Source organism: Mytilus californianus, unplaced genomic scaffold (genome assembly GCF_021869535.1).
Source record: "Mytilus californianus isolate M0D057914Y unplaced genomic scaffold, xbMytCali1.0.p SCAF_13, whole genome shotgun sequence".
Classification (NCBI taxonomy): domain Eukaryota; kingdom Metazoa; phylum Mollusca; class Bivalvia; order Mytilida; family Mytilidae; genus Mytilus; species Mytilus californianus.
Window position 1 is genome coordinate 19,039,293 of NW_026262615.1, and position 72,089 is coordinate 19,111,381.

At 32.9% G+C, this 72,089-nt stretch overlaps 1 protein-coding gene across 2 annotated transcripts; it reads left to right on the top strand.

Moving 5' to 3' along the window:
* The first annotated feature begins 5,450 nt into the window (after positions 1-5,450).
* LOC127723321 (protocadherin-16-like) lies at positions 5,451-27,093 on the top strand. Of its 2 annotated transcripts, none has more exons than XM_052229886.1 (12): positions 5,451-5,607; positions 10,899-11,075; positions 11,831-11,989; positions 16,022-16,171; positions 16,682-16,807; positions 17,401-17,589; positions 18,528-18,721; positions 19,295-19,649; positions 21,452-21,836; positions 23,650-23,687; positions 24,562-24,684; positions 25,959-27,093. In XM_052229886.1, the coding sequence occupies exons 1-11, from the start codon at positions 5,550-5,552 to the stop codon at positions 24,675-24,677; spliced, it is 1,947 nt and encodes a 648-aa protein (XP_052085846.1). In that variant the 5' UTR covers positions 5,451-5,549; the 3' UTR covers positions 24,678-24,684; positions 25,959-27,093. The 2 variants fall into 2 exon arrangements, with proteins under 2 accessions (XP_052085846.1, XP_052085847.1); XM_052229887.1 differs by having other exon boundaries at positions 24,562-24,679.
* Positions 27,094-72,089: the final 44,996 nt, after the last annotated feature.

A 72,089-nucleotide genomic window follows, 5' to 3' on the forward strand; every position in this document is an offset into this window, starting at 1 on the left:
ACTGACGAGGAAAGGTAACACCCGGCCACCGAAAGCTTTATTTTGAAGCCGAGGTGGTCGTGTGGTCTAGCGCGTCGGATACAGTGCAGGCGATTTGGTGTCACGATATCTCAGTAGCAAGAGTTTGAATCCCGGCGAGGGAAGAACAAAATATTTGCGAAAGCAAATTTACAGATCTAACATTGTTGGGCTGATGTTTAGACGAGTTGTATATACTGAATGTACACAGCCATGTATCACCATCACTGCTGGTGATCCGATGGATAAATCTGTTGTAGAGTTGTCACTGGTTAGACGTACTTATAAATATAATTATTTCTGTGAATGATCTTGAACTAATTTGTAGGATCCTTTACAATAGATATTTCAGCTGATCTGTAACAATTCCATCTTCATGCCTTATATATCATGTACTGTATTACGACGCTAGATTAAAACTGACGAGGAAAGGTAACACCCGGCCACCGAAAGCTTTATTTTTGAAGCCTAGGTGGTCGTGTGGTCTAGCGCGTCGGATACAGTGCAGGCGATTTGGTGTCACGATATCTCAGTAGCATAAGTTCGAATCCCGGCGAGGGAAGAACAAAAAATTTGCGAAAGCAAATTTACAGATCTAACATTGTTGGGCTGATGTTTAGCTATATAGGCGAGTTGTATATATATATATATATATATATATATAAACAAGTCTAAATTGAAAACAACGTTCAAACCTACGATTGCGTTGGATAAAAACCGCAATTTTTATACGTGTGCATGTAAAACAAATTTCTTGGTAGAGGGGTCTAAATACAGCACAAACAACATTTTCCAAAAGACCAAATGAGTGAAAAAGTATATTTTAACAAAACGCATTTGACTAGCAGGTCGAACAACTGATGTTCTTGAACCCTGCTGACTGCCATTGGCGATTGCCAGATAAACGGATCACAAGATGTAACAAAATAGATCTTATTATTAATTTATTACCAAACAGAAAACAATAAACTTGCGGAAAAGATGGTATACCGCAAACATGAGGTGCAAAAATTTGTACACCATATCCGGATTTCGACAATTAATGTCTCTTCAGAGATATATATATAGGTGTCACATTCTCATCAGATATTTTCACGGTTTTTCAAATCACGACATAGTCCTGAACATTCATGAAGTATTTGCCACTGGACATTTAGCAACCAATGAATCAAGCAATCAATTCATGACGAGATAGATCAATTTCCTTAAGAAAGTTTAAAAAATCATCACCAAGTTGCCTTAATTTCCCTTCACATGGTTTCATAGTACACACTTTTTTGTGTACAAAGTATTTGCATGGATGATAAATTATCACAATTTTAAGATGGCGTTGTACTCTAATCAAGGTTTAAGGAACCATATGTGTTACTCTTTATTTAAATGAAAGAAACTTGCAATTGTCAAAAACATTTTTAGATCCAAAGATTTTAATAGCAGGATATTTAAAAATCAATGTGAAAACTAATTACAAACTATTTAATTTAATTTGGAACACATCACTTTATTTCAAAATAGACAGTGGCAATTTTTGTTTTAATATCTTGATTACGATACAGTGAAATCTTACCCTTGTGGTCATTCATGCGCAGTTACTTAGTACACGGGAAAAGTATGTACTATGAAAATTAGAAGGCAAATTCAAGCAATTTGATTGGACGAGAAGTTGTAAGTATGTGCTAAGTGATTATATTTCAGTAAATGAGTGTTGGTGTTTGTAATATTCATTCACTCATTTCATAGCTGTTAGTGTTGCTTCATAATCCATGACAGTAATTAATCATCTCTGGTATCGTTTAAATTACCAGGCTTCTCACAACGAAATCAAAGTTGCTCGATTTTATTACGGAACAATTCATAGTAAACATACAAACAAATATATTTCACAGAACAGGATAAAGAATTCAACTAGCAATCACACCAAAATTGTTAGCGACAAATAGGCGACAAGCCATTAGAAGTAAATAAATATAATTAAGCAAAACAGATCAAATACACACTTGAGCTAGCCACACTTAAATAAGCACTACTTTATTGATAAATACATAAAATGATAATTAACAGTTGTAAGCGGCGGGTGGGTGGGTAAATAATTTTCAGCAATAAATTTCAAATGTGCCGTGAATCCCGAAACAAAGAAATATATATATGGGCGTCCTGTATCCAGGTAACATGCTAACCAATCAAAATAAAGAATATATATACTCGGAATAATTTCTTCCGAGTAACAAGTAAACGGTAATTCACGTGGTGAATAATTTTCAACAATAAATTTCAAATGTTCCGCGAATCCCGAAACAAAGAAATATATGTGAGCGTCCTGTATCCAGGTAACATCCTAACCAATAATTTTTTCCGAGTAATATGTAAACAGTGATCCACGTGGTAATTATCATTTTTTTAAAACTCAACAATTTCGATGGAATGGATTCATTCAACATAATCACCAAAATTTGAATTATTTAGTAAGAGGACGTTATAGGGGAACATGAAGTTAAATGGTAATGCTAGTTTATTTTTATTTTTCCTCAAATCTCCTTATGGAGTCGCCCTCATATATATAAAATGACAAGTCAGCAAGAAGTGGAGCACAGTTGGTTTCCCATTGGAATGACAATTGTATGTAGAAATACATGTTCTAAACGCAACAAATATGTTGTCAATCATGTAATCAAACATATTGATAATGTCAGTTTCAGAGAAATATTTGTTTTGTATGAATCAGAGTGGTGTTTTTTTTAAGTATAATTTATCCCTCTAAAAAACAAGATACTTGTATCAACGTTGACCATTCTTTGTTTGTCTTAAAGTAAAATTATGCCTATTCACATACCTTGAAACACACGATAAACAATCAAGATTCTACATTTTCTGATGGCATTTTTATTGTCAATACTCTTGCTAAATTCAAATTGATAAAGCACCGACCATTCATCTTGTGTATGTGCACATGTGTGTGTGTGTGTGTGTGTGTGTGTGTGTGTGTGTGTGTGTGTGTGTGTGTGTGTGTGTGTGTGTGTGTGTGTGTGTGTGTGTGTGTGTGTGTGTGGTGAAAGAGGGGCTGGGGGCATTTAAATGTTTGATTCTAAATCTCTTGTGAAAATATTTCAAAAGGGCAGTTTAAAAATAGGGGGGGATACAACATTGTGTTCCAAAAAAACAAATTCTGGCACATGTAACTATGTTATTTTTTGTTTATCAAAGTTGAAAAGAATCACAAGTCCTAAAAAACTCATGACCCCTTTACAAAAGATGACCGATAAGTGATCGATATCATTTTAAATTCATGATATTTCATTTTTTATGGTAAGCAAAATGTATGATAAAAGAGACCTCTTTCATTTCCTATTGTGGATTTTCCTTTCTATGATGCTCATTCTTATGGATATAAAAATAAGAAGATGTGGTATGATTGCCAATGAGACATCTCTCCACAAGCGACCAAATGACACAGAAATTAACAATTACAGGTCACCGTACGGCCTTCGACCCATACCGCATACTCAGCTATAAAAGGCCCCGAAATAACAAATGTAAAACAATTCAAACGAGAAAACTAATTGCCTGATTTATGTTCAAAATAATGAATGAAAAACAAATATGATATACAGCAAATAGATTTACATATCTCAGCTGTCTCAGATTTCAAAAGACATAACATGTTAAATGGCAATCTGCTTAGGGAGCAACCATTTAACTTCAAGATGGGGTGGGGGGGTGGGGGGTTGTATTTTGGTCGAAGTCATAAATTTTTGGTTTTTATTTTTCGACGCTATCAATCAAATTACACAATATTTATTTTATCAAATTGGGGATCAGAATTTTTTTTTAGGAAAAAACCATAACCCCCCTCCCCTTGAAGTTAAATGGTCGTTCCCTTAAGAATCAGGCAGTGGTAAAAACATGACAAACAAAAGCCCACTCAAGTTTACATTAATCTATGTTCAAAAGGTATAATGGTGCACGAAAATAACATTCGTTTCCTGTTTTTGTTCTGGTAATTCAAGATATCATTTGGTTGAAATGCACTAAAAATTCAAAATTATGGGGAGCTGACTCCGTAATTTTCTATTATTCTAACCAAAAGTTATCTAGAGATTTCTCGAATTACCAGACACGTAGAAACGAAAGACCTACCATTTCTAACTGGGGATGAGGGTAACTTCAAAATAGGATGGTTAGGTCGATGGGTTTTTTTCGGTCATGTTTGAAATTCTTCTACATTGCCTGATTCTTAATAAAAACTGGCACTTAAGAACTAAAAAACTTCAAAGCGATAAATTAGTACTGAAATATCCAAATTGATTATCCTGTTCTGTTTGATCATGTTTTGAACTGTCTATTTTGTAATGACCTTACGGCCCAATATTCATGTATGTCATATTTTATATAAGAATAGTCAGGAACCTCGTCCAATGTCATATTTTGACGAATTTTTTGTTTGTTTGGAGAGTTTAGAGATCAATGATACAATCGGTAATCCTCGGGTTAATCCGTTATTCTCATTCAGATACCCATTTGGTGAACGGAATCGGCCGCGTTCAGACGAATATTTGATACTTTCCGTCTAATTAATTCACATTGACTTAGATTCTGGACGATTTAGTACTTGACATATTGTATGAACATACAGGGGCGTAGGAGGGAGGAGGGGGCTTTGTTCTTGTTTCAACTTTTTGGCCAAAAAAAACAAACACTGACTAACTACTAAAGTATAAAACTATATATAGAATTTTGTTTATATTTTTGTTGCTAGACACTTTGAAAAGCATTCCTCAACATTTGTTTCCGTCTACTCCCATGCCACTGACACATGTTTTTTTTTTATTGGAGACAAGAGATATAATTTAGTATAGATATATTTTATTTGCAAAAGTAGCAAAGGAATTTAACACAATTTTTTGGTTCCTATCTTATTGACCGTATACCCTATATATTCTTTTATTCATAAATTATTTAATAAATACTTCAAACTTATTAAATTTACGAAGTTTCAATACAAAAATCCACACGCTTTGTGAAAGACCTGTCCTACGTCATATATAGCTAACATAGCTTTAGACTTGCGAAATTGTTTTCTATTACATTTAAAGATCAAAGAATAGAATACTGTCTTGTTCAATTGGATTTTGACGTCTATTATTATAGTCTTGTCTCAATTCATGTCAAATGTATACGTGTACATTTAATAGAAAACGTATGTTTACAGTTGTTTAATTTCTTATCCGAATTTGTTTACTCAAATCAAATAATGTTATATTAATCAAAAAATGATCGCGCTTTGTCAATAAATGAACAACCGTTAGCTAGGTTTATTATATACAAGACAGAAAGTTATTGTATTTAGCATTGTTATTCATAACTAGTCGAAAAATCTGTGCCTCTGAAATAAATAAAAAATATTTACATAATGTACAATAATTTCATAAGGAGGCCATGTGACGTAGCATGATTATTTGGTCCTTTACTAGGTTATATCAGAATTTGTGAGAAATTGATAGTCTTGCTGAAGTTGTGCATACCCTAATGAAAAAATGAATGGACATATTGTTTTATCATTTTTGTTGCTTTTATTCCCATCCACTGTTTTTGGTAAGTAGTAAATGTGGTTTAAACAACCGGTAAAATATTTACATGAAAAAACAAGTTTTGTTTAGTTATATTTTCGAGTTATAATTTCATGTTGTACATGTTTGAAATATTTTTACCCGCATCTTGTATGAATAACAGATATTTATTAAAAATTGTACTAAAAGAAAAAATAAATGACATTGTTATTACTTACATTTTAATGAATGGAGTAAAGAAAACGTACTTATTAGCATTAAAATTCCTACTTAGCTTCTTAGGTAAAAAAAAATTAAAATATAAGAAACTACAAAATAATAACATAATTGATTGACCGTTTGATGTCTTTTTGTTGTCTGAAGAATGAGGGGCCTGATGGGTTATTTTCGTTCTTCGTGATCGGCGCACTTTCGCTATCGTGATCCGTTTTTCTACAGATTTATTTTTTTTTTATATTTTCGTGATCCGTGATCATGGAAATTTATTTTCTGTGAATCGTGATTGACAAAAAAATCAACTCGTGATGAGACCCCCCCATCAGGCCTCTCAAGAATAATTGCTGGACACTAAATACACTTCCTTTTATTATGTTTTATATCTGTTGATAATTTGCGTAAGGTGGTGGACATACTTACAAAAGCTTGATAAGCGTAAGTGAAGAGACCGCCATATTTCTCATGTGCCTATCCCAAGACAGGAGTCTGAAGTCAGTATTACGATTCTGTTGTTGTGATCGTCTGATGAAAATCAAAATATCCCGCTTCCCCTCTCTCTCTCTTTCAAAAAAAAAGGAAAAAATAAATAAATTAGATTTTGAAATACATCGACCCCCTTCTTTACCAAAATTAAATTCGTCGCATAGAAAGTTGCATTTATGTACTCATAAAAATATCCTTACCCATAAATGTGCCTGATGTTATCTAAAGAAAAATGTTTAAAAAAAAAAATAAACGTATAAAAATTGCTGACGGCTTGTATCCGATGTCCCATTATTAATTTTTTTGACCAATTTGTTAATTGATGGCGCCTGAACGTCATCTGGCAGATATTTCATGTATATTCAGGACGATTACGTATTAATTTTGTTGAATATATCCCATTTTTTACTAGAACGACATTATATTTGTACGTTAAACTTGCTATCCACAAGCTGCAATCAACAGAAAGATATGTCATCCTACACAGACATGTACATTAGTCTGACGCCGAAATGTCTCTGCTCTTTCGCTTAACTTAAGTATTCATGGCAAAGCTGCAGCATCGGATGTACTAATTTTAAAGTCTTTGAATTTACAAAGACAGTGGTCGAAGCAATAATATCCCACACATGAAACATGCACGTTATAATGACACAAGGATTTCAGATAAAATTGAGAATGAAAATGGGGAATGTGTCAAAGAGACAATAACCCAACCAAAGAGCAGAATATGTTGTATTATGTAAAAATAAGGAGATGTGGTATGATTGCCAATAAAACAACTATCCACCAAGTTCAAATTAAATAGATGTAAGCAATTTGTGTTTATTATAGAACCGAAACAAGCGTAAGTGAAGAGACCGCCATATTTCTCATGTGCCTGTCCGAAGACAGGAGTCTGTAGTTCAGTTGTTGCCGTTGGTTCATGTCTGTCATATTTGTTTTTTTATGAATTCTTTTTTATCATAAATGTGGGCGTTTGTTTTCTCTTCTGAATTGTTTCACATTTTTCATGTCGGGGCCTTTTACAGCCGACTATACGTTAAGGGGTTTTCTCATTGTTGAAGGTAGTACAGTGACCTATAAATGATTATATCTATTTATTTTAAACTGAAGCTAGTAGTTGTCACTGTTGCAATCGTACCACACTTTTTATTCATATTATAATTATCTATCAATTTCACAAAAAAAAAGTTCGAGAAAAAATACTCTTTTAAAAGTCATAAACAACTTTTGTCTTAAGATTTCTTTATGAAAAGAGCCATACTTTCTGTTTGATTTAAGTTGTTGCTGTGTAAATTGTTTAAAGTAATCCAAAACTTTTGATCACTTTCGTAGCTAATGAAAGGTATTTTCAAAACAAGCGATGTGCGCGGTATCTTAATATGTTTATATTTGTAACACTACTACTGGTTCGGCTATGTTCGGACTGCTAGTTACCGCATAGTAGCAGATGGTGCCGTCGAGATTTAAGTGATAGATTCTCATTGTGTATTTCAACTAAAGAGGGATAGAATATATAATGCAAGATCAAATAAAAAATTCATACATTGAAAAAAAAACCTGACAATTGAACACCTTGGCCAAAATAGAAATTATAGACAAAGAACAAATCCTAAATCACTGTTAACTAAAGATTGATCATCACCAACATTACAAGAAAAACTGCGAATGAAATGATATGCTACGGAATGATAACCTTTCTGAAAGACCATCAAAGATGAAAAATAGAGTAGATGTACATGTACCCAATGCGGTGATTTATAATGTATGAATATCTATTACAGATACTATTTATCAATAAGGAGATGTGGTATGAGTGCCAATGAGACAACTCTCCATCCAAGTCACAATGTGTAAAAAGTAAACAATTATAGGTTAAAGTACGGCCTTCAACACGGAGCATTGTCTCATACCGAACAGCAAGCTATAAAGGGCCCCAAAATGACCAGTGTTAAACAATTCAAACAGGAAAATCTGTATTGTTAGGGCTATGAAATGGTTTTTTGGCGCATTATAAAATATGATTTGTGACGCAAATCAAATATTGTTTTGGCGCAAATAAATAACCAATTGACGCAAAAGCAAAGCACCGGATTTATTTGTATTCTACCATATACTATAAAATAATGAGCCTCCTCATGGGGTTTTTGATTATGCGATTATTTGGCCTTTTTATAGTGATTATTTGATTACCAGACCAAATATTTCATGATTATTTGATCATTTGATAATCTAGGACTGTATTTTTGATTATTTGATTATGTTGTTTGAAAAAATAATTAATCATTATGTGATTATATTGGCAAAACATTTGTGATTATGTGATTACTTAGACACCCAAATGAAGGGCCTCAATAATACACAGCGTTACTGACTTAAAAACACAAATTTAATTACCGGTATATGTTTGTCTTTTCTCTACCACGGTTTTCAACATGTGGAATAGTATAGCGATGTTTGGGATTTTAGTAAATTAGTTTGTCTAAAGAAATTATTTAATTTCATACATTGTATACCGTGTTTTGAATTGCCATCAATTTCATAATTTATTTAATGGCATTGTTCTTCTTTACTACTGTATTTCAAAGTCTTAACGAAACATTTGTAAAAGCCGAGGATTTAGTTCATCCGAATCGCTTTTCAGAAAAAAATCAGAATATGAGCAATGAAAAACAAAACAAAAACATATTTACGCTTTTAAAATTTTCAGGTTATGGAATCTGTAAATAACATCTTCTTATTTCATTGGTGTTAGTTGCAGCAAAGCTAAACACAAATTTGATAATATTTAAGAACCGAAAGTGTTTAATCATTTTACATTTTGATGGGAACTAATCAGAGAAATTAAATGTACGAATAAAGCAGATGTAGCGTTGAAAATAAGCAGGGAAGACCCAATGACGAAAGCAGTGTTCACAACAAAACGTCGCCCCCTAAAAAATATATATAAAATGAATATATTTAAGAAGCAATTAGCAATAATAATAAAAAAAAAAAAAGAAAAAGAAACAAAATGAAATAAAGTAAAACATTAAAACAAAATTGTATTATTGATTGCAGTGTAACGATATTGGTAAGTAGGAATAAATGGATATGCGGGACAGCAACCCAAAGACAAGCATAACCAAAACACATCAACATGCATGCACATGACTTTTCACAAGTACATCAAACTGACATCATAAACAGCTAAGGTAACCAAAGAACAAGTTCTTTTTTCTTACAAAAATATAAACTAGTCGGGTTGTTGTCTCTTTTACACATTCCCCGTTTCCATACTCATTCCCCGTGTCCATACTCAATTTTAGTACTACATGCAAAGACAATTATGTTTTTAAAATCATGTTTATTTATTCTACGTACTTGGTCAGATTTATCTAATCTAAATATTGGTATTTGATTTGTCAAAGATAAATATTTGTATATACATCTTACCAAAGGGTAAAACAGTTCAAATTGATATTCAACAGACTATTGTGTTCACGTTCTTTGTTCCTCTGTTATCGTCGTCAAAACTCTTAAACTTTGATAGTTGTCGTTTAATACATGAACAGAATAAATATACATGTATATAAGGATACTACTATCCTATTTCATTTCGTGAACACAAACTGATTCAAAAGTCTTTTCTATTTAATGTTGAATTCACTGCTTTGTTCATAAGATATATTATATGAAATTGACAAAGTGTATATGAAATTGACAAAGTGTATAATTATGAAATTAATATAATGGTAAAAAATCAGCAAAAATCACAATTGAATTTTAAACGTATACAATTAAAACTTCTTTAGTTCATTTGTACTTGTTCAATTCAAACATTACATTTGATTATTAAACATGACTTTTAAATCATACTTATTATAATAAAATAGAATTGCAACTCCCTTAGGTAGATAAGAATAAGAAGATGCGGTATTGTTGCCAAGGAGACAACTATCCACCATAGACTTCAGGACAATGATGTGAATAACTGAACCAACTTAAGGCAGTTCAAAATTAGCCAAATCTATACAGTATAGAAAAATTATAAAAAGCCCCGGATAACCAAAAAAAAAAAAAATAGAAACAATTCAAAAGAGAAAAACCAAATGTCTGAACGTATTTGAAGATATGTTATGTAGTACAGAAAAGGGCGGAGATCATCATTTTTACATGCCTTAATTTCCATTCTCAGTTTTCAGGAAGGTCAGCAGCTGTTTCATTATTAAATTAACAAAGGAATACAACAAATAATAGTTTGAGTTTTCATTTCTTTTTCTTTGGTCAAAGGTTATCAACTGATAAATTTAGATTTTTGTCGCGATTTGGTTATTTTCTTGGGGGGGGGGGGGGGGGGGGGTCATAGTAAAAGACACAAGATTTGATAACTCCCCGAAAAATATCGATTTAAAGGAACACGATTCCATTTCAAGTATCATAACTTTCGAGATAAAAAAATATTATGTCTCAAAAGTTCCAATGGAAACTTAAAATACTTATCACGATGGTTTACTGGGTTGATAGAAATGCGGCCATTCCTGAGCTTCTCCCGTCCGCCATACAAAGATAAGATTGACTTAGTGTTTTAACATATTAAACTTTAATTGTAAGACTTTCATTTTGTCATTACAGCTCTGATAATAAACTTCAGTGGTGGAATAATAACAAAATTAATATCCGAAGATGCGACTGATGAAACCCAACTAACATTGATGACCTTGTCAGGGGTTACGGCGGGTCAAACCCCATCATGTGACCTGAATCCTTCTCAAACGGAATTCTGGGTGAAATTGGACCCAAACACTGCACGTAAGTAATATAAATCTTATTACAAAATTCGATTTCCCTCTCTTGAATTCCGATATATCTTTTTCTGTTGGGAAGTATTTAATTACATTTTTATGGATAAGCACGAAATTTGCATGGATTTGTCTCTATTCATTTCATTTTATAGAATACGGTTAATAAAAAAGTTTTAAATACAATACTATGGAATGCTTATAAAGAAAAAAAAATGTTGAAATATTTCTGTACTGGCTATGAAAAAGATGCTTGAGAGAAAACAAACCCTTGTGTAAACTATGAGTTTGAAAAGGAAAAGGCAATGAATAGGTATTCGAGTTTAGATCACGTGGTTTAGATATACATTTTTATAGATTTTATACAAGGCATTTATCATCTTTACATTAAGAAGTCTTCAACGAGGAGCTGATTAACTTTTAAAAATTCAAGGATAAACAATGAAATATTCATGAATATGAAATCTTTATAATAAATACGAAAAAGGTAATACACCAATTAGTGCAATAAATCAGAAACAATCAATCAACATTGTCTCATATTAACGATGAACGTGCAAACATTATAAGCCGGGGTCAGACAATCGTAAGACTGACGCTTAAATATATGCAGTATATACTTTTCAAGATTAAACTAATGTTTAAGCAATTGTCTTCTATGTTCAATAAATCAATTGATGTGTAACTGTATTTTATATAACATATACTTTTTAACAAATACATTTACCTTGTTTCGAAGCGGTTGCAAAAGTTTACTATTTGTAGAATATGGAGTGTATCTGAAAGCAATGCCAAGCCTAGATTTCAACACAAAGTCGACTTATAGTCTGGTTGTGGAGTGTACGGATGGAGTTAGCACAACTCAAGAAACTTTTACAGTGAACATTGACAAGAACAAATCTCCTACCATATCTAACCTCCATAGTGAGTAAATACCTTCCAACCATATCAAACCTTCATAGTGAGTAAATACCCTCCAACCATATCAGACCTTTAAAGTGAGTAAATACTCTACTATCATATCGAACCTTCAAAGTGAGTAAATACCATACTACCATATCGAACCTTCATATTGAAAAGATATCCTACTATCATATCGAACCTTCATAGTGAGTAAATTCCATTCTACCATATCGAACCTTCATATTGAAAAGATATCCTACTATCATATCGAACCTTCATAGTGAGTAAATTCCATTCTACCATATCAAACCTTCATAATGAGTAAATACCATCCTACCATATCAAACCTTCATAGTGAGTAAATACCATTCTACCATATTAAACCTTCATAGTGAATAAATACCATCCTACCATATCAAACCTTCATAGTGAGTAAATACCATCCTACCATACCAGACCTTTAAAGTGCGTAAATACTTTACTATCACATCGAACCTTCAAAGTGAGTAAACACCATACTACCATATCGAACCTTCATATTGAAAAATATCCTACTATCATATCGAACCTTCATAGTGAGTAAATTCCATTCTACCATATCGAACCTTCATAGTGAGTAAATACCTTCCTACCATATCAAACCTTCATAGTAAGTAATTACTCTACTACCATATCGAACCTTCATATTGAGTAAATACTATCATATTGAACATTCAAAGTGAGTAAATACCCTATTACCATATCAGACCTCTATAGTGAGTTAATACTCTCCTACCATATCGGTCCTCCATAGTGAGAAAATACCATCCTACCATATTGATCCTCCATAGTGAGTATATATCCTCCTACCATATCAAACCTCCATAGTGAGTAAAACACTCCTACCATATCAAACCTTCATAGTGAGTTAATACCCTCCTACCATATCGAACCTTCATAGTGAGTAAAAACCCTCCTACCATATCGAACCTTTAAAGTGAGTAAATACCATCCTACCACATCGAAACTTCATAGTGAGTAAATACCATCCTACCAAATCAATCCTTCATAGTGAGTAAATACCATCCTACCAAATCAAACCTTCAAAGTGAGTAAATACATCCTACCAAATCAAACCTTCATAGTGAGTAAATACCATCCTACCAAATCAAACCTTCATAGTGAGTAAATAACCTCCTACCGTATCGAACCTTCATAGTGAGTAAATACCATCCTACCATATTGAAGCTTCATAGTGAGTAAATACCATCATACCATATCAGACCTTTATAGTAAGTAAATAAATACTTTCCTACCATATCGAACCTTCATAGTGAGTAAATACCCCGCCACGTCCGATCTATGTTTTCATTAGATGTTTTCTGCTTTATATTGATCTGCTGAGTCAACTGCTTTTTATGTTTTGTTCTTATGTAGTACCGTTACACCACTGTCGCAAGTTAAGGGGGAAAGTTTAGCGCCAGCAAACTAGTTCAACCTCGCCCCATTCTGTGTGTAGTGGTTATTGTTGGTTCATGTCTGTCATATTTATTTTTCGTTGATTATTTTGTCAGAAATTATGCCGTTAGTTTTAGTTTTTGAAATGAATTGAATTGCTTATATTTTTCATGTCAGGCCTTTTTAACCGACTATACGTATGGGTTTTTCTCATCGTTGAAGGCCGTATGGTTGCCTATAATTGATTACATCTACTTCATTTGAACTGTGCTGGATAGTTGTCTCATGGGGTATCATACTACATCTACTTCATTTGAACTGTGCTGGATAGTTGTCTCAATGGGTATCATACTACATCTACTTCATTTGAACTGTGCTGGATAGTTGTCTCATAGGGTATCATACTACATCTACTTCATTTGAACTGTGCTGAATAGTTGTCTCATGGGGTATCATACTACATCTACTTCGTTTGAACTGTGCTGGGTAGTGGGTAGTTGTCTCATGGGGTATCATATTACATCTACTTTGTTTGAACTGTGCTGGATAGTTGTCTCAATGGGTATCATACTACATCTACTTCATTTGAACTGTGCTGGATAGTTGTCTCATGGGGTATCATACTACATCTACTTCATTTGAACTGTGCTGGATAGTTGTCTCATGGGGTATCATATTAACTCTACTTCATTTGAACTGTGCTGGATAGTTGTCTCATGGGGTATCATACTACATCTACTTCATTTGAACTGGCTGGATAGTTGTCTTAATGGGTATCATACTACATCTACTTCATTTGAACTGTGCTGGATAGTTGTCTCATGGGGTATCATACTACATCTACTTCATTTGAACTGTGCTGGATAGTTGTCTCATGGGGTATCATACTACATCTACTTCATTTGAACTGTGCTGGATAGTTGTCTCATAGGGTATCATACTACATCTACTTTATTTGAACTGTGCTGGATAGTTGTCTAATAGGGTATCATACTACATCTACTTCATTTGAACTGTGCTTGGTAGTTGTCTCATGGGGTATCATACTACATCTACTTCATTTGAACTGTGCTGGATAAGTTGTCTCATTGGGTATCATACTACATCTACTTCATTTGAACTGTGGTGGATAGTTGTCTCAATGGGTATCATACTACATCTACTTCATTTGAACTGTGCTGGATAGTTGTCTCATGGGAAATCATACTACATCTACTTCATTTGAACTGTGCTGGATAGTTGTCTCAATGGGTATCATACTACATCTACTTCATTTGAACTGTGCTGGATAGTTGTCTCATGGGGTATCATACTACATCTACTTCATTTGAACTGTGCTGGATAGTTGTCTCATGGGGTATCATACTACATCTACTTCATTTGAACTGTGCTGGGTAGTTGTCTCATGGGGTATCATACTACATCTACTTCATTTGAACTGTGCTGGATAGTTGTCTCATGGGGTATCATACTACATCTACTTCATTTGAACTGTGCTGGATAGTTGTCTCATGGGGTATCATACTACATCTACTTCATTTGAACTGTGCTGGATAGTTGTCTCATGGGGTATCATACTACATCTACTTCATTTGAACTGTGCTGGATAGTTGTCTCATGGGGTATCATACTACATCTACTTCATTTGAACTGTGCTGGATAGTTGTCTCATGGGGTATCATACTACATCTACTTCATTTGAACTGTGCTGGGTAGTTGTCTCATGGGGTATCATACTACATCTACTTCATTTGAACTGTGCTGGGTAGTTGTCTCATGAGGTATCATACTACATCTACTTCATTTGAACTGTGCTGGATAGTTGTCTCATGAGGTATCATACTACATCTACTTCATTTGAACTGTGCTGGATAGTTGTCTCATGGGGTATCATACTACATCTACTTCATTTGAACTGTGCTGGATAGTTGTCTCAATGGGTATCATACTACATCTACTTCATTTGAACTGTGCTGGATAGTTGTCTCATTGGGTATCATACTACATCTACTTCATTTGAACTGTGCTAGATAGTTGTCTCATGGGGTATCATACTACATCTACTTCATTTGAACTGTGCTGGATAGTTGTGTCATGGGGTATCATAATACATCTACTTCATTTGAACTGGCTGGATAGTTGTCTCAATGGGTATCATACTACATCTACTTCATTTGAACTGTGCTGGATAGTTGTCTCATGGGGTATCATACTACATCTACTTCATTTGAACTGTGCTGGATAGTTGTCTCATGGGGTATCATACTACATCTTCTTATTTTTATAAATACCATCCTACCATATCAAACCTTCAAATAGAAAAAAATGTTCTTCCATATCAAACCTCCATAGTGAGAAAATGGCCTACGACCATATCAAACTGTCAAATTGAGAAAATGTTCTACCACATCAAACCCCCATAGTAAAAAAATTCCCTCCAACAACATCAAACCTTCAAATTGAGAAGATAACATTCTACCATATCGAACCTTCATAGTGAGTATGGCACGTCCTACAATATCAAACTGCCAAATTGAGAAATTTGAAAGAAAATACGTTAAGCAAATTAAAACCAGAGAAGGCCTACTTATGTGATACCTATCATTATCTTCACAGACTACACCACCTTAGATACTTCTACGACATCAACTGGTACATTGGTCTTTACAGCGTTAGCAACAGACCCAGAAAATGACCAACTGACATTAACAATGGACTGTTATGTCCTTAGTAGTCTTGCAACATGTCCATATGAAATTTTCGATTGTAAGTATTCTTAATGAATAGGAAGTAATTCATTTTTGTTGACTGTATGAAATAAAAAAAGTATTAAGTACATTTTTTTTCTGATTTTGTTTTTTTTTTCCATAGCGCTGTCAGTTTGTCTTCGGTTTATGGGTTAATTTAAACATCCCTTAATTTGGTATCATTCTCCTCTTTTTCATAAAATAAAGCATCGCTTTTAAAAGTAACGTTACTTATGATTTGTTATTTCTATGACATAACATATCAAACACTTTTGGTATTGTGTTCACAAGGTTTCGTGATTTCGTGAGATGAAACCGGACACCGAATATACTATCGCAGAACTGAATTAAATGCATAACAAATAAAGCAAACGACTAAGAGTTGTAGTTCTTTGTCTCTTGTTACCAGATTAAATTTCTAGTTACTACACAAAAATAAAAACCCTCACTAAATTCTACTTTTCTCGGTGATCTCAAATTTGTATTGTTTGCTTTCCATTTTTGTTTTATAATGACTTCATCATTTTAGCTGGAGAGATAGTGACTACGAGTGGTTTCCTTGGTTACAGCGTAGGAAACTATGATTTAAGAATTACAGTAGCAGACAGCCATAACAATCAAATTGGACCGCTCTCATTGACCGTTACCGTCACAGGTTAGTATAATAGTGCACGAGACAAAAAATATAACCAAACGAGGTGCTTTTGGACCAATAGTTTACAGTGGCATTATCTGTCAAATAATCCATGTGCGGCCATGATCAGGATGTGAAACAAAATTTCCAGATGCCCAAAACGATACTCACCATTATACTGATTATATTGTTGGCTTAATGGTAATTTGTTTTCACTTAGTATTAATACTGTTTAAATATCGTTTACAAAATTCGGAAACAGTGTTCCACTAGCATTTGACTATTGCTTTTGAACGTCCAGCGAGTAATATTTCATGCAGACAAGACTTCTATTATATTTACCAGAACCAACTAGCCTAAATCGTTCTAACATGATAACTAATCATTTAAACATCCATATTTTTTTGGATTGCGCAAGCTAGTATGGCATTTGCCTCATTTTTTTCAGCTCCATCCTTTCAAATTTAGCTTAGACAAGAAAATAAAACAATTTTTGATTGTCTTATGATAGGCGCGATGCCTTTTAATCACGTGATAAATTGTAGCTGGCTCACAATTTTTTTTCAGCAAATCAAATAGCATTGTTGTTTTTTTAAATTTTGTTTTATTTTAAGGTTTAAATACAGCACCTGTTATAGACAACAACATCCTGTCATATGTTCCAGTTGTTTTGGAGAACAGTGCGTTAGGGTCATCTGTGTACCAAGTGACAATAACAGATCCGGATGTTGGTGACGTACACACATATTCAGCAACGTTTACACCATCAACTGCTTCCAATTACTTTTCTATCGATTCTTCAAGTATGTTGTATAAGTTTTAAAACCTAAAGCCCTACCTTTCAAAAACAAATTAGGAATCAGTACAACAATCAGCTAGTGATAACTATAAAGTACATAATTCATGACATGACCTCGGAAACAGCACATCTATACTGCTAAAACAACGAATTCCATTCTTTTGATCGTCTTGACATAACATTGAGAAAATATATTTATATTAAATTCACGTTATACAGTTGTGTACTCGGTACATTTCAGCCTTCAAGATCCCTTCATATTCAAATCGCAAGTAGGTTTGAGGGTCTGTATGGGGAAAGAATAGAGAATAATTGGCAAAACATATAACGAATAGAGAAAAATGACATAAATAATCTAGAATGCAGAAATTAAGGCCCCCTTTCAGACCCTCATGTATAATTATTACTGATAACTTTGTCTTAAATACTTACTCGGGGCCTTCAATCGGCTTAAATTCAAGGAAAAAATAGGTCATAGTTGCTTCATTCTTAACTTTCCGAATTACATGATAGCTATTAAAATAATATGCACAACAGCTTAACTCAGAAAGATACTAGTATCTTGTCACTATGATAGCTCATCACTAAATGTCTAATACAATGATTGTGGTGTTAGTGAAATATCATTTTTTTATTGGTAAGGCTGGTACTATTATCTAGTTTAACAACAAATCTGCATTTAGTAACGATTTCAGTAAAACATGTCGACTACTAATTACATAGATACAATGTATGAACTTACGTTATGAATTATATTTTATTTTCCAGTAAAGGCGCCTATCACATAACATTTTTACAAATGATATTTAAACGATGAATTCATGTTTATTGTAAGATAAGATTCTGGCAAAGTTTATTTTTGTAATTTTGATAGAAATATTTTGTCATAGAATAATGAACTTCTGAATGAACTTAATTTTTATTGTGTAAACTATTTTGCAGCTGGTTTGGTGAGTACATCTACTACAACAAACATTGATTATGACACGATGTCGTTTAGTTCCTGTACAGCAGAAGTCACAGTTTCGGACGGTTCAGCTTCAGATACGAAAACACTAACAATAAATATCGCTAATGTGTTTGAGGCGCCATCATTTGCCAAGACTATTTACACCTTGAGTGGACCAGAAGCAGCGGTAAGGTTAATGATATTACTACGCATCAACAATAGGTTATTTTCATATTACCGACTTTTTTTCCAGAATATATAATTTCTCGACATGTTACCTTCTCTGTGGAAGGACATTCTGGTACTCGGTCAAATAAGAGCAAGTAACAGAAATAAAATCATGCTTACAATCGGTGATGATTTAGGGAAAATTAACTGTTTTCCGATGATTTTTCGTGTATAAAACATAAAACAGTTAATTTTTCCACAAAGTACACCGACCGTAAGCTTTTTTTTACTTCTTTTACTTGCTCTGTACACCAAAATACGATGTTACGGATCCAGATGGCGATTCTGTGACTTATGGAGTTGATTGTCCATCTTTTAACATAAATCCAACTATAAGGGAGGTTACTTTTTCTACTTTATATTTTTCTTTGTGTTTTTTAGACAGGAACAAGCTCTGGTACACCAAAGTACGATGTTACGGATCCAGATGGCGATTTTGTGACGTATGGAGTTGATTGTCCAACTTTTAACATAAATCCAACTATAAGGGAGGTTCCTTTTTCTACTTTATATTTCTCTTTGTGTTTTATAGGCAGGAACAAGCTTTGGCACACCAAAGTACGATGTGACGGATCCAGATGGCGATTCTGTGACGTATGGAGTTGATTGTCCAACTTTTAACATAAATCCAACCACAGGGGAGGTTACTCTTTCTATAAACTATGATCGCGACGACACATCTGTTGCATCATCTGTGACGTGTGGCGTTACTGTTACTGATGGTACAATGACGTCAACTGCTGTACTTGAAGTACTGATTTATACAATAAATGACAACAGTCCAAAATTTACGCAGAACAGTTTCGAATTTCACATTTCACCTTATGACACCATAGGAACCATTTTGGGGACTGTAACTGCTACTGACGCCGACATTGGTTCCCATGGTAAGTACTCATAGACATTTGTTCAATCCGGATACGTTTTGAAATTACACAACTTTTTCATGACTTCACACAAACCTGTTTAAACAATGTACTGTACTGTGCATATGATTTCAAAGAGACAATGTCTAAACAATCGTAAACACTTCAAACAAAGCGTTATCATAAATTCAAAATGTTTGCTTTCTAAACTTTTCTCTCTCTCTCAACTCATTACTGATGACCTTTGTATTGCAACACTTGACTCCAACCGGAAGTTGTATAAAGCGATGAGGTGTATCAAAATACAATGGGGAAATATAATAGACTGTTGCTATGATGTATGCTATAATTGGTTTTCATGCCAACATGGTTCGAATAAAGAAACTATTATTTGGACCATTAAGGTGGTACCAAACACCTCGACTAAAATTAATTTGGCTCGTTTAATTTTCATAAAGTTTTGACAAAATATTAACTTTGACCCTTTGACAAAAATATAAAAATTTCAAAAAACTTGAACCACAAACTTTATTGGAAAAAATTCATTTGATATATAGTAGTTTGACAAACACTAATTTTGATCATTGAGAAGCTTAATATTTCCTTTACAATAGAACGTGATTAAAACGTTCAGATGATTTTTACAGAGTTATCTCCCTGTAGTGTTATGTACCACCTTAATAATGCTTATTTCAGTTCTTACAATAACACCAATGGTACCAATTTTACTGCACCAAATTCGCATTTCGACAATGAATGCCTTTTTTATAGTGAAGCTTTGGGCCAAATTATTTGAAAACCAAAACTTACATTAACGCTGAAGAGATGATCTAACCAAAGAGAAACTAAATTGTAGCCAAATTCGGATAAGACAAAGAGAGATATATTCCTTAATTTCAAATAATAAAAAAAAGTCTATAACCGTTACAGCAAATTTCATTCAAACAATATCTGAAGTACTGGCTACTGAACTGGTGATACCTTGGGGACTTACTGTACAGTCCACTAGCAGATGTATCGACCAGTGGTTGTAATGTCATCAGCGGTACCAATTTTTCAACACCAGATGCGGATTTCGACAATGAATGTTTCTCTAATGATATACTGAAAAACTGATATTTGGCGGAAAATTTAAGAAATTGGTGTATTAAAAAATATTCCAGTGGTATAAACTGGTTTAAGCAAGAGGCATTACATTGCATGACTAATATTAACCATTCGTATTGTAGAATTTTCTGACATTGACGAGACAGGCGTATCCTGTACAAAAAATCGCGGGAAAAAGTGCAATAATTGAAATAACTGACAACTTTCTACACATATAAATAAAAAAGGTTGGAGAAGATAACAAAAAGACAACCAAAACCCGTTTATCAGGAGGATGTGGATTATACATAAAAAAGAAAACAAACAAATGACAACTGGAGGGCAGCATAATAGCCTACCATTTTCTGTTTTTGAGCTTTTAGTGTTTTGAGTTTTAATAACTAATGGTATCTGATTTTAGTGGTTGTAGCTTAGACCTTTTTTTTTTTGTTGTATTTAGTCTAGTAAAAAATTGGCATCATTAATTTTGCCAGGAATGTTACTGCCATTTTTGCAAATAGTTTGGTATCTCCGAAATACCATTTAAAAAACCAATGGTGAAGTTAAAGGGACTAGTAGTTACATTTCTGAGGCGAAACAGTGTTTATAAACATTAGTCAATCATAAGCATGATCATGGAATTAATTTTGTTACGAGTTACTCATGAATCTAAAGCGGTTCAACAAATTTTAAATATATTACCAAGTTTATTGATTCCTTTATCATTATTTTCGAAGGTGTTGTTTCGTATGAAGTTAGAAGTGGAACTTTCTCTAATTACCTTGGTATCGACACATCCGGGAACCTGTATCTTAAGCAAGCGGTAAATGACACTATTGCTGGAACTACTGTATCTGTTAACTTACGGGCTTACGATGAAGATGGCAAAAGGGATTTTGTAAATGTAGATTTTGTAATACAGGCGACAACTACTACATCGATTACGACGACAACCGACAGAAATTTGACATTCTTTGAGTCATCAGCAAATGTGGCCTGGTTCTCAGCTCTGATGATAATCTTACTAGGGCTGGGTATATTCCTTGCTATCGAAGCTTATCGGTCGCACATATTTTTCAAAATATGTTCATCCTGCAACGAGTGTAAACTTCCAAAGCGCAGGTATATTTTTTGTTACAAGAGTTCGTAACTTTTTTTTATATGGAATAAATCTTTTATACTTGTGTCATCACCGGAAAATGTTTTTAGATCGGCTATTTTCATATTACCAACTTTTGATTCCGGAGTTTATAATTTTTCGATCTGTTCCCTACTCTGTGATAGACCATTCTGGTACTGCGTAAAGGTAGATCTACTAAAAGAAGTAAAATCAAACGTTCAATCGGTGCAATTTGGAAAATAAATACCTGATTTATGTTTTCTATTCAAGCGAAAATCATCGGAAAACAGTTAATTGATTCACCAAATTGTACCAATTGTGAGCTGGATATTTTACTTCTTTAGGTTGCTCTTACTTGCTCTTCCATTCCAGTTTGTTCCGTTGGTTGATAAAGTCTAACATTCAATTTCGTCAGCTTTTATGGACTTCTCCTTTTTAAATTTACCTTGGAGTTCAGTATTTTTGTTACAGTCACTATAATGGTTTACTTTTATAAATTTTGACTTGGATGGAGAGTTGTCTCATTGGCACTCATACCACATCTTCGTATATCTAATTATTGAGAGAGTACCTTAATGTCCACCACAGAGTAACCGATCGAAAAATTATATTCTCCGGAGTCAAAAGTCAGTAATATAAAAATAGTCTATAATTTAAATAAAAGTAAATGAGATTGATTGTCGACAGTCACGTGCCAATTAAAAGTCAAAGTACAAATATGTTTTCTAGCAGACAAGGTGAATTTATTTGACAAAATAACAACTTATCTATTCTATGAATTCAAAATAAAATTATGAAATATATAGAAATTCTTAAAAAATATGGAAGAACGCATGATTTTTTTGACGGAAACAAAAACACAAACTGATTCCTTTTATTTCAAGCGACATATAGTTGGGATCAGTACTAATCTGTCTTTCCAACCGTCAGAAAAAATCTGTCATATACAGGGGGATCCAGCTATTTTTAAGAAGGAGGGGTTCCAACCATATTTCCCTATTCAAAAGAATTGATCGTCAAAAAAGGGGGGAGTTCCAATAACCGGAATCCCACTTTGATCCGCCACTGACATATTTGCCTTTAACAGTTCTACTCTAAAACTGGTCCACGGTAGTACTACCAGAATCAGTCCGACGGTAGAACTGTCCGAAATTGTTTAAGGTAGAACTGTTCAAAACCTTTCTATGCTTGAAATGTCAGGATCAGTGAATATATTACCTTAGCTGTATAGGCAACACGTTTAGGAATTTGTGGTACTCAATTCTCTTCAATTTCGTACTTTGTTTGGCCTTTTAAACTTTTTTGATTCGAGCGTCACTGATGAGTCTTTTTTAGACGAAACCCGCGTCTGGCGTACACAATTTCAATCCTGGTATCTATGATGAGTTCATTTCTAGGTGAGAACTTTCAATATAAAATAAGATGTGGTATGATTGCCAAAGAGACAACTATCTAACAGAGTCCACATGAAGTACACTTAAGCAACTACAGGTCAACGTCCGCCCTATTACAATGAGCAAAAACCATAGTATAGGCAGCTATAAAGAGTCTCGGCATGTCAAAATGTGAAACAATTGAATAGGGAAAAACCCCTTCATGATGAAAATTAACGAAAAACTGATAAACTAAAAACAAATATGACAGACAGCAACCAACGACACCTACTGAATAACAGGCTCCATGCTTGGGACAGGCACAAATCTGTTCTGGGGTAGAACAGCTGTAAATGACATAAATTAGAGCAAACCTCTGTTTATGATTTAAAACAGTTCTGGTTGATGCAGAACCATTCAGTTATTACCATTATCATTGTAGAAAGTTCAGTCTTGACAATGACCTAGATGAAAGTGACGGTAAGTTCTAGTTTAATTTATTTATTCATTAAGTTTTGGTTTCGAGCCCATCTGAATAATATGCAGATCCTCTGTCCACACGTTCTCGCCACGACTTAATTTACGTGTTGGACATAGTTGTTATACGTGCAATGCATCTGTATAAGGTTATCTTGGTGATGAAACATAGTTATAATTGTCTTCATTTTACCAAAATATTAAGATGTGTCACGCTTTGTTTATTGATATGATTATCTTTTCTTTCAAATAATCTTCATTTAGTATGAAATATGAGAAGAGATTTTTGGTACGGAAAAATACTGCATTGTCATATTGATTTGTAGTTGTCTGAAAGTCTGAGTTGTGCAAGACACAAATGTCGAAATGATTAGGATGCTAACATTGAAAAAGAGGCAGTGATTACCAAGGGAACAGAAATAAAAAAAGTCAAAGAAAAAAAAATCATCGAAGATCCCAGACAACACCATGAGGGTGTGGATGTGGGTTTACAGAATAGAGAATATTGGGGGGAAAATATAAAGAATAGAGAAAAAATGACCAAATAAATAAAAAAATAGAGAATATAAATGAGGTGCTAAAATATAAAGAATAGAGAATAATGGGCAAAAAGTATAAAGAATAAAGAAAAGTGGCCTAAAAGAATAAAGAATACAGAAATGAAGGACCCCCTATCCAAACCCTCATACCATGATAAAAAGAAAAAAATCCATCTGTTACAATCAAAACGCAAGACTGACCAGTACCAGTATCTCGACTAATATATGATACAAACTTAATTCCGTTTACATTTACCTCATTGTATCTGAGATTATATACGTTTTTGATGGGGTATGTGTTGCATGTTAATATAAATAAGTGAACATTTATTTTACAGAATATGAAGATGGTACCCCCTCACCGACCCCTATAACTCCTGTGAGCAGCACGTCAGCCGACCTTGGGTGGTCTGCATGGAACAATACTGATAAGACACAGAACTTTTCTTTGTAACAGTTAGGTATATAATTAAACAACTGGGCTGATATGCATACATTTTTTGTAAAACCACTTAAGTTAAGATACCCAATCGTAGTACTAATTTATCGTAGGAGATGTAGAAAAATCCGTCCGTTCGGAACAAATCTTTACTTAAGTAGTTTTATGCAAATCAACCCAAGTAATTCTGAACTTGAATAAAAAGAAATGATTCTTGTGGAATTGATTCTTATAGTATAATTATAATGATATAACGTTGTATGATTTGGCTTTGTAAGGGTTTTGATGTCGACCTAACCTGATGAAAATACCTTGTTCTGGTTTGGCCGTACTTTCGGTCCTTTTTTTTATTTTATCAACACTTTAACGTTTGTATAAGTTTTGATGTTCTCAAATATTTTGACACCTAGCACCACATCACATACAGATCCAGTGTCCACTCTTCGCTTACAACGATCTGACAACACCTTGTCTAAGAATTATTATAGTGTGATATATTTGATGTCAAGAGGGGGTTTACTGAAAAGATAATAATGGGGCAATACAACAGAAAAATGTGTAAAGAAAAAAGAAAAAAGAATAATGAGGAGCTTAAATATAAAGAATAAGGAATGATAAGCGAATTTTATAAAGAATATAAAAAAATGGCCTAAACATAAAAGAATTCAGAAATGCAGAAGGTTTGATATGGTAGGATGGTATTTATAAAATGATGGGATGTGGTATGATTCCAAATGAGACAACTATCCACCAAAGTTCAAATGAAGTGCATGTTAGCAATTAAAGGCAACATTACCGCCTTCAACAATGATAAACACCGATACCGTATGGTCGGCTATAAAATGCCCCGACATGAAAAATATGAAACAATTGAGAAAACAAACGGCCTAATTTATAGCAAAAACAAATATGACAGACATGAACCTACGACAACCACTGAACTACAGACTCCTGACTTGGGATATGCACATCAAAAATGTGATGGGGTTAAACATGTTTGTCAGCGCTCAACCTTCCCCCTAACCTGGGACAGTGGTGTAACAGCAAAACATATATGAACAAACTATAAAAATCAGTTGAAAAAGGCTTAACTCATCAGATCGATACAAAGCAGAAAAACATCAAATAAAAACACAGACCGGACGTGGCAGGGTATTTGTCCATTCCTCATCCCTAACAACAACAAAACAAAGTACAGATCTGAGAGTACTCGCAGTTACTGACAGCTAGTTCAAAGCAAATAAGTTATTTTTGGTTTTCAATTGCTTATTTCATTCATATTATTTATCATTTCAGATTGTTTTTACATAGCAAAGATTAACTTGTATAGATTGTCTGCACCATATTGACGACTCTTTTTTCCTTTGTATTCAAAAGTACTGTGTGTAGTCATTGAACATTTTTATTATGATTTAAATAATCATTCAAAGGAAGAAAACAGATTTTCCGAAATTATTCAAGTCGAATTATCGCAACAAATACAGTAAATCTTATGTCGAAATTGAAAGACTGAGATTTTATTCGTGGTATTGAGGAATTATGCATCCTTTTGTCTGACATTTCCATTGAATCGTCAAGCATTTTTCTCTTTTGTCCATACCTTGTCATTTTCTTGACATAATTAATAAACTCCAAAATGTGAATACATCTATAGGGCAAAAAAAAAAAAAAAAAATAATAAAAAAGTACTTACTTGTGTTATACGTTCATGGATTAAATAAGATTTCTATAAAGTCAAGAAAATATTTTGAAATATAGTTTTATACAATCCCCAGTTAATAATTAAATCATTTTGAAATTTTAAATAACTATTATGTCGTTGTTATGAATCATTATGTTTCAATTGCAAAGGACACACTCTGTACGACCTTGTACAAGCTTAAGGCATTGACTGTGGCACGTTTTATAGAATATATGATTGACAATTCTGAATCCGATTACCATCTTATAATTCCTTTGAATGGTTTGAGAATTCATAAATGCACTTTAGCTGTTTTGTTGCTAACGTATTAGATAATAGATAATCTGTTAATGTTGGTCTACAATGGACATATTATATGAATTTGACAGTTGAAGGCTTTCAGTTGGGAATGTCGTGTTTGGTTGTCATCATGTGTGAAATGGCCGTCATGAAACAGATTTTCACTGATATTAATCTCTATATTGTACTTCTTTTGTAGTGTCGTGTACTCGCTCCGCTCCCCTTTATTCAAGGACTTATTGCCAATTTTTCTCATGAATGATCACGTGTATAGAATAAGGATAAGTAACTGCTCACTCGACCGCACTACAAATATACACCCTCGGTTTTAACCTTTAAAGAGTTTTATTGTGTTTTCAATATTTAGTTTTATTTGTTGTTATTAATAATTAATGTTTGCCGTTTTATGCTACAATCGTGACATTTCACACAAAATACACTTTCAGAAAGCACTTTCGTTCATCACTTTGATCTTGGAGTAATAAACACAAAGATCTTTGACAAACGTGATGATTTCAAATTTCCTATTGTCAACACCCCATTATTGCGTAATAAACCTACTACTGGATACAAATATAAAATCGTATGATGGGTGATGCAGGCAAGCAGAAGATGCTTATCCCGTCGACACATCTTGTGTTACTTGAAACAAGTTCTACTTCTTATTTTTGTACGTCTTGAATTCATGATAACTAATACTATGCATTGAAGACCGTAGGTAGGGGTAACACATGTAAATATCAACATATTTCACATCATAACGGACTAAAAATCTCCAAATGTATTGATAAATTTGCTCGAAAATCCATTTAAAATACAAGGAAAATTAATGCAAACGATATTTTTTAGATATCATAAGAGGAAAGAACGAATGCATATGACAGCATAACAATTTTGATATGCCATTAAATGCATGCTACATCATTGATGTCGTACACATGCACGAGCTATAGCTTAAACATATACCACGCCAAACTATAATACGTCCCCTGCGATAACGAAATATAAGAACAGCAACTACAATTCTACTATTTAAATAAAACTAAGTAGTAAACATACATGTAAGCCAAATGAAAACAAAACAGAAAGTAGGACGATGCATTGTCCGATCCTTGCAATGGAAGCATGGATACATGGTCTGTATTTCAAGCAGACTGCCAAAAAAATAAATTAATACATCAAGCATATAATAGACTAGAATGTAATATGTATAGCTAAGCTACCTAAAAATAAGCCAGTAAAATTCAGTGATGAGTCCCTCTACTATAAGTACGAACGATTGTTTTATATAAGTGACTATCCTTTTTCACATTTTTTTTTCATGTAGATACAAATCTTTAAATTTATTTTCATAAAATTATCTTTATTCATTAAGATATCATGTGGAATCGAATTGCTTATATACATCAATAATTGTTTCTTCGAATCACTCATAAGCAAACTGTCTATGTAAAACTAGGCCGTCCTGAAAGGAATTACTGATTTAAAAGTTACTAAAACCTCATAAGTAACAAGCATTAGCATATCCCTCAGTGATAACAACTTGAAATAAATAACTTTGTAAGCTTATTTAACTAGCCGTTGTGGCCATTATGTTCAATGTTTTATTCAACTAATGGCAGTAAATTCTGATTTAGTGTCCTAATCCTATATATACTATAATATTATAACCATTTATTGAGTAAACACGCACAAGAGACATACTGTGGAAGACCTTCATACGCATAAGACGTGACACCGTTATTATTTTCAGGTCAGCAAGACATTATAGTGTAGTAATCTTATACAATGATCGTCCGCTGCGTGGTAATAAAAGGAAGTTTATGGCGCATGCACATTCATAGATCAATGCTGGTGTTAACGTCAGTGAAAAAGTAATCCCCACCCCCCAAAAAAAATATATATATTAAAAGACAGCTGGAGGTCAATATACAATGTACAGTCTTTATTAATAGACAAGTCCGTACTTTGACCCATAATGGTTTACTTTTACAAATTGTGACTTGGATGGAGAGTTGTCTCATTGGCACTCATACCACGTCTTCTTATATCTAAGTATATTCATGATATAGCTCGTAATTATGGTTGTCAACGAGTACTTGAGTGCTTGAGTATGAAATGATACTCGACTAATCAGTTTCCGTCAAGGACATTATCCCCTTCTTTTTATAACATTTTTTTCTCGAGAACACCTCAGTGAATTCTAATCATCTCGCCTTTCTAAATGTATTTCTTTACGATTACAAAATGTAACTGTTGTTTGATCTGATCTGATTTGACTTTGTAATCTTTTTTATTCAATTTTTATTAAATTCTTGATTAGATTTATAATAGTGTTTACTTGATAAGTACATAAATAAAGAACTGCTGAACCAACGCCTCTACAGTTTCGTGTAGGTAGAGGTCCTTGGGATCCAGCTTCTGTTTCCACTTTCTGCTGAAAGACGATATTTTTTGTGAAAACTTAGATAATTTAGTGACATCACTCAAAGTTAATGATAATACCCGAGAGTGATTTATTTACCGTATACTTACATGAGCCCCGGGGTATTAACAATATTTAGAACATACTCACCCCTTCTCGTCCAATGAAAAGTCAGTTTTTTCCTTTCTAATTTTCATAGTACATGGCTTTCCATGCACTATAAAATGCTGTACATGAAAGACTTTTCATTAAAGATTAATTATGAAAGTGAACTCGTAATAACTGCAATAATGAAGTTTACACCCCAGTTCCATTGTTATACTTCATAGTTTCTATTTCTGAAAATAGTGACAATTGAATAGATCTATTGTTACGAATAACAATTGATTTGACCATAGGGTGTGACGAGCGGGGTTTCTGGAAACCACTGCTTCTACATCCCGAAAACAAAGTCCATTGTTATTCACAACAATAGAAATTGATTATTTTTTAAAAAGCATGAACATAAGAAATTACTAATAATGTTCACTACAACTCGTTTCCAGATATTAAAAAAAAACACATTTTAGGAAATTCCAATAGCAAAAAAAAATATAAAGCATCTATTTTGGATAAAAAAAAAAACAAATCCTTTAAATACTCCTTTGCTTGAAGGTAAAATTTTTGATCCCAGTCATACATGTATGTCTCTATTCGAAAGCATTGATCTAAAAAACGGAGATTCTAACTCCCGCGCCAAAATATACTCACTTGTCAAAGTTTGAACGAAGATAGCCAAAGTAAGGTTACTAGTGGGGTTTCGTGTAAAAAAAAATTCTTATAAATCATGATGTTTTGCTATTGTCAATAGATATGCTATCCGCTTTTTTTCTTTCAATAATCAATGTTAACAAATATAGGGTTTAGTATCGGGTGTAAGTTAGTTATACACCTCGAGATACGGCGTGTCTGGATAAGAAACCCCTACGGGGTATCTTATCCAGACACACCTATCCCTCGGTGTATAACTATTACGTACATCCCGCAAACAAAGTCCATTGTTATCCGTAACAATAGAAATTGATTATTTTTAAAATAGCATGAACATAAGAAATTATTAATAGTGTTCACTACAAATTGTTTCAAGATATTAAAAAAACACATTTCATAGGCGGATCCAGGGGGGGGGGGTCCCCCCCCCCCTTTTGTGGGAAAAATTTGGTTGATTATATAGGGAATCATTGAAGCATGACTGGAGCGGCCCCCCCTTAGGTCAGTCAGTGCCCCCTTACAAAAAATTCTGGATCCGCCACTGCATTATAGGAAATTCCAATAGGGAAAAAAATAAGCATCTATTTTGAATACAAAAATAATCGTTTAAATACTCCATTGCTTGAAGGTTATTTTTATTTTATCCAAGTCATATGTCTCTATTCTAAAGCATTGGTCTTTTTAAAAAATGGGGATTCCAACTCCCGGACCCCCCCCCCCCCCCCCCCCCCCCCCCCCCCCGGTTACCCATTGGCCGATCTGGGGGTGGGGGTTCCGCGGTTTGGACCCGACTTTTATTTAAAAGATCAATGCATTTGAATGGTTGGACCCTCCCCTCCTTCTCTTGAGTTGGGAACCCCTAGCTGGATCAGCCCCTGTTTGCCCCCAAAATGGGAGTTCCTTAATATTAAATCTGTATCTTTGTATGTTGAGCGTGTTTGGTAGTCGGGTCACACCTATCCGATTCCCTTAGTATGTCCGAATATGAATGTTTGTTTATTCTCGAGAAGAAAGGGGGGTATAAAACCGTAAGATATAAAATACAGTTATGATTACCTTTATTACACTGATACAGGTAAGTACTTTGGGTTATAATATTGCCTTTTTCCTAAGTCTCTTCTACCAAATCCAACGCTTGCCACAAAATGTCGTCCGTCTAATCCCCGTCCATATTGACAACTGCATACAAGGAGCATGCTGTATTTTTTTGTTTGTAATAAGAATACACGAACCGGTCAACTTTGACCCGCTGATCCATTTTAGCACATGTATTTAAATGGAATATGTAAAACAACTTTGACATTTGTAAAATATACTCACTTGTCAAAGTTTGAACGAAGATAACCAAAGAAAAGTTACTAGTGGGGTTTCATGTAATTAAAAAAAAAATCTTATAAATCATGGTTTGGTATTGTCAATAAATATGCTATCGTTTTTTTTTTTTTTTTCATTTAATAATCAGTGTTAACAAATATAGGGTTTAGAATGGGGTGTAAGTTAGTTAAACACCTCGGGATACGGCGTGTCTGGATAAGAAACCCCTACGGCCGACGGGGTTGCTTATCCAGACACACCTATCCCTCGGTGTATAACTATTACATCCATATCTGAAAGATTTGAGGCTCTATACGAGTGGGGACAATGGATAGTACAAACACATTAGCGGATTGAAAGTAGAGAAGTATTGTATGGCGAAACTAAGGTATGCGTAACACTTGTAAACGTGTATCAGCTTATGGTAGGATTGGATGAAAAATTAACCACAATTGAAAAAGGGATGCTACAAGCTACACAGATCAATAGAACACTAACTACAATTGTGAATAACTTTGGTGAGCTTAAAACGAAAGTAAGCAATGTGGAGTCTGAAGTAAAGAAGCTAAAAAGCAAGTGTGACTCGACCGAATCTGAAATTGCTTCAATAAAGAATAAGAACGTCAATATCGATAGGGACATGATGAAAATAAAGAATGATAACAGCGAGGTAAATAGAAACATGCAAGGACTTAGCGATTTCATGGACGATTTTAGAGCCAAGCATGAGAGTAATGTAAAAGAAGTGAGTGGAATCAGAACAGCGAGGCAGTTAATGACTTTGAGGACATGTCACATGAATTAAAGAAGGAAATAAAGGTTTCGATCAACGAGGTTAAGGAAGAGAATTATGAGCTTAAAGATACCATAATTGATTTACAATGTCGCTCAATGAAAAACAATCTCATTTTCACAGGCCTAAAAGAACCAGAAAACGAAAACACGGAAAATTTGATTCGCGGTTTTATTAGAAACGAACTACATATCCATCACAAGCTTGAACTAGGATGTGCATAGGTTTGGTACCGGAGCCCCACCTGGAAAACGTGGACGACCTCGGCCTATCGTCGCAAGGTTTATTTACCACAATGATCTGGCGATGGTAATGTCAAACACCTTAAGACTGAAAGGGAAAGCATACGGTGTAAATAAACAGTTTTCCGAAGCCATCCAGCAGGCCAGAAACAGTCTCTATCCTATTATGAAAGAGAAGAAAGCTCAAGGACGTCGTGTAAATAGACAATAATAGTGCATTGACTTGACATATCGTTGATATGTCAAGTCAATGCACTATTATTGTCTTTATAATGCAATCTAGAAAAAAAACATTTTCAATTGTTGTTTAATGTGTAAATGTTATTTATTTGATTTAAATATTGGAAAAATCCCCCTTGAAAAAGGCCTTATACCGGTATCAGGCGGAGAAATAGACAACGCAATGAAATGTACATTACCTGTTGAAACCCGCAATCAATGGTGAACGAATTCGTTTGAGTATGGACTAAAATATCAACAATAAGCATAAAACATAATGATTTATAGATTTCAAACAAAAAATATTAACAAGTGAAATATGTTTTTCCAAAAATTGTAAAAGAAATAAGTTTGGGTCGTTCCACGCTTCATTGTATACATTGGAAACAAGAACAGGTTGAAGAGGTCGTATGAATAATTAAATATAGTTTCTGCAACTTCTATTTAAATATTCATGAGGAAAAGTGATATCGGGTCAGTGACTGTATATGACATAGCAATATACAGTCAACGCATTTTGGCTGCTCAAATAGAACGAGTGCAGTACAAGACTTGTTAGAGACATCCTATATGTTAACGGAGTGATATATATAACCCGCAGACTTTTAAATTCTCCATCGCCTACCTTCATCGATCGGAAAGAAGGACTAATTACGCATGAAGACTACCAGTCGCGTAAGAAACAACGAAGAGAATCGCGAAACTCAACCGACATTCCATATGGAGCCCCAGAAAAGAAAGCGTGTAATGGTATAACAAACTTACTTGATAGTGAGCAATGTTCAACTAGAACGAGTAACAATTTTTACTGTAAAATTAATATGTTGACTTTGAATTGTTGTGGTGTAATTAAACGTATGCATTATCTCGAATTTATAGATATGGTTCAGAAATTTGATTTTATTTCTCTTGTTGAAACTAAAACAGATGATTTAGATAAGATAAATATTCCAGGATTTACTTTTCATTTGAAAAATAGAAAAAAACATAGCAAGAGTTAAATCAAAGGCATAGCTTTCGGATGTAAATCATATTTGGAAAAATTTGTAAGGCCAGTTGAAAATGTCAGAAGCTTAGTATATTGGTGGAAAATTTCTTCCGATTTACTTAAAACTGACCAAGATGTAATATTAGGAAATATTTATATCACTCCGGAAAATTCTGTATATAAGGTTTCTGATGCATTTAACGAATTGGAACAAGAATTTTTGTAGAGTACAAGTATATACTTTTAAATGGTGATTTCAATAGTAGAACTAGTCGAGATGTAGAATATTTTGAAATTGTTTATAGTCAACATGATAGTGTCGATACTGATAATGTAGATATGTTAAACAATTTAGAATTATGTGATATGTCTAAAGCTAGTTGTAGTATGGACACAAGTAAAAACTGGTATGATAACATGTTGTTAGAAATGTGTAAAAACAATGATCTAATTATCCTTAATGGTAGAGTTAATGGTGACAAGGGAGGCAAATTTAATTTACTTGCCGCTTGTCCAGTGTTGTTGATTATTTTATTTGTACATATGATTTTCTATGTTTCGTTGTAAATATGTATGTTCAAGATTTTTCCAAGCTGTACTCATATGTTCACTCTCCATTCCATTAATATTATTATTAATTTTTAAAGATGGTACTGAGCACATTGCTGGGAACAGCTTGGAAAATACAAGAGTAGTAAAACGGGTACAAAAATGGGATGTTGAGAAAGAGAATGAATTCTTAGAATGTATTGATAAGGACAAGATTTCAGATTTGGTAGCCGATTTAGAATCAGTAGACAGTAACCTTTTATCTCAAGGCAAAATAAACGAAGTAGTCGATACAAATAAAAGCATATTTTTGAATGCTGCATATAATGTTCTAGGTACATATAATGCTAGCCAAGGGAGTCGTACAGGAAAAAATTCGGACAAAAAGGGGAATAAACCATGGTTTGATAAGCAATGTTGGAATAAGAGAAAGATTTACAGGGGAGCAAAGAGACATTATTATGGTAATAGATCTGAAGCAAAAAGGGAAGAAATGAAAAAGACAGAACGGGAATACAAACGCAAGATGGATAAATCCATGAGGGAATATATAGGAAAACATTTAAAAAAAATATGAAAAACCTGAGGGCAGAAAATCCGAAGGAATATTGGAACATTTTAAATCGGGGAGGGAAAAGAAATAAACCTAGTATAGCACTAGATGTACTGTTTGATTTTTTCCAAAATTTGAATAACGCCGAGAATATAAATGACGTCACAACTGATGCGATTGACATTCAAGGTGTAAATGAAGTTTTGAATTCAGAAATAACTGAAGAAGAGATAAGCAGGTGTATTAGAGAATTGAAAAACGGAAAGGCCAGTGGCGATGATTAAATAATCAATGAATTTATTAAATGCACATCACACATTTTTATGCCCGTTTATGTGAAACTTTTTAATATAATTTTTGATTTTGGTACATTGCCTGAAATATGGCTCATGGGAAATATTATACCTTTTTATTAAAACAAGGGCGATCAAGGTGATCCCCAGAATTATAGGCCAATTACTATACTTAGCTGCCTGGGAAAACTGTTCACCTCTGTCTTAAATTTTAGATTGAGTTCTTTCTTGGAGGATTATTTATTATTAAATGAAAACCAGGCGGGCTTCAGGAAAGGTTATTCCACAGTGGGCAATATATTTGTTATACATATATTATTTGAGTTGCTAAAGAGAAAAAAAGAAGAAACTTTATTGTGCATTCGTGGACTTTGCGAACGCTTTTGATACTGTTTGGCGGTCTGGTCTCTGGTCAAAACTTTTAAAACATTCGATTAACGGAAAGATGTATAACGTTATTGTCAACATGTACAAGAATATCAAATCACGTATTCACTTTGGATCAGATTTTTCGGATTTTTTCCCCTTGTTCCATTGGAGTTAAACAGGGAGAGAACCTCTCTCCTTTGCCTTTTTCCATTTATCTTAATGATCTCGAATTGTTTTTACAGAATAATAATATAAAAGGTTTGTGCACTATCTCTGATGAGTTAGAAACAGAGTTAAATGTTTATTTAAAATTGTTTGTCCTTTTGTACGCAGATGATACTGTCTTAATGGCAGAATCTCAGATAGATTTACAAAGACAACTGGACTCCTTATATGATTATTGTGAGTTATGGAAACTTAGAGTAAATGTGCAAAAGAGTAAGATTGTATTTATACTAATGGGTCTGAAGTTTTGGGTTTTGGAAATAATTCAATAATCGACAGGGTTGATATTAAACTTTGTAAAATATTACTTGGAGTAAAAGAAGTCTACTCCTAATCTTATGATCTATTGTGAATTGGGAAGATATCTATTAGAAATTTCGGTCAAATGATTAATTATTGGTTTAAGTAAGTAACTGAAAAACCTGACAAATTACCTTTTATTTTGTATAACTTAGCCACTGCCAAATATGGTACAAATATTTTATGATTAGAACAAGTCAAATCAATTTTAGACACGTGTGGCTTGACTTATGTATGGAACAACATTTTTTTTGTTAACAAAACATGGCTACATGTAACCATTAAACAGAACTTAATAGATCATTTCAAACAAAATTGGCTAACAAGCCTACAGAAATCACCAAAAAGCATTAAATTGTCGTTTATTTAAGAATATTTTGGAGTTTTAGAAATATTTTAGTATTTTGGATGACAGACAGATATCTTTATTTTTAAATTTTCGAACTCTGAACATGAAATTTCCAATCGAAACTGGAAGATGGCAAAACTTAGAAAGAGAAAACAGAAAGCGTGTATTGTTTAATTTAGATGCCATTGGTGATGAATACCATTACATTTCAGACTGTTCAGCTTTTGATAAAACTGTAGAAAACAATGTATTACATTTCATTATAGGAATAGACCTAACACGTTGAAGTTTCATGACTTAATGAATTCCAAAACATGTTAAGAACTGAATGAGCTGTGTAAACTTATTAAGGAGACCAATAACAAATTGAACTTTTCTGGGTGAACAATTGTAAATGCCTCTATCTACTTTCGTACATTATTTGTTTATGTAATTGTATTGAAAAATGTATAATTATCTCTATACCTTTGTAATTTGGTTTGTGAGGATAAAGATATATATATTGAGATAATGCCGATGTAATCGGCGAAACATGTCGAGGAACTATGCACTTCACTTAAGTGTTGTCGTCAATCAAGTGGTATTTTGAGTAGTATATGTAGTAAAAAAAAATGAAAACATCACTTTATAAATCTCACGCGTCCGAGGCGCTTTTCTGGATTTTCCTTCATCAAGAACGCTCAAAGCCGAATATTTGAAAGCCAAGTAAATGAGCTATTAATTATGGTACATAATTGCTTGGGTTATTATCTACAAAATTATACCCATGCTAAGCATCAGTCACACATTTAGGATTTCTACTGCTATCAAAGATAATAAAAAGTAGAATAACAAAAATACCGAACTCCAAGGAAAATTCAAAACGGAAAGTCCTTTATCTAAAGGCAAAATCAAAAGCTCAAACAAATCAAGAGAATGGAAAACAACTGTCATATTCCTGACTTGGTACAGGCATTTCCTTATGTAGAGGGGTTAACGGTTGTTAGTCGACAATCCACATGGCGTAATGCGGCGTTCACACGTAGCCGAATATGGCTCCCGTTTGTGATCAGACAGCGCTATGAAACAAGAAGTAAAAATGTCGAATCAGTATCCTCAATTATCTGAAATAACCTATCATTGTCTGAATGCAGTCGCATACGTTCGTAACAGAGTCCTACGGATCGGGAATGGTCCGGAGAGGTAGGCCAACCACTCTCGACAGTTAGGTGCATCCATAACAAATCAAATCAAGTCGAAAGTTAAATAACAAAACAACATAAGCTCTGTGCGAGCTTTTGAAACGACATTCATAATAGATTAAACACAAGCATATTAGATACAGTGCTTGCAGGAACAATAGGACAGCACATACAACAGTTTACAAATACACAATTATCACATGAAAAGGAGTAGTATATCATAAAAACATGTATAATTCAGTTAAACAAGCACATAATGTAACAACAAAAACTATTCGCACTTAAAATAGGCAAATCTCTGGAAGCAAAACAAAATATAAGATAATAAACAAAGAAAATATGGTTTTTGGGTACGCTGCTGCAGTATACATGTATGAAATAAAGTGTGGTCAATATCTGCAGGCAACACAAGAAAATACTTTACCACTCCAGCATGAAATCATGGATGTAAAATGATTAATATTTGAGCACCGTCTGAATTCTTCGGGAAGGGGGTTCCAGAGAACCGAAGCAGCATACATGAAATATTGTTTCCCATATCTTGTTGCTCTCACTTGTAGTATCTGTAAACGATTAGAATATCTGAAATCATATCTATGGCCATGTAGATAGGTATCGATTTATTCAATAACTACAACATATATAAATATTTAATCATCATGAAATGATTAATGTAATAAAAATGAAATAAATAAATAGAAGATTAGTATTAACTGCAATAAATGCGTACAAATGTATAAATATTTAATCACCATCAAATGATGAACTTTAGTTTACTATACATTCATAATCTGAAATGTCTAAACAATCAGACAATTATTCCTGGTCTAAAGAAATAATATTAATTAGAAAGACGAGATATGACTTTAAAATCTCGTATCCTCAACACCAGGAAGACGACTTATGATTTTTCACAAATGAACATAAAAAGAAAATAGTTGTTTGATGTCATAGTATGCTATTTAAGGGAACCACCATTTGACATTCTGGAGGGCAGAATTATATTTTTTCCCTGATTGATCATTTTTGTTCATCTGTTGCTTTGCAGCACGAATTTTAGTCCAATTCAATATCAACATAAGTTAGGATCCTTATCTGCTGATAGAGGACAACAACGGAAGATAATTCACTTACTTCTGGCTAGCAGGACGTAAATCTGATGTTCAGTTTTTCGTGTAAAAATATAAACAAAAAAACACCCGAACTCCAAGGTTAATTCAAAAAGAGGAAAGTCCATAAAACCTGAAAAAATCAAAAGCTCGGCTATATCAACCGAAGGAACGAATTGAAAACAACGATCATATTTCTGACTTAATCTTAATTCTGGGTTAAACCTGGTTTTATAGCTAGCTAAACCTCCCACTTTTTGCTTACTTGCTTAATCCCACTTACTTTTTAGTAATTGACAGTAACTGTTTTTATAGTTTCCGGTATATTGACAGAATTGGGTGAGCAACCCAAACAGACATAATTGGTTAACGTGACAATAATTGGGATCCAGCAGCCAAAACTGTGTAAACATACATCTCAGACATACAACTACACTGACACTGACTTAAAATGTCAAACAAATATACAAATTAATCTGACAAAGACGCTTACAAATAAACTTTTTGTATACAAGCGAATTGTTTGAAAAATACTGACTTTTAAGATGATAATGGGATCAAAATGACCGTTTAAAACAAACATTCATTTAGTATTGATAGATGGATAACGTGATGTATAACGTCCAGGGGCAAATACTACATGCATATCAGACAGGGAACATGTTTATGTGATATGGATATCAAGCCTGCTTTATACTAGACCAACACGCTGAACCAGGTATTTAACGTTCTAGATCAAAAGGTCACAGTACTATAGTCCTGTCCGGGCATATTATTCTGAACTGGACGACTAGTCTTCGCCCTCACTTCTAAATAAGGGTCTGCAAGGGGGTGGGAAGGGGGGGGGGGGGGGGCTCCTTCATTTATGTATTCTTTAAATTTTAAGGCCGTTTTTCTCTATTCTTGACACTTTTCTGTAAACCCCCATCCCCACCCTCCTAAATGCCACGGGATTAGCGGAGAAGCAACAGATGCTTGTTTTCCCATCCGCGGTTTGACCAACGCAATGGATCGAAACAACAACCTCCCGCACTCAATACGATCATACTGCCACGACATCACCGGGATTGCTTTTGGACGATATAAAAATTTGTACTTTAAGTATATAAGTTTATCGATGATTTGCTATTGGTAACTTCGAATTTAACTCGAAAGCACTATTTTGCGATCCTATATTGGTTTAATTATTTTTTACATTCAAATTGTAACAACCATCGTACGATATAGGGTCTGTTAAGCGTTTCAAACACGTGAAATAGCCTCTACCAGGTAAGCTTGAACTTTACATTTGAAAAGTCAAGACTTTATCCTCAAAACCAAACGTTTTAAAACAAACAGTCACGACAACATAAGTATATGGTATGCTTGAAGGAATTTAAAAAATAATGTATTAAAAAGATGAAGTCCTATACATACAAGTCAGGAGGAACCTGTTGTTCAGTGGTTGTCGTTTGTTGATGTGGTTCATAGGTGTTTCTCGTTTCTCATTTTTTTTTATATAGGTTAGACTGTTGGTTTTCCCGTTTGAATGGTTTTACACTAGTCATTTTGGGGCCCTTTATAGCTTGCTGTTCGGTATGAGCCAAGGCTCCGTATTGAAGGCCGTACTATGACCTATAATGGTTTACTTTTACAAATTATGACTTGGATGGAGAGTTGTCTCATTGGTACTCATACCACATCTTCTTATATCAATTTTAGTTGAATAAAATATTCCATGGCTTCATTGTCTTAAAGTACTAAATATGCTTTACCAACTAATTACACCTTAATTAAGATTACTCGATTTCAATTGGTTGATCATAGTTAGTGTATTTTATTTTTTATTTTTTTTATCTGATGAATACAGTTTATATTTAACCGCCGCAGAGTAATATGCAGTAGGATATGCCATTGTTACCCTATCTGTCGTGGTATTTGCCTAAATGGATATTCCCTCTTTACTTTCACGGAGACGCTTTTAATATCATTTGTGCGTTTTATTAAATTCAGAATTTTCAACGTACTTAAACAGATATGGCACGTTCAGAAGGAGTGTTTGAGAAAAATATCCGTCTTGAGAAGGAATTTCCACGCCTTACTGCCCAGGAATGCTAAGGAATAAATACTAGGCCTTCGCTCGACTGGTATTTTCCGATAATACACCTCATGGGCATGATACATCTGTTCAATTTACCGTTCTTTTGATTTAAACTGGTCTAAGAACCGCCTTTCAATTGACCGAATAGATGTAATTGGTCGTTTTTATAGCAAAGTTTTTTGCTCAGTAAGACCTTTATTTTTCTCCTGTTTTAATACTGACATTTCTTTGTGTCGCAATCTGTGGCATATACTTTAGAATATATGTTACTTTTTTCCGGACATTAGTTTCATGCAAATAAACGAAATTAAATAGTATATAATTACCTGATAAAAGTTTCAAAACTCTATTTGATTTTTACGATAAAACAAACGGAAGGATTCGAATTACAATCATCTATATTATTGACAAAGAATTATATTGAATTTAATACTGATGGATCAGAGTAATTTAAGCGAACATAAATTTCGAAATCCATTTATACACATACATATTATACTGTATGAAAAAAATGTCGATAAATCAATTGTTTTCAACGAATGGATTCCATACCAAAAGACAATGCTATATTTTCCATCTCTGTCATTCTAACGTATTGAATATCTGTAAAATGAAATCTACGGATTATTCAACCAGCCGTGCCTATTCTTAAGCTCCAGACAAACTTCTAAAGAAACATATCCGTACAGAGGCATGAATATTTGTAGGAAAATACTTTTATCTTTTCCGAGAAAAAAAAAGTAATTGAACAAGACAAACTGTTATTTCTAGCGAAACATTAGTTAAACAAAAATATTCTCCGATAAAATGATTAAAAGAAGTTCCATTTGACATGTCTTATTTAACACGTGAGCAGCAGACGAATGCATGTAATGGCTACATCCGGATTAATTTTACGCTGTAGATTTTGAAGAGAAAAGGAATAAAGACTCAATTATATCTGGAAAAAAACCCTGAGACTGTAAGTATGCATTAACTTAAATGTCACAGAAATGATTTCAATTAATTTCAATATTATAACGTTTGTTGTGTAATTATTTTAATATTAAGAAGATGTGGTATGATTGTCAAGGAGACAACTATCCACAAAGATCAAAGGACAAAGATGTGAACATTTATTTTTTTTTTTTTACGATCTTTTTAAAAATTTTGTTTAATCATAAGTTTGATAAATATTTTGTTTGGTTTTTTTTTTGTTGAGTGGTTTTTGTTTAAATTTTCACATTTTTCTGTTTATTTGATGTATGTTTTTTCTTTCCTTATTAACTTATGAGGGTATGGATGGGGGAGGGGGGGGGGGTCTTCATTTCTGTATTCTTTAATTTTTTATGTCATTGTTCTCTATTCTTTATACTTTTTGCCCATTATTCTCTATTCTTTATATTTTAGCACCATTTTCTCTATTCTGTAAACCCCCATCCACAACCTCACTTATTTGCTACATGTTCTCACTTTGCCCTTTTTGCTATAATAATAGTAATAATAAGTCACCATTTGATCAGTGTTCCTTTTATATGAATTAAAGTTTCGTGTCGCTTTAAATCTTTGTAAACGTCTATTTCTTTGATTATCAGTCTTCATGATTTCAGATCCCGAAGGACATTACGTTCGATTAACGATCTGTTTTAAATTAAATTTTGAGAAAAACAAAACGCGAATTAGTTGCTAATGAGTTGATTCAATTTAAAAAAAAAATGAAAAAGATGCCATTTTGTACTATATAAATAATATTTAGGTCACAGTTTTCTATGATAGATTTAAGGTATATAGGTTTTCAGTCTCAGGCAATAATGAATAAAGTTTATGTTTTTTGTTGTTTGTTTTGAATAGTTCTAATCGAGATAAACCAAATGATCTGACCCAATCTCAACCGAAATTATTTAAAGTAAGCTTTGTATGACGAGATATACACGAATAAGCGAATAATATAATTTATAGGAAATTCATATTGACAAGATCATGTTTGTGACAATCTTGTTAAGTTTTGACTGAATCTGTCGGGGATGTTTAACGATCTTGACCTACCATGTGTGTCTCGCACGGTCGGTTCTCGATCAGTAAACTATAGGTTATCATAAAATGAAGAAATTAAATCTGCTATCAAATGTCTACCATAATGCATACGTTTTAATCGATTTCGGCCATTATCGAAATATTCTGTAAAAGTAAAAAATTTGCACAAGGAGCGTATTTTCGCTGATATCATGATGAAGATGAATTCGCCATGATATCCCCTCGCGTAAACTTCAACCTAGGGATAAGAATCAGGGGAAAGAAAACGCGAAATAAAACCCTGAAACAGGTTTGATTCTGCGAATCTCGAAACTTAAACTCGACAAAAAAAAAAACACTCAACAGTATTAGAATATTATACACTCCTCTGTGCCGTTATATCCCATTACATTCAATTTGTATATCCTGAAATAAATTGTAATATCTTCGTTCAACAAACATTACAGCAGGGAGGTAATCGAACAACAAAATGTAGGTCGTCTGACGGGGACTAAAATTTATACTAAAGGAAAGTAGAATTATTGGGCTAATAAAAGGCAATTACGAACTGTCGTTATGGTTTAACTATAAAGTCCAAAACAGAAAATCATCTTTTATTATGCATTTAAAGTCTGGTTTAATTAGGCGCTTTTCTGTAGATCACTGAACATCATATGAAGACATTTCAGCATCACTACTGATGATCTTAGCGTATTAAGACTAAATTCCATTAAACTCCTATTCAGTAATATCTGCGGAAGGTATTATTATTACAACTTAGGTTTAGATCGCTAAAAGCAATAACAAAAACCATAAAGTTGGAGCTACTAGAAGAATATTGCGAATTACGCTTTGTGGATGAGAAATATAGAAAGAGGGTAAACAACTATGGAACAATGTTGCCTTGATTACGAGATGAATATAAATTTACTTGGATTTTATTGAAGATAGTGATTAAGTGCAACAATACCCAGCTTTACATTCTAAATATCAATATTTTTCATCAACAATTACCGGCCACAAGGCTACGAGTGATCACCAAAGCCTTTTACCTATCTAGCTAAAATCAATCATCTGCTTTGCGTTTAACTGAAGCTGGAAATGATATTGTCGAGTAAGATCATTTGGTAGAAATCTTTTTAATTCCCGCGATACCGTATGTGGAAATGAACTAAATTGAATATATCATGTGGTCTGGTAAAAGAATATGAATTATCTTCTGAACATGTCCTTTACATTATGTTTTTATACAGTTGGATAAACTTAAAATACAATAATTGAAATTTTCTTGACACAAAAGTGGCTTTGTTTTCTCGGACATGAATTACTAATGTTAAGTTGCTAATTCAACAAACCAAAAAATAAAATGTGGTTTAGAGTACATATACACTAAAATCGTCATCGAGAGTGTTCGAGAACCCTGGATATGATATTTACTTAAGATGTGCAGGTAAATCATTCCTGTTACATAACATTTCCTTTTATTTTCTTAAATTAGACAACAATAAAAATCATGCATCGAAGGACCATTCGTATTGACGATATCGTTACTAAAAACTATATAGAAACGACTTTGTAAAAACTTAGTTTCAAATAAGGGGTTTAAGTCTAGCCCAGCATTTTTTGATAATTAAATTCAGCACAGAAATACCCCCTTTTAGTGAATTTTGTTTCCTCCATCTTTAATAAGATAAAATGAGTTCAAAATTACCACGAACAGTATTCAAACTAAACAAATAACAGTATACCTATGATAATTTCCCCAAAGTCTCCTTAGATTTTATCAAAAAAAAAAAAAAAAAAGCCAAACTTAAATGTTGAATCCGAACGATAATATTGCTGACCTGTATGGCTATGAGTATATAAGATGATGGATATCAATATTATCATAGTAATAAAGTTTATTTTGAAAAATTCTTGAAATGTCAAACGGCCGACCCACTCACTGAAGAAAGTATTTTAATCCGAATAAAATGTAGAGAAAAATAATGTCTACATCACGAATTCCATCAACACTTACGTAAGTATTTAACGTCTGTGTGGGATTTCTACCCATTTGAACATTGTATTTGCTATTATGTTTAACAAATTATTTCCAAAACATAAATTGGCTTTAAACATGTACTAGTATACATATATGTATAGGCATGCTTATTTATACTCGTAATGTCACGAAACAGCGTTATACAAGTAATTATTAACTTTTAAATACATTGTAGCAACGACGTTGACCAATAAAATATGACCTGAAAAAATAAAAATAAAAATCATAGCTTAAATAAATAAGGATTTATTTACTAATGTAGCTTCTCCCGCTGAGGTGCGTTTGTTTTTCTGTGTGGGATGTACAAATACAGTCAGGTCTGTTTGGCTATGTTGAATGTGTAAATGCAATTTCACATCTGATTGGCAATGCGGTATGTTCAAATAAACAGCCACTATAAGTTATATGGGTTGCTACTGACCACATATGGATCCATAGAGGGTTAGTAAAATCCATAGTGTTGAAGTCGAAGGCCCCTTTGTTCAACAGATTCTGATCCAATAGGATATAAATTGCAGCATCAGCAGTTCTTTGTGGTTAAGACATAAGCTGCTTAAATGTCCTTTTTGGAAAATTTTTGGATATCACTTTTAGTAGTGTTGAAAATGTCAATTTCATAAAGCATTCTTGGTATTACATATGTTCTCCAAAGTTTGTATGATATTAAAGGCTTAATTCCGTTTATTCCGTGTAGTCCTGCTCTAATAAGAGAGTACATTGTTGCTCTTGCACTAGGGATTCTATTCTCTATGTTTGGGTTATTTCGTTTCTGTCTTTCTATGCTTAAGTGTTTAATGTTCTGCTTTTCACTGATCTCATCGTTAAAAAGCTTAAGATTTACTGTTTTATTCTTTTTGTTGATAAGCAAATTTCTGTTTTTTAATATTGATCTTTACTCTGTCTTTTGCAGTAAAGTTTTCAATGATACGAAGTATGGTTAATGCATCATATTCTGAGCTTGCACATAGCATTATGTCATCTGCTCATGTGGAACATGCAGCCTACATAATTTGTTCCGATCTTAAATCCAATGTGTTTGGTTTCAAATGTATCCAGTATCTTCTTGTTGTAAGCTTTATAGAAGTCAACAGAGAGAATTCCTTACTGTCAATTTGCGTAAGGTTCTGAGATACAGCCTTGAGTTTTAACATGTGTGCTTGTATTATTATACAGTTTTTTTTATCAGATTTCTAGGTGATACAATTTCCAAAATAGGTGTATATGGTACACAACATTGAAAACTTTTTCAACATCTAGAGTAATCAAGATGAGACACTCGCTTGTACCCTTTTCCTAATTAATTGCTTCGGTGATTAAGAAAGCAATGTTTATTGAAGATGCGCCCTTGGTGAAATCTTTCTTAAGTTTGTTTTTTTAAGTTTATTGAGAGTGCCTTCGATCCTTGCTCTGATACAAAGTTCCAGTACTTTGCATATAATAGAGATAACAGTAATGTCTCTGTAATTCGATGGTACTCTTGGGTCTTTGTCTTTTTTTAGGGACTTGGGTAAGCAGACATTTTAGCTCCAGGGACATGTTTTGTTTAAAATATATTATTTAGTAAGGTATTCAGATAATGCTGATCCCCCTTAAATAAGGTGCTGTGAAGTTAGACCATCCACATCGTTGGACTTCTTTCTTTTTAATAAAGGAATGAGTTTCGAAATTTCAGATGGAGTAACCGGTTGATTTGTTGTTTCTTCATTTTCCCATATGTTTACAATTGTTTCTACATCTAGCTTGGCAAGATTGTCATGTTTCTCATTGAAAGTAGAATTGGTTTTAGCTAGCATTGAAAGATGATCCTTGAAGAGATTATTTATGTCTTCAGGGGCTAAAGCTTCATTTTCTCTGCATGTAGGGTATGTAGGGTATGTATTGACTGGAAAGAATGAGGACCTGATTTCTTCATGTCACTCAATTCTTTTATTAGCACTTTGTTGCCTTTGTTTTGATCTAACTGTTCGTTTAGTATCAATTCTCCGTATGTTATATATGTTATATTTAGAAAGAAGTGACCCAGGTTTTTTCTATAGGAATTGAACCCTTATCTGTACTTCTTGAGGGAAGATACACATTTATGAGGCAAATTGGATTTTTTTTTTTGTTGAGATCTCAATAGGCTGTATTCTGTTATCTCGATATGGGAGTTAAGAGAACATAACTGACATGTGTTTACTGTATAAATTGAACTCCATTATGTCCTTTTGGTCTACCAAACGGACACAGTGGTTCGTCATCGTCAACATGTCTTTTAAAAGCTGAAAAATGATGTGCTTGTTGAGTTGTTTTTGGATGTTTTTGGATGGCTGGCGTTGATACTAACAGCAGATTTTCTTGACTCCTTCTTTTGAACTGTTTTTACTATTACTACTGTAGTCTGTCAAGGTATGAGGGGTATCTACTTCAAGGTTTTGGAGATTCACACAAAGTCTGTTAGAGTCTTGGGGATGATAAGTTGACTTACAAATCTTAGAGGTTGGATCTGTATCTATTTGTTCTTTGGCAGCAAAACTATTTTACTACAAGAACTGACTGTGTCACTTGTAACTAGCAAAATTGGAACATGTCTGAGTTGGTCTTGACTTTCGTACTATTGTTTTTCTGTACATGTTTTTGAGGGATGAGTGGCTGACTATCACGAGAATGTTGAAAACATGTTGGATAGACACCAATACGGTTATTACTATCAATGATAGGTATATGTGGTTCAATCTCACTACTTGTTTGAGGCTGGAACAGTTGTAAATGTTGTAATTTCATGTTGATGATTGGTCTGTGATATTGTGTCTGGGATTGTTGCAACCTATCTGTTTGTCTGAATATAAACGGTGGCGGAAGGGGTGGTATAGGATGTTAATATACTGGATGAAATGGAACTTGTTGAATCCATCGGCTTTAAGATGGTTGAGGTAAAACATGAAACATATGTTATGTTTGTGCTATTTGTACTGGAGCAGGTGGATAAAAGTTGTTATGATTTTGATGTTTTAGAGACAATATTTGATTTTCCAGTTGTTGTAGTTTCAATTTTGTCATTTCTTGTTCTAGTTCTTTAACTCTGTTATCTAGTAGTGAACAGTGACAGTTGGAAGAAGTGATATTAACAGTTTGATACTGTTGGCTGAGCACAATGATTGGCGCTTCCAGTTTGGTTGTAGCCAATAAAGCTTAGTTGAGTTAGTTTTAGATTTTTAAATGCGTTGTTATCTTATATTGTGTTTTCAAGGGCAGCAATGTGCGCTTCAGCTACTGCTGGTTTAGACTTGTAATCTTCTTGCTTAACGGTCTTTTTTTTCTTTGGTGCAGCTTGCTTAGTCATTTTAGAAGTATTAATGTCTGATTGCATATTTTGGATGCTACATTGTTTTTATGAAATTCTATGTTTGCAGATTTTTGGATAATAGGCGTTTTCGATCGTATGCGATTTTGTAAGTTGGAATCAGATTCTCGATCAAGTGTGCCAGTTCTTGGTCAACTGTATTTTTACTATAATGGTATCCGGAGAGTCAAAGGAAACAGCATGTCGTTGAATACTTAAACTTATTTCACAGGGGAGAGATCTTTTAGAGACAGGTTACATTGTATACATTGAAATTGTTCAAAGTTAACGATACTAATAAATTTGTACAACAATGATATTATCTTTTGACATTGAAAGTGAAATTTTTCTTCACAAATGACACACATGATAAAATCATATAAGAAGTATACATGTAAATGCATGCATAAGGGTGTGGATTGGGGTTTACAGAATAGAGAATAATGGGCAAAAAAATATAAGAATAGAGAAAAATGGACCAAAAAATAAAGAATAAAGAATAATGAGGTGATAAAATATAAAGAATAGAGAATAATGGACAAAAAGTATAAACAAAATAGAGAAAAATGGACTAAAAATTAAAAAGAAATGAAGGACCCCAACCAGACCCTTATGCATTTAGTGAGGGCTTTAAAAGTCAAATGCCAATTGTTCCAAATGAGATCGTGTGTAGGGATTATCCTTACACTAGCTAGTAAATTCCTTGAAGTTAATTAGTGCATTTAAGTCATTTTCATTGTCACAGAATCACTTTCAATACCCTTTTTTGTCTGCGTGAGTGTCCAAATTAACTACAGTAATTGTTGTTGACGTCGGAAAGTGATGTTATCATTTCGAAGAGTTGCTACAGTATTTCTCTTCTCATTGTGTATCATTTTATCAAAAGACTATAACTTATCTGTTTGAATTGTGTTTTACTTCTGATTCGAAATTTATTTCACTCTGTTCAACCAATGATATTATACAACTATAGCCTTTGTATGAGGTCGATACGAGGTTATATCGACCTGAGAGAAGCATATTGACTGATGATTAAGTCCGAGGTCGATATGCTTATCTTGGTCGATATAATCACTTATTGACCTCAACCAAAGGCTACAATTGTTATATTGTTAATCAACAACTATTGCATGAACAATGTAAAATTGGGAATTTATAGAATGTAGTTTTAGTATAATGCTGTATGCCCTGTGCAATATGCTGTTTTTGACCTACAAAAAGCTAAACACAACAGTATTGGCGTGCAAACTGCATGAGTAAATACAAATGTACATGTGATCAAGTTTAAATGAATCACAAATTCTTAAAATTATTCTATTATTAATATTATGGAGTAGTTCGTAGACGAATGTCTGATATTTTATTATAACGACAACATGGCGTACAATCTGTAATTTATATTGCATTAGTCTAAATATTTCTAAAATATTATTACGTAAAATCATATCTCCTGATCATATGCATTTTATTCCCAGATCATGATGAGGGGTCGTCAGACGTTTAAGCAGCACAACTTTAGCGATGATTTAATTGTATCGATACACTGTCGCGTTGATCGAACTCTGAATATTGATTTAATGGACATTTGACTAACAAAGTTAACCTAGCACTATTGGTCTGTTTATTACACAGCAAGTACTACTTGTTTTGACATTTACGGCCTATATAGTACTCAATGTTCAAATACACGTACATGCTACTAAAGTTGTTTTGGTCTTAAAACACTTAGTCTACATAGAAACCGTAGACTGAATAACACAAACATCACCACAAAACTGTGCAATTTCTTCTCAAAAGTGTTTAGACAGTTCTTCCATCAAGTCGACTTATGACCTTAAACTTCTGAAATGTTTCTAACTTTGATGATGCACTGTGCTTTTAGTTTTATTAATAACTAAATGCTTTCCTTCGTACGTCGTCATGTGACATACATTTTTAACTCGACTCTTTTTAAAAACTTAATATTCTTCGATGGCATAAACTGACACAAGGTTTGAAAAAGATCTCCTTGAAGTTTTATGGTACTTAAAATCAGTTGCTTATAAGTTAAACCTTAACACTAGCGTCATCTTATATCTATATCACTAGTTGTAAAGATGTATCCTGGGCCCTAGGTCAATAAAACTTTACTTGGTACTCGGAGTACAAAATTTGTGCTCGAAACACCAAATTCAGTATTTTGATTGGTTGATTTCTGAGTCTGAGTACGATAATCGTGCTCGAATGTTTTATGACCGCAAGGCCTGAACAGATATTATATAAAGTTGAGAATGGAAATGGGGAATATGTCAAAGAGACAACAACCCGACCAAAGATCAGATAACAGCCGAAGGCCACAATGGGTCTTCAATAGAGCGAGAAAATCCCGCACCCAGAGGTGGGCCTCAGCTGGCCGTCATACTAAACTCCAAAACATTTAAATGAACTAAAATTAAAAAAAAAAACATACAAGACTAACAAAGGCAACAGGCTCCTGACTTGGGACAGGCGCAAAAATGTGGCGGGGTTAAACATGTTTTGTGAGATCTCAACCCTCCCACTAGACCTCTAGCCAATGTAGAATAAAGAAATACACTGCAATACGCACAGTAAAACTCAGTCAAAAAGAAGTCCGAGTCCGATGTCAAAATATGTAACAAAAGAAACTAAGGAAAATGACAATGATACATAAATAAACAAAGAATTACTAGCAGTTACTGACATACCAGCTCCGGACCTCAATTAAACTTGATTGAAAGGTTATGTCTTCATCATATGAAAATCAAGCACAATCCCTTCCGTTAGGGGTTTAGTATCATACCATCATAAAAAATATGAGAAGAACATAACCCGTATCATGCCAACAACTGGTTTTAGAATAAATCTGTTTATTTCCGATGCAAAGACCCTATCAGTGAATCAATATTAGTACCAAAATATGTCATTCTTAATGACTTGACAACAGTATCGTAACTATATCCCTTCTGAATAAGTCTGTTTAAAGGTTACATACACGAGCGAATCTCGTTTGATGTTTGATGAAGATATATACCTTACCAGAATACTTTAGCACTATTTGTTTTTTAAAAATTCGTTGAGTTACATTGTATTTTTACCTATATCTGAAAATTACGTAGGAGTTAGTGCTTGCTCTCGTTACAGGCAAGAATTGTAAAAAAGTACATGTATGGTGAAAATTGGAAATTGGAATTTTGGTTTGTTTTCTATATAATATATTTAATATAAACACACAGACGCATTTGTAATAAATATGGCGACGAAGCCTCTCCTAACCATAATATAGATTCATGTAGTATTTTACAGTAACAGAAATTGAGACTGCTGGAAATTTAAACAGAAAAAAGTAGAAAAAAGAAACGATTGATATATAACTATTAAAAGCTAGATAACCTTCAGGCCACTTGGTCCTTTGTCTAATAAATTTGAGTTTCGTCTATTGAAATGTAAAATGTTTAACTGTCCAAAAATAGTATAAACGAATTCATTTATTCATGTCAATATAACAGCGTGAGTCTCTTTCTATTGAAATTGTTCAAGCATATTGACATTTACGTACAATGCAGCTTCCCGTGAGGTACATTTATAAGGTAAATATATAACAACGGTACTTTTTTGTTGTTGAGTTGCGAACGAATAATTATTTTTTTGAAAGAATGGCAGATAATCATGCCAGTAACCAATATACTGAGTGCGTTGTCCCTTTAATTGCAAAACAAATGTTAGAGCCCAAACGAATTCTGTATTAAGAGCTGTGTTTTTTTTTTATAATTTGAGATATATGTATACAGAAACAATGAAACGATGTCTAGTAAATTATTTAACAAAGGCTGTCACTACTCTCAAAATTTACCACAATATACAGAATTTAATATAACCAGAAAAAACAAATGGCACAAAACTCAATAAACAATTGAAGTAAAACATGACGGTCATTTCAAAACAAAAAAGCTTCGTTTTAAAAATTTTCGCGTTTATTTGTATTTGCTCAAATTAAACAAGTTTTCTCTATGGATCTAGTTTAAGACTTGTAATCAATATACTTTAGAATAAAAAAATCTCTAAATGTACCTGTAATTGAGTAACTATATAAAACTTTATAAATTGATTGAGTAAGTACGTTTATTTGAAATAATTGGTAAAATATCTTAAATATAATATTTATTTAATTTGTATCACTCAATATATAACTATGTACATTAATTAAACATAATTAGGAGGGTACGTTTATTTGAAATAATTGGTAAAATATCTTAAATACTAGTATAATATTTATTTAATTTGTATCACTCAATATATAACTATGTACATTTATTAAACATAATTAGGAGGGTACGTTTATTTGAAATAATTGGGTTCATATCGTAAATATTAGACTTTAGATTTTAATTTTATAGATTTGTTTGACATCATGTCGTCAAATGCGAAATATTTTCGATTATAGTGTAGACTAAATCATATTGCAGAATAGCTTGCTATGCGGTATTAATTTTGTTCATTGTTAAAGTCCGTACACTGACCTATAATTGCTAACATCTACGTCATTTGGTCTCTGGTGGATAGTTGTCTCATTGGCAATCCCACCACATCTCCTTATTTTATAAAGACAAAGTACCTAATTTATTGTTGAAATTATGTGAAGTATACCTTGCTCGATAATTTCATTATCTTAGAGAGTAAATACAGAAAACTATGTTTCATCTTTAAAGGTTGCACTTTGTAAATACAGCTGTTTCACAAACCATGCCTCTTTTAAGGAGATATATAATATTCTTAGACATCTTGTTTTGTTTATGTACTGGTTCCCATATATGATCTCCATGTTTAATCTCATAGAGACATAACTTGGGAATGTTACCAATGTGAAGGGAGGGGTAGTACAGAATTTTAGTACAAGTTTAAATTCTTAGAAGTTCAAGGCATATAAATGTTGAAAAAATGCGCACAGACCCATGTTTTGACCTTTGAAAAAAATAGTAGTGCATATAAACTTTCCTTTCTAGGATATAATTTTTTACGAAATTTCATAGTAAAAATGGTTTTTACAGTATTTGCCGTAAAAGGAGTTCCTATGGGAAATTGCATTGTCTATATTTATAGAAGTGCAAACTTAAGCTATTCTCAAAATGATAGATAGTTTTTAGTACGAGATAATTTGGGTTGGAGGTATTACCATTGGCTGTCATATTGGAGGGAAAGCAACTCGATTAATCAAATTAAAACACGTGATATAAACAGTCTGAGAAGGATTCATTACAGGGTCTTAGAGATGAGTTATAAAAGTCTATAACAAATCAAAATTGCTCTGAAAACGTGGTCGTATGTGCAAATAGAGGGACATTGACTTATGTTTTCTGGAAGCCAGAAAATGTATTGGTGATTAGACTATGGTTAATGAAATCCATGTAAAATGATAAAATGTAAAATGAAAAATTCAGGAAAAGATAAAAGGTAGGACTGATTTTCCCTGAATTTAATCCACATTAGGACCATTTTTGCATAGTCCTTCCATCTTGACTAAAATTTACAGTTTTTCATGACCGTTTCATATGAGGGGCTGGATGGGGTTAACTGAATAGAGAATAATGAGAGGGAAAAAAACTGAATAAAAGGCCAAACAAATAAAGAATAGAGAAAAATGGGGTGCTTAAATATAAAGTATAGAGGAAAATAACTTACAAATTAAAGAATGCAGAAATGAAGGACTGATATCTAGACCCTCTCATGTGTACTTTTGGTTATAACAGCATTGTGTCCTATTTCTAATTATATAACCTAAATAATAAATCCAGAAATATGTCATTTATAGCAAATATTTGACTTATGAGTTTTTATTCTCCATTTGGTATCTTCAGACGCTTTTGAGTATTAATTCATCTACAATATTAGAACTATCGAACGTTTATATAGGAATTGTCTTTCCAATACAACTTGATTAATTGTAGTAACGGATGCCCTTCAACGCAAAAACATGTGAAATTTTAGGAAATATTTAACCAAAATAGTCTGGTTATCAGTGTATATAGTGATGAAAAACTTTTTGATTTTGTGGAATTACGCTACAAAACATAAACCGAGTACGTGACGCGTACTAGCTGTTGGTTATAGTTCTTGATTAATGTCTACATGTAATTCAACATAAAAACAAAAGCAGTCGTAATCTGTGGCTCTTGCATTTTTTTGTCATGAAATATATGTCCACAATAAAACTAAAGAATCTATTTTATAAATTTGGTACGGTACATCTAAAGCGCTTTTCTAAGTTTACCTTCACCAGGAACCCCAAAACCCAAAAAATTGAAAGCCAAGGGTGTATGAATATTTAATTACCTGAGGAGCTTTATGTCAAGAAAAATAGTATAACAAAAATACCGAACTCCATGGTAAATTCAAAAAAGGGGAAGTCCACAAATGACAAAATCAAACGTTATCAACCAACGGAACTAGTGAAAAACAACTGTCATATTTCTGACTTGCTACAAGCATTTTCCGAAGAAAATGTTGGATTAAACCTGGTTGTATAAATAGCTAAACCTCTAACTTGTATGCCATTTGTTTATAGTTCCGTTTTATCGACAAAATTGGATGAGCAACCCAAACAGACATAATAGGTTAATGTGACAATAATTGGAATCCAGCAGCCAAAACTGTTTAATCATACATCACATACATATTACACAACTGAGTAAAAAAATCAAAAAACATATAAATAAATCTAAGAAAGACGCCAACAGAAAAGTTGCTGTAGTTGATAGTAAATTTGACAAAGACGTTTTGTAGCCGATGGTAGATTGATAAAAAGTTTTTGTAGTTGACTGCGCATACCGTATGTAGTAAACACTTTCTCTATAAAGTACAAATTAAGTAAATATAAATACAATGTAAACAAAATGGACGCAACACTAAAAATCTCCTGCATCCGAATCGCACCTCAGGACTCAACTGCACCAGGAATGGCCAAAGTCAAAAACTTGATAGCGGGATGCATAAATACTGAGTCATGCCAAAAGTCATACGACCAAAAGAAAAATAATAGCACGAAGACAAATAAAGGGAAAACAAGAATGAACCTTAACAGAAACACATTATAATTGCAATTGTTTGCCACTGTCAATATGATTTCTAATACGTAATTTGATCTTAAAAAATGTAACCAATTGTGTATGACTGTAAAGAAGGTCACAGTTTTACTTTATGTAGGTCTATCCCGACCTTCTGTTGTATTACCTCATACGGTGAGGTTCTTTTCATTATGACCTTAATGGTAGACATGTGTTTTCTTAGACGTCTCCCTTGCGGACGTCAAACCTTTGCTTAGAAGATACGTCATTTTTTGGTAATGCAGGTTGTTTAAATAGCCATCCACGTTTGGTTGGAATTGGGACGTTAATCCGATGATCATTAAAGACCCTATACTGCCCTACCGTCATCCCGTTTAATTTACTTCGTAGAATCTACCTGTTTGATTTAATGTTAAAGTGATCTCGTCCTGAATATGCATAAAATATTTGCCAGTTAACGTTAAGCAAACAAAAATCAATCAATCTGTCTGATGAACGGAAGCTCTAACGTTAAAGAACAACAAAAACATCTTCCGAACTGATATTGATTCACAACCGGAATATGGGCGTGACATACATTTTTAAGAGTTGTTGATCAGGAATATGTGAATAAAACACAAAATAATAGGAATTGAACATATGTTACACAATATCCTTCCATTTTGCCGGCTTCCATAACAAATGAAAATATCTAATACATATGGATGAATCATTAATAACACAAATGAACCAGTTATCATAGAAAGAATTAATAAAGTAGTTATCTGACTTTGAACTTAATCCAAGCCAGACTCAATTTGACACAAAAATCAAATAGGAAATGATAAACGAGGTAAATGGCAGATATCGAAAAATTAAAAAAAAGTTTTCCGACCATAATATCGAATCGTACGTATTGTCAATCACAGTCAAAACTAAGACCTATATACAATACATGTTTATGTAATTTCTCTACCATGTCAACACAAATGTTAGCTATATTAAAATGTCATGGAGTTAATCACGAGTATTGCAAAATATAATTAACTCGTAGCTTTAAAATGGTTTGCGATCAAATTGCCATTGCATATGATTTGAATCGAATCGATCAGGTCATTCGATCTAATTATATACAGTTTGATACAGTAAAAAATAACACTAGAAGTTTTTAGAGATTAATGCCATATTCAAATGATTCCAATGCCATTAACAATAAAAAATGCTGCAAGAGCATGAGTAATGGTACCAGATTCCAAAAAACGTTGGCATTATGACAATAAAAGGAAAAAAAAAGAATGAAGAGCTAAAAACTTGGGCAGACGACTGAGATCAACATCTAGTCTTGCATTTTTTTGGGCATTTCAACATTACTGCTACATGTAAACACAGTTTTATTCGAGCATGCAAAGGGGCAGTTCACGAGAACTTGAAAGAAGTTCATATCAATCCTTTCGGAATTTTGGGTCCGCAATTCTCTTCAACTTCTTATCTTATTTGGCCTTTTTCGGGCGTCACTGATGAACCTTTTGTGGACAAAAGGCAAGTCTGGCGTACAAAATTTTAATCTTGGTATCTATGGTGAGTTTACTGTGGACAAACAAATCTTATTTGCTGATGGATTTATAAAACGCAACTGCTTCTATTAAATCATTCCATAACTTTGACTTTAATACAGGCGATATATGACTTTAACATGTCGTTTTACAATTCAATAGCTTGCAAGGAAAAATATGTAAAGCCTATTTCGACTAATCCGTAGGGAACTCGATTCTCGCTCGTCAGCAATAAAAATACTAGCTACATATGACATTTTGTATTGATCCTTCATTTGTTGAGCTTTGTCACCTTTTTGGTAACCGAGCGTATAGCTTTTCTAGAAATTTACTCTTGCTAAATAGGTAGATGACTATGCACAGCTATATAATATTACTAATAAGCTGCAAACTGAAATACCACAGCAAATTGACAAAATATATTCATTATGATTCTAAGGCTTATATCGGGTTTAAAAATACGGTTCCATAGAAAGTTCATTATCTTGTTTCATTTCTGTTAATGTGGTAAACTTGTCGCAACTCGATATGAGGTTTAGATCTCGATGGAAAGAATTTCTATTGACAGTTTTCAAAATGTCGTAATGAGATATGGATTTATTTCCCTTTTTGTGATTTTGGAGGGCAAACTGAATGGTTTTCTTATTTGACTAAACATTTAAAATATGTGATACAAAAAAAAAACAGACTGCAGGTAAGATTAGACAATAGATCGTTGTGATATATTTAACAAGGCTTACAGACTACTCAGAAACATCTTTTTAATACGTCGAGTGGTCAGTTTTACAAGTTGAATTTGGTTAATTTTTAAGAAATTTGAGTACGATGACTTCCAATATAGCTGCAAACGGAAATATTACGTCAATCAAAAAACGATATAAGTACATAAATGACTGAAAGATCTCTTATCCAGTTAAATAGGTAGGAACTGTTTCTGCTGTATTTGTGTCAATCACAGAGTCGAAATAAAAACATTTTGAAATCAAACTGGAATTTGAAAATAAAAGTTTATATCAAAACACATTTCATCAATTTATAAAAGATTTATTGCATGTTCGACTCATCAGTTTTGTTTCTCCATTTGGTATCTTAAGACGCTTTTCGAGTATTAATTCATCTTGAAATATTAGAACTATCGAACGTATATATATGAATTGTCTTCAACTTAATAGATTGTAGTAACGAATGCCCTTCAACGCAAAAACATGTGAAATTTGAGGAAATTTGCAGTATGAAATCAAAATTATCTGGTCTTCAGTAGCGCTGAAAAACAAATTAGATTTTGTGTAATTACGCTACATAGGTGAAATCCTATAAGTCATTTCAATTAGAATCTTTTATATTAAATTTCCTTCAACTTTCTAATTTTAACTCCACAAATGATACAAATTCAGGGGACATTGTCCATAGATCTTTTATCATGCCTGTTTTATTTCCAGAAAATTTATGATTTACCTTTAACGAGATAAATGTAATCCGTATATTCACAAATAGGATTCGGCTCTGAAAATATATTTTCAGATGAAAAAACATCAGAAACTATACAATAAACATAAATCATTGATTTTTATTTAACGGTAACTGGGCATATACAAAAGGTTAAACTGAGTATCTGTTGCAATAGTTATACATCAATGCCGGATTCAAGATCAAACCAAAAGAAGCCGTAATCTGTAGAACTTACAGGACGTTGCCATGATATATATGTCCGCAATGAAATGAAATTAACATGTTATAAATTTGATACGTTCGATGCGCATTTCTGAATTTACCTTCAACAGGAATGCTGAAACCAAATGATTTGAAAGCCAAGGATGTATAAATATTTGTATACTTGAGGAGCTACATGATAAGAATGGACAAAAAAATTATAATTGTAATAGTTTTCCACAAGCAAATAATAGATAATCTGATCTTCAAAAAAGAACATTACCAATCATGTATGAATTCAAAGAAAATCACAGGTTATCAACTCCCTAAGGCAAAGTTGATCATAGATGAATTTGGCTATTTGTTTTATGTATTTTTGTCATATAGCTCTTCAACTGTTTCGGTACTTATACATCCCTCGGATTTCAAATGTTTGGCTTTGAGCGTTCCTGATGAAGGTAAATCGAGAAAAGCGCTTCGGATGCATGAAATTTTTAAACGTGTTGTTTTTAATTTTTTTATCTTTATATAGGTCAATCCTGACTTTCTTTCGAATAACCTTACAACGTATATTACCTCTCATTACATCATATAACATCATATGATGAGTTTTTTTTTCTGTCATGAGTTAAAGATTGGACTTTTGTTTATGTTCTCCCATTGATCTGGAAGTCAAACTATACTCACAGAATACGTCCGTTTGGGTGTGTGGGGTATATACATACCCAAACCACATTCCGTTGGAATGGGGACGTTACTCCGATGATAACAAAGGGAGCGTCTGTACTGTACTTTAGTCATCCCGCTTGACCAGCTTTGTATAACCTACCTATTTGATTTAATGCTCTAGCCCTGAATATGCATGAAATATTTGCCACTTAATATATATTAATTAAACAATAATCAATCAATATTTCTTTGATAAACATACTCGCTAACGTTAAAGAACAACAAAAACAACTTACGAACTGATATGGATTCACAACCGGAATATGGGATTGACATACTTGTTTTAGAGTTTAAGATAAGCAATAAGTGAATATATTAAAAAATAATAGGAATTACACATATGTAACACAACATCCTTCTATTTTGTCCGGCTTTTCATAACAAAAAATATCAAATTCATATGAATGAATTATTTATAACACAAATGAACCAGCTATGGAACCAAACAATAACGAAGTTATCTGACCTTACACTTAATCCAAGTCAGACTCAATTTGACACAGTAGTCAAATGGTAAATTATTAACGAGATGAATGTCAGATACCGAAATGATCAAAGATCTAAAAACACCCCTCAATTAAAAAATCGCTTAAAAGGCAGTTTTCAGATCAGAATATGGTCACGTATGTATCGCCAATGACAGTTAAAACTTAGACTTATATACAATACACGTTTAAGTAATTTTCTACCATGTCAACACAAATGGAAGCGTTATTGAAATGTCATTGAGTAAATTACGAATATAGCAAAATACGATTAACTCGTAGCTCTTAAATGGTTTGCGATCAATTTGCCATTGAATATTATTGGAATCAACTAATTAGGTCATTCTATTAAAATCATATACAGTTTGATAAGTAGAAAAGAACACTATAAGTTTAAACATATTTAGATATTAAATGAGTTTGAGAAAGGGTACCAGATTCGTAAAAAAGATTATCAAAGATTGACATGTTTATCCAGGATACAGTGACATTATGAAAATCAGAGAAGAAAAAAGAAAAAAGAAAAAAAAGCTAAAAATATCTACTTTCGGACGTTTTTATTTTAGTATTTTAACATTACTGCTACACGTAATTACAATTTTATTCGATGATACAAAGGGGCAGATCACGAGATTTTAAAGAAGTTCAAAGAAGTCAAATGAGTCCTCATTTCTCTTCAACTTCTTATATCATTTGGCCTTTTTAACTTTTTTGATTCGGGTGTCACTGATCAACCTTTTTGTTATACAAAATGCGATTCTTGCGTACATAATTTTAGTCCTGTTATTTATGGTGAGTTTATGTTGGACAAGCAAGTCTTATTCGCTAATGGACTTAGAAAATACAACTGCTTGTATTAAAACATATTCATAACTTCGACTTTAATGTATGCGATATATGACTTTACATGTCGTTTTACAAGGCAATAGCTTGCAAGGAAACATATTTGAAGCATATTTCGACTAATCCATAGGGAACTCGACTTCACGCTCGTCAGCAATAAAAATACTAGCTACATATGAAATTTTGTATCGATCCTTTATTTGTCGAGTTTGTCACCTTTTTGGTAACCGAGCGTATAACTTTTCTAGAAATGTACTCTTGCTAAATAGGTAGATGACTATTGACAGCTATGGAATATAACTAATAAGCTGTAGACTGAAATACCACATCAAATTGACAAAACATATTCAGTGTGATTCTAAGGCTTATATCGGATTTAAAAATACGGTTCCATAGAAATTACAGTATCTCGTCGCATTCCTGTACGTGTGGTATCCTTGTTGCAACTCGTTCTGAGGTTTAGATCTTGATTGAAAGAATTTCCATAAGCAGTTTCCAAAATGACATAATATGAGTTGGATTTATTTCCCTTTTAGTGATTTTGGAGGGAAAACTGGTTGATTTTCTTATTTGACTAACAGATTTTAAAACCTGTGGTACAAACAGGCTGCAGGTAAGATCAGAGAACGTTAATAGATCGTAGTGATATATCTTACAAGGCTTACACAAACTAAGACAGTTCAGAATCAACTTTTTAATAAGTCGAGTGGTCAGTTCAACAAGTTGAATTTGGTTAATTTATTAGAAATATTACGTCAATCAAAAACGATATTATTACATAATTGACTGAAAGATCTATTATCGAGTTAAATAGGTAGGAACTAATTCACCTGCATTTGTTACACTCACAGGGTCGAAATATAAACATTTTCAAATCTACTGGAATTTAATTCCATCAGATCAATATGTTATTCAACGCTACATGTTACTGTTGAAGGCAATTTTCTACGTCATTGCACATATAACAAGTTTTTAAAAAGAATTTGCAGCAAACGACGTCTCTAACCAACATGAATTGATGTACTTCCGATAGACAATTTACACTTACTTCCAATATAATTTTGGTTTTGTTTAAGCATGTCTTTTTCTTACATTTTCTTTTATAAGTACTAAAGACAATACCAACATCTGTCAAATATGCGGTTTAGGGCTATCCTCAGGCTTTTATAAATTCTTCACCTGCTTAGAAAGAAGTCAATATATCTTACCGTTAGAACCTCAAAGTACATACAGGAAGTTGTGATACACCTTTGTTTTTAAAGATATAAACCGGAATTGATTGTACATGCGAATGTTATGCCATAGAAAATATAAATTATATTTAACTTGGGGGCATATCTTTTGGTAAAAATATCATATCTGCAGCAATGTAAATGAGTTCATACAAGGGCTTTAAATTTACTTGCAATCGTATTTACAAGTTTGCTGTCATATTTTGGAGTTATGTCATATTTTGTGAACAAGTACATAGCCACATTTTCTTTCGGTTTATTCGGTAGAACAAATAGGCAAGTGTTTTTAAAACATGTTAATGTAAAAATACCGTTACTAAACAATAAACAAAAAAAGATAATTAAAGAATTCTATCAGCGTTTTAAAAAATCACTAAATGCACATTAAAAGCTTGGACAAATACATTGTTTAAAGTAAACAGTTTTGAAAATGGTTCTGATGTTAAATACATTCTGGAGTAATTGTACAGAATTGAGAATGTTTTTATTCAGATTTCTGAAATTAAGACTTTTTAACAGAAACAACGATACGTGTATTGCATTAATGTGATTAGATAACTGTTCAAAGAACACAAGGTCAATAGTTCATATAATAACGTTCAATTCTGAACAGTTTATGAAAAAAGTAAGTTTTTCCAGCAAGGTATCGGTTAAACACTGTTTATTTGTATGTAAAAAATCTAAGTTTTCATTTAATAGTCTTATAGCATTTTCCATTTTATTGTATTTGCATTTCAATTAATTGCTTATACACTGTTCTGTATTAAAAATAGACTAAATACATTCAACTTATTTTAGGATGTCTGTAGAAGGTCATACATATTTTTTAAGGTAATTAGGAAAAGAAGTATGTAATACTTTTGAAATCCATTCTTATTCATAGTAATGACGTGAACGTTCAATTCCACATTTCAAAGCTCAGATATAATGTAGGTTGATATTTGTTTACCCAACCGAAATACTTGATTTTAGCTCCAATATTTTATCAAGATAAACCATTGCGTATCCGTTTTTGTCTGACTACCCTGTTACACTCTTGCTTCAAGCTTGGATACGAAATACAATGTTAAGCATATTCAATTTGATTACAAAATGCTAATACATCATGGTTTTGTATTTGTATAGAAAGGTACGTGATTATACGCTAGTCCCCATTAGGTGGTGGAGCTGCAAGGTGAAATAATTCCAAACCATGTACTAAATACAACATTTGCGTTTGACTAATTGCTTAAAATAATTGTAACAGTAGGCCTTTGAGTAAACGACCTGAAACTCTAATTAACATCCAATAATATCATCAATTATCACTTCGCCAGACATATATCTTAAATAACATGATACAAAAAAATGTTTTAAATTAAAAAATGACCTTGAACTTTAAATAATGACTCTATAATTTCAATTTAAACATCATATTCCGAATGCATATTGCTTAATATACCGTATACCACTTGATAAAGAATCATTACCGTCGACTAGGGAGTATAGTGTAGTGTCATTGATTACCGTATAAATGACAAACAATGAGAAGAGAGTTTCAATTAATGGTTATCTTGTATTTACCATACCGTAATGGAATAAGTACTAGAATCAATGATTCTAAATTAAAAGTTATCGAGACTAGGGGAATTGTTTGTTTGCTATGTCATTTATTATAAGTGTCACTACTGTCGATACAATATAGAGTTATGTCCCTTGGCGCGGCGGCTAACAAGTAAGTAGTATCTTTTTTCTATATCAATACTGTTTTAGCCTTACACAATTTAATTATTTTACAGTTAACTTGCGAACTAGTTATTTGGACTTCACATTGTACAGTGATATTGTCCAAATTTCATCAAAAGAAAAAAAATCGTCAGAAAATTTCTTTGAAAAGAAGACTGCCTTCAAGAGATTAAGAACTGTAAACGGATAAAAACACTAAACGATTTGTGTTAGACATAAGAAAATAAACGATAAAAATACATATTGAAAAGTTAGCTTGAAATGAAAAAATCTGTTTTAAGAATAAAAAAAAAAAGGTTAGACAAAATTTGTAAGAGAAGGAGGGTAAACGACAAAGTTAATATGTCAAACTCCAAAACAAATCAAGGTGAGATTCATCTGCAGTGGAATTTGATTCCAGCTCAAGAACTTTTAATGTTTCTTGTAATGGTTAGAAAATACATTAAATAACACAATTACAACAAACCCAATTTTATATTCAATTTTTAGAAATTTACCTGTGACGTTACTTTTTGTGGCGTTGATACACTCGTGTGACGCACAGTTCATAATTTTATTGTGGATTACTGGTGTACTATCGTAAACAAATGGGAGGTGTCTATTGTTATTCTGTGGTTTACATGTTGTTATGTACTATTATATTATTTACTTTTGTATTTCACTGTCCTGAGTGTTCTTGCGTTTATTTGTACTGTATTCCTGTCACGTAATGTTGTCATTTTAGCGGTATTTGTAACATTGCCATATAAGCGGGAGGTTAAGCTAGCCATAAAACCAGATTCAACCCACCATTTTTTTCTTAAAATGTCCTGTTCCAAGTCAGGAATATGGCTGTTGTTATCAAATAGTCCGTTTCTATGTATGTTGGCGTTTGTTTTTGTAGCAGTTCGGTGTTTCTGTTGTTCTGTTGTTTTCATCTTATAGGTGATGTGTTTCTCTCGGTTTTGATTTGTGACCCGGATTTGTTTTTGCTTAATCGATTTATGACTATTGAACAGCGGTAAACTACTGCTGCGTTTATTCATAGTAAGCTTCACCAGTACGTCGTGGTTTCAAATCAAGTACGAACATCCTTATATGTTCAAAACAAAATTCAGCCGCAGTAGAATTGAATTGAAAATTAAGAATAAAATTGAGAATGGAAATGGGGAATGTGTCAAAGAGACAACAACCCGACCATAATTGAAAATTAAGAACACTGTTTAATGCTAGATTATTTAAAATCATATACACATTGAATACGGAACTTCTGATCAAAGTAATATCAAATCAATCTTGTTAATGTCTTTGTATAAAAGACATAATTTATTCAATTCAGAAAAACTGATAACCCAATCGATCCCGAGGTTGAACCAGAATAAAGAAATATTTTTGCCTGGACCTCCGACCTAGTACTCAAACCAATGATGTTTTTCGTTAATCTGTAGTAGGATGTTAAAATACGCTACCATTACCATTCGGAATAGGGGTTGAAATACAATACACCCTGTAGGAAAAGTGTTACGTTTTCTGGGCTTTAAAGATTTTAAAAAAAAAATCGCTGCCAAAATAGTCTGCTTCTATCCAACTCTATCACCTGTGTTTGTCGAAATTTACCGTCTCTTTTCACGGTCCAACTACTTCAAAGAGTCATGCATCTACCTATTGAATACCGTAATCGTAAATAAAAAAAGAAATCCTTTTTAGTATACTTGCATTTTTGTTAAACCTTTTTAATCACATAAAGGAACTATTATGTCAAAGGCGTCTGCTTACTTGTACTTAACCTTTGAAGAGATTCAATTCAGAAAGCTTGTACGAAACGGCTACAAGGTATCAATTTGATGATATTGAAGTCTAATTACTTTTTCTAGGAGTAATTCAATTTCCGTTCTGTGTAGCACGTCAGTTTTCTGTCAACGCTGTCGTCAACACTACTACCAAAATCCTTCTAATAAGATTAAGTAAAATCAGGCAATCTACAGACATACAGCAGCAGAAATGCGATTTTCATTAAGAAAAAAAGAAGCCAGTTTTAAGTAAAGGCATAGGATACAATAGCGTATTATTATTTTTCAAGATTCCGTCTTGAATAACAAATTTGTAGATATCCATAAAACCTTTTGAAAGTCAGTATAATATATAAATCAATTCTTAGTGAACCTCCAAATGCTTTTTTTAATTGATAGTATATATGGTTTAAAATGTTGACAAATTACTTTTTTTCAAGGTAATGCGATTGAACTCTTTTTTAAAAGATTAGCGCGAAGACATCAAATATATACAATATTTTACATTTGAATAGAATTAACATATTGAACATTTTAAGCATTTTATTTTTGTTCTACTCAAGGCCACTGATTGAACATTTTTCCATATTTGATTTGGCTTATGAATAATGTTTCATTGAAAAGTATTGGAAGTAAGACATTGTTTTAATGTATGTAAATAGGGTAATGCAATATACAACTAATTGTCATGAATAAAATTAGATGTAGCGACAACAACCAAACGATGCACATAAGATGGTCTGTATGGGGATCCTTAATGGCTATTCTTTAAATTTTTAGAGCATTTTTCTTTATGTTTAAAAATAAAGCTTATTCTGTAAATTTCTCATGAAAATGATTTTACTGTTGATTTTTTTCTGTGGTTATAAGATGTTTTAATCTGTACATCATTCATTTCTGTAATCTGTAATTTTATTACCTTATTCTTTTATTTTCCACAGTATTCTTTATAATTTTGCATTCCAATATTTTCTATTCTTATTTTTTTGCTCATTTTTCTTCACTCATTTTTTTTTTTGCCATTATTGTCTTTTCTGTAAACCTCAACCAGACCCTCATATAAACGATAGACACTTAAAAGTCAACAATAGACAGATGTCCTTATAATATGGTACTAGTGAACACGTAAATTGACTTCTATATGTCGTTGGGTTATTGTCTTGCTTATGTATACCAAACTGAGCATTTTATTCTATAAGGTGTAAGTAGAAAAGAGCCCAAAAGAACCAAGAGGACATTCAAAATTCATAAGTAAAAGAAAAACAAACAACGGCTTGAGTAAAGGGAAACTGACAACGGCATGAGTAAAAAACGAAAAATGACGAAAAAACAAACAAGCCCATTAAACATTACAAAGAAATCTAAAGAGTGAGCAATACGAACCCCACTAAAAAACTGAGTTATCTACCGAGGTCCGTGATGATTAGCAGATTCTGCTCAAAATGTGTAATATTGGAACCATGTACAAAAGAGTTCTATGGAATAACATTAAAATTTGCTATCTTGTCTTCATTTGATTTTCTTGACTTATTTATTGTTAAATATCAATTTCAGAGATATCATAATTTATTCTCAAGTGGAATATGTCTATTATTTTTTGCCAGTTATAGATTATTACTAATGAATATAGAAAGCTTCGCAAAAAGAATCGTGGAGTACCCTTCTGGCTGCTTTAATACTGTTACGACATGTGTTGAAGTCATTATGAACTGTTTGGACTTCTCTACTCTGTATACTGCCCGACCACATATTGTTTCTATTAAAATGGTCTTTTGATGTAACAGTATCTGTTGAAGACGTTACAATTTTGTTTAAGAATATGTAATATAAAACATTTTGGAGTAAACCGTTAAGTTAAAGGTATTCCAATTGGGACTATAACTGTTGCCATTCTATCGTAGAGTTGTTCCTTTACTGTGTGTATTTCCAGTTTATCTCATATAGGTCCAACGAAACACAACGTGACATTGAATAATACCTTCAGACGTTTAGGCATTATTATTATTCTTTGTTAACAAGCCATAATTTTTCTAAATATAAAGCGCTCGACTGCAATCTTAATTGACTAAGAATGTCAGTTTTCCTACCGAAGGTCGTTGGTTCTCTCCGGGTACTCCGGCATTCTTCAACAATAAAAACTGACCGCCACGAAATAGCACAATAGTGTTGAAAGTGGCGTTAAGCACAAAATAATCAATATCAATCTACATATGAAATTGATACATACTATCTATCCTCCATATATACCAAAGCGTACGCTAAGTTCTCGGGAGGCCTCTATCAGACTTTAAAATTAGATTAGCATTTCTTTTATTTTCGTCCCAGTTTTCTCTACAATCTATCCACTGAAGAGCCGTCAATTTAGGTCAGATTAATTGAGTAATATCATTAATACAGTGTCACGCGATAAAATGTCATGTAAATTTGTCTGTTTATTGACATTATTACAAACTATAACACAGCTCAGAGTATTAATTAAACATACTATATGTCATAAATCACTGTGAGAAGATTCATATTATGTAAATGATTATTTCTGCTTTAATATGAAAAACAAGCAATGCAAATACTGTCAAAACATTAAAACAAACTAACCAACTTTAGTAAAAACATAGAATTGTTGTGCACAGGGATTTTGTTATGTGGGGTATACATTAATGAAACTGCAAACAAAACCCCACAATAGACATATAGCTAGTTGCTGACACGATATTTCAAAATTAAACTAAAAACACTGTTCTTTCATTAAATAAAAGAACATTTTTGGAACATGCTTTAAGTGTTAAATACGGTAGTTGCATGCAAAGCAGTATTCGTTACCCTCTTTAACTTTCAGTTTAAATAAACTCATCATAGATACCAGGATTGAAAATGTGTACGCCAGACGCGCGTTTCGTCTACAAAAGACTCATCAGTGACGCTGGAAGCAAAAAATTTAAAAAATTCGAAAGAGTATTTATGGGTTCTGGAAAAAGGGAGAACGGATCATTATATCTGTATGATGACATTTTCTCTATTGTATATATTTTGCAAATGATTTTTTTTTTATTTTAACATCCCCATTATTCTCTATTACCTATTTTCGTTGCCCATTTTAATTTTATTTTCATCATTCTCATTTCTGAAAAGCCTATCATGACCCTGTTATTTAAGACTTTGAATTGCGAAAGATTTATTTGATCAACAAAGATGTCAAATAGGCAACACAAAAGCGACATGAAAATTTGAAGACATCTAGAGGTCAACCTACAACCATCGGCAAAAGACAAGAGTATACAATATGCCAAATCGTTCGTACCTATGTAGACCCTTTTGCCAGTTTGTCTCTATAGCTTTTTGTTGCTTTTGATGTTTGTAATTTGTGTATTGCTTCATATATATAAATGTATATAAGATTTTATTCCTAAAAGGAAATTAGTTGGTTTAGTATATATTTGTGGGTTTAACTAGAGGTGCAGGAACTGACGGCTCTTACTAAGCTCCTGAGGTCACATCGGTTTATGATAGGTACATGTTGCTCAATCTTTAGTATTCTGTGTAATGTTTTTTTTTTTGTCGTTTTTTTCTTTTGGTCATTACGTCGTCTGTTATTTTTATCGTTATTTCTTTTGACCATTATGCTGTCTGTTTTGTTTTCGTCGTTTTTTTCTTTTTGCCATTATGTTGTCAGCTTTGTTTTCGATCTAATAGTTTTAAACGCCCCCTTAGTGTCCCGCCTCTTTACATTGGAATCAAATTGAAATCAGCTATATGCAAAGTACAAACAGGGTATTCTCTGCTTCTCAAATTGATCTATAGATGAGGTGTAAACAAGAATTTGAATTTTATCATAATGCAATAAGCGAATGGAATAGGTTACCTGATGCCTTAAAAGAAAATGAGAGTCTAATGTCTTTTAACAGGGAAAAAGAATTTCTAGACGAAACAGGCAAAAACGATTCCATCACGGATGTATACTTTATTAGTATATTGATACTTATAATGTGATTGATGTAGTCTGTCAGTTCTGTTCGTTTTTAGTAGACTAAAACCTTTAAGTCATGCAAATCTTAATTGAAAATAAAACCACAGGCGACTTAAAAATATACGTTATCCTTAGGAAATAAATTAAGATATAACGTATACATAAGGGAATGAAAGTTATCTTTCTTCCAACAGGAAATCTGATAATACCGTGTATAATCAGACACTAATGTACATATATAGATAACGTAAAATGATTAAAACCACCAATTCATGGCCCTTTGCTTTCTATGTAAAATTCTGCTATTACAAGAATTCACAGCTATTTTGTCTTAAAAGTTTAAATAAAGTGACAGTCATTAAATGTTAAAACTATACTTTTCCTAAATGTAGCCCGCTTAAGAAATATATTGAACATACTTTTAATTGCATTTAGGATAGCACTGGTTCCTGAAATTTTAGTTATACAGAAACAGTAGCATTTGATCCGAGCAACAGGCAAACTATGCCCTCCTATTTCAGTTAAGTTTATTTTTTATGATTGAAAATGGACTGTAAACAATGCGTCTACAATGATTTGAAGTCACCATTCTTTCGTTTGATATGAAAAAATAACCATATATATTACTTATTTACAAAGTTACAGGAACTACTCTGTGTACGCCGTGTTCTACTATGTACTCCTTTCGTACAAGTTTCTTTTGACCGGGCCAGAACTAATGGTTCTTTACCATAAAATGACCTAAGTGAGAACTGAAAAACTCTTCCATGGAGGTTTGCCGTCATGGAATTTAACGAGATACTTCCGTTAAGCATCAATGAGAATAAAATGGAGCTAATTCTTCTAGTATACATTAGAGTTTTGTTTTTTTTTTCGAATTGTGTAAAACACCTGTAGTTGAACGTTAGTTTTGTCAAACCGCTTGTTAAACCACTTGTCCAATCATCTTTACAAATGGTGTATAAATCGCTTAATAAGAGCCTGTAGATACTAAAGATGACATTCAAAATCATAAATCGGAGAGAAACTGACAACCCCATGTAAAAAAAGAAAGACGAACACAAGTCCACAAAACACTGCATATAAAACTAAAGACTGAACAATACGAACCCCACCAAAAGCTGAGGGTTATCTCAGATGATATCATACTGTATACGCCCACTTGCATTTATACATATATATAACATTAACGGGTTAAAATCTAAGCAAAATTTATTCAAAATAGATATCAACACTTTGGAAAGAATTTATGATTTAGGAACATTGTATATATATATAAATAACCCTTTGACATATCACCTGATAATCAAATTCTTTGAAATATTTGGCTTTTTATTGCAAGATAAGATCGATTCTATCTGTATATCTCTCGCCGTTCAAGGATTCAAAACATGATGGTATCGATGTACATGTAGCTGTTTGACTCAGACGAGACGTTGACCATCATCAACCAATCGGTCAAACTATATGATAAAAGATGCCATTTTAATTGTATTAATGTAATTGTCCCGTTTAGAGCAGGAACATGCAAGCATCCCAATCGTTACTTGTATTTGTGTGTCAATTCTTTTGTACACAAATATATTACCAGATCATTAGGCAGCTAGAAGATGTTGGTTGACATAACATCAGTATTTGGCAGATAATATTATGCTTAGCCCCTAGAAAATGCTTGGTCTGAAACTGAATAGGTAATTTTATTATTAATCTCTCGCGTATTCCGACGCGACATTAATTGTCAAAATGCGCATCTTTTGCAGTGAAAAGAGTAACATGTTTAACCCCGCCGCATTTTTGCGTCTGTCTTAAGTCAGGAGTCTCTGGCCTTTGTTAGTCTTGTGTGTTTTTTAATTTTAGTTCATTTATATGTTTTGGAGTTTAGTGTGACGTCCATTTCCACTGAACTAGTACACATTTTTATGTAGGGGCGGCTGAGGCCCGCCTCTGGGCGCGGGATTTTCTCGCTGTGTTGAAGACCCATTGGTGGCCTTCGGCTGTTTTCTGCTCTTTGGTCGGGTTGTTTTCCCTTTGACACATTCCTCATTTCCATTTTCAATTTTACCGTTAATGTTATTCTTAACATTTTATTTCCACTTTTGCATTTTGATTATGAGTCTCAAATTTGAAAGTTACCTTGACGTTTTTTTTTCTTTTAATATGTAATTTGTTAACTTTCATGCATTTAAAATACAATATGCAATTTAATATTTTGGTTGATATGATTCATATTGTAATTTAAGAAATAACTCCTTCATGTCAACTCTATGCTCATTTTTAAAATGGGTAGGCATTTTATTTGTCGATATTTTATCTTATAGCAGGTTGAATATATATTGTTATTATATATAATACATTTTTGAAGCTACTAAAATATATATATTTTATTAGGATAAAAATGAAAATAACGAGAATGTAAACAGTCAGTTTGTGCGCATGTGGCAAACATATTTGTGTTTATTAGAAAACGGCTTTGTTTACAAAGCGTAATAAGGACGTCATATTAGAATAATCTGTACATGATTGAACTGATAGCCTCTTTTTTGTAATTTGCAAAAACTTTATAATATCAATGTGTGGCTGAATTTGTAAATGAAGACGTCGCGAAAACTAATTGACTTTAAAATTAATCTGTTTTCTCCATGATAATTGTTTTATCTCAATATTCCTCGGACAGCTGAGACTAATCGAATCTTGAAATGTCAAATAACATGGTACCAATGTTGTTTTTTTCATGGCGTTTTCAGTTTATTTTGGACTTATAAGTTTGAAAATCCTTTTGATATCTTTCGACTCCCTTGTTTGACTGTACTAATTCTCTTTAATTTGCAAGATCATCTACATCTTTTCATTGAATAGGATTCCTAGTTTAAGTAAAACTAATAGCACACGATACAAGATTTTTGTCCCAAGTCAAGGAAAATCAAACTCTTTTACCAATCTTAATGATTCTATTAACCAATTCATTTAAAATTATCTTTTGATCGACAACATAGTCATTTGATTTGGAAGTTTGATTATTCAAATTGTACAATCCTGCATCAAACTTTTTCTGGTACTCATTCGTATGATAATTTTATATCTGCATTTTTTAAGAAAGGCGGAATAAATCTGGTCAAATTCCATTTAGATAGCCTTTATACAAAGATGAACTTCAGATGACTTTTTTTTATGTCCCATTTTGTTTTAAAGCTATGTACATGTTTTGGTTCTAATGCAGGAATCTGATGTTCAGTAGTTGTCGTTTGTTGATGTGGTTCATAAGTGTTTCTCGTTTCTTGTTTTTTATATAGATTAGACCGTTGGTTTTCCCGTTTGAATGGTTTTACACTAGTAATTTTTGGGGCCCTTTATAGCTTACTGTT

Bases quoted from the DNA above. Each gene is read 5' to 3' on its own strand.
- LOC127723321 (XM_052229886.1), top strand. From the start codon at position 5,550: ATGAATGGACATATTGTTTTATCATTTTTGTTGCTTTTATTCCCATCC. The intron at 18,722-19,294 runs GTAAGGTTAATG...TGTGTTTTATAG, and splicing joins TGAGTGGACCAGAAGCAGCG to GCAGGAACAAGCTTTGGCAC. The intron at 19,650-21,451 runs GTAAGTACTCAT...TTATTTTCGAAG, and splicing joins CGCCGACATTGGTTCCCATG to GTGTTGTTTCGTATGAAGTT.